This window comes from Trichomycterus rosablanca, chromosome 19 (genome assembly GCF_030014385.1).
Source record: "Trichomycterus rosablanca isolate fTriRos1 chromosome 19, fTriRos1.hap1, whole genome shotgun sequence".
Classification (NCBI taxonomy): domain Eukaryota; kingdom Metazoa; phylum Chordata; class Actinopteri; order Siluriformes; family Trichomycteridae; genus Trichomycterus; species Trichomycterus rosablanca.
Genome location: NC_086006.1, coordinates 18,109,778 through 18,181,866, shown reverse-complemented (window position 1 = coordinate 18,181,866; position 72,089 = coordinate 18,109,778). Strand labels below are relative to the sequence as shown.

General features: G+C 37.4%; 1 protein-coding gene across 4 annotated transcripts; it reads left to right on the top strand.

Annotated features, from left to right (window-relative positions):
• The first annotated feature begins 23,702 nt into the window (after positions 1–23,702).
• Positions 23,703–52,919, top strand: oprl1 (opiate receptor-like 1). Of its 4 annotated transcripts, none has more exons than XM_063015065.1 (3): positions 23,703–23,902; positions 47,445–47,797; positions 52,293–52,919. In XM_063015065.1, the coding sequence occupies exons 1-3, from the start codon at positions 23,703–23,705 to the stop codon at positions 52,820–52,822; spliced, it is 1,083 nt and encodes a 360-aa protein (XP_062871135.1). In that variant the 3' UTR covers positions 52,823–52,919. The 4 variants fall into 4 exon arrangements, with proteins under 4 accessions (XP_062871135.1, XP_062871134.1, XP_062871136.1 ...); XM_063015064.1 differs by having other exon boundaries at positions 47,445–47,803; XM_063015066.1 differs by having other exon boundaries at positions 23,844–23,902; positions 47,445–47,815.
• The last annotated feature ends 19,170 nt before the right edge of the window (positions 52,920–72,089 follow it).

The window sequence follows — 72,089 nt, the reverse complement described above, 5'->3', positions numbered from 1 at the left end:
TCAATTTTGAAGAATGGTACAATGGAAAAAGCGCCTACCCACCCATAATCAAACAATGCTTAATATTGATGAAATTCATTGTAAAAGAAAAGTTAATGGAATAAGTAGAGAAGAAGTTTTAATAAAGTCTTGGTTTGTGATGATTAGGACAGAAAATTTATTAAACTTGCAGCTGCAGAGATGACAAAAACACTTTGTTGAACAAAGATAAAAGCGGTCCTGATTCTGTGAAAATAATGAGCCTAAAACCTCCCTAGCATTTTTGAGCTGATACAGAGAGAACTGAAGCGTCAAGGCCAGCTTGAGGGATTCTCCTGCCAGGACAGGATGACCAAACGTCTGCTGTTTGGAGATAATTGTGTCTAAAAGATGGACAACAGCAGTCTAAAATGAAAGGGGGCAGTAGAGTGCAGAAAGCAATATTTTTATAACTAAGCCGGATGGGGTCTCTCTCCCATGACTGGTGCAATTACGACCTCTGCTGGCTGATTGATGGCGCCTGCACAGAGATGAGAAACGAGTGCTCTCAGGGTGTGTCTCTCTGTACACAGTGCTGATCTGCATTGCACTCGTCAAAGTGTAGGTGATAAGATGCATACGGCATTGCTGCTCACGTGTCGGACTGATTCTTGATTGATTGATTGATTCTTGATTGATTCTTGGTTCATTCTTGATTGATTGATTCTTGATTGATTTTTGGTTGATTCATTAATTGATTCTTGATTGATTTATTCTTGGTTGATTCATAGATTCTTAATTGATTGATTTTTGGTTAATTCATTGATTGATTCTTGATTGATTTTTTTTGATTAATTGATTCTTGGTTAATTCATTAATTCTTGATTGATTCTTGGTTGATTGATTCTTGATTACTTCATTGATTTTTGATTGATTGATTCTTGGTTGATTTATTGATTGATTCTTGATTGATTTATTCTTGGTTAATTCATTGATTAATTCTTGATTGATTTATTTTTGATTAATTGATTTTTGATTAATTTATTGTTGGTTGATTAATTGATTTTTTTATTGATTTTTAATTAATTGATTCTTGGTTAATTCATTGATTCTTGATTGATTCTTGATTGATTGATTCTTGATTACTTGATTCTGGTTAATTCATTGATTCTTGATTGATTCTTGATTGATTCTTGGTTGATTCATAGATTCTTGATTAATTCTTGGTTAATTCATTGATTGATTCTTGATTGATTTATTTTTGATTAATTGATTCTTGATTAATTTATTGTTGGTTGATTAACTGATTTTTCATTGATTGTGATTGTTGGTGATTCATTAATTGATTGATTATTGGTTGATTCATTAATTTTCTGATTAATTAATTGATAAATTCTTGATTGATTCTTGGTTGATTGATTCTTGGTTGATTGATTCTTGGTGATTCATTAATTGATTGATTATTAGTTGATAAATTGATTTTTTATTAATTGATAGATTAATTCTTGATTGATGGACTGATTCTTGGTTGATTGATTAATTCTTGATTGATTCTTTATTGGGCCAGAAGTCACACTTTTGTTGTCAGACCTAGCCTGGCATCTTATGACGACTTAATTTTATTCATTTTATTTATTTTTTTAGTGTAGAATGTTTTTGTACTGAAGATTTTATTTATATATTTTTTTTCCTTTAAGAACACTTAACCTTTACTTAAGGTGGAGTGAGAATTCTCTTGTATTTAAAGAATCTGAACTGTAATCCAACATATTTCAATCCTTTTGCCTTAGATTTCTTTAATCATTTTACATTGTGGTCCTTGAAAACACTACTCAGACTACATCTGTATTGTTACATAAGAACTCTCAATGCATTACAGCTAGAGAAACATCTTATTAAAGCCAAGCAAAGAAAAACACGCCTACAGCCGACATCAAGGTGTAACAAAGAACGCACGACCTAAGCGAGATGCTATGAGAAGAAACTAATGATGACAGAGAAAATATTGCCCAAGCAACCAGCCTGCCAAGTGCAGCATTTGGCCCACAGTATACCTGCAGTTTAAGCGTCCCATATGCCCACACATTTGCATAGTAATTTGTCAGATTTCAGACGTAGGACATTTGGCAGCCTACAGATGACTGGCAACGCTTGTCTTTGTTATTCCAGCGGTGCTTTATAATCAGCCATGTCTGAAAAAGGTGGCTGAGGTCAGTACTGTTGTCATAGCGATATAATTAAAAGCGTGTAAGGCTTTAATTTAATTCTTTACCCTGGTGAAAGGCAGGATTCCAGCACAATGCTGATGCTAATGGCTTTTGATACATCAGGTATGTGTTTATTTTTACAGCTCATTTGAAATGTGTATAGGGTTGAAATGTATTTTTGTCCAGACAGTGATACCAGAGTTCATATAAACACAGCAGGGAGCTGATAATGAACCTCACGAACTACAGAGGATCAAAAATGTCATACCTCCTTTTCAATGCATGTGAGGAATCTGTATCATGTTAATTTTCTAGTAAAGAAAATTACTGACTGGCTTAATTTTATTTTGAACCAAGGTTGGAACAAAGACCCCTATTACATCTCCTTTCCGATTAATTACACTTTTTCATTCGTTTGGGAACTGAGGACACTAACTGTCACAGGTTTTCAAGTTATTGCTTGATACAAGATTGTTGTCGATTCTTTGCTTAATGCATTTTAAATGGGAGACAGATTTAGACTGCAGGCAGGCCAGTCAAGCACACACACTCTTGTGACTTCCTATTTTATCAGCTCCACTTACCATATAGGAGCAATTTGTAGTTCTACAATTACTAACTGTAGTCCATCTGTTACTCTGCCTGCTTTTTTAGCCTGCTTTTACCCTGTTCTTTAATGGTCAGGACCCCCACAGGACCACTACAGAGCAGGTATTATTTGGGTGGTGGATCATTTTTAGCACTGTAGTGACACTGACATGGTGGTGGTGTGTTAGTGTGTGTTGTGCTGGTATGAGTGGATTAGACACAGCAGCGCTGCTGGAGTTTTTAAACACCCTATCCACTCACTGTCCACTCTATTAGACACTCCTACCTAGTTGGTCCACCTTGTAAATGCAAAGTCAGAGATGATCGCTCATCTATTGCTGCTGTTTGAGTTGGTCATCTTCTAGACCTTCATCAGTGGTCACAGGACGCTGCCCAAGGGGCGCTGTTGGCTGGATATTTTCGGTTGGTGGACTATTCTCAGTCCAGCAGTGACAGTGATGTGTTTAAAAACTCCAGCAGCATTGCTGTGCCTTATCCACTCATAGCAGCACAACACACACTAACACACCACCACCATGTCAGTGTCACTGCAGCGCTGAGAATGATCCACCACCCAAATAATATCTACTTTGTAGTGGTCCTGGGAGAGTCCTGACCATTAAAGAAGAGCATGAAATGGGGCTAACAAAGCATGTAGAGAAACAGATGGACTACAGTCAGTAATTGTAGAACTACAAAGTGCTTCTATATGGTAAGTGTAGAACTGAGTGTAGAAACAAGAAGGTGGTTTTAATGTTATGGCTGATCGGTGTAGATCAGAATGAGTCACACTTTTGGTCCAATTGCGCCAAAATGAGCGTAGCACTTGGGAACCTTACAATTACTAACTGTAGTTTTTAAGCATAGCCGTCAAAATGCCTCGGAAAAAATGGAAATACTAATTGAAATGTATTGATGCAACTCTTACAGGTTCTGTTTTGTAATTTGATCTGTCAGAACCGCCAGTACCTGATCAGCGCAATGTGATGCGGTTTCTTCCCCGCTGTCACAATATAAATCAATCTCTTTCAGTGCATTTCACACAGCAGTGCAACCCTCATATCTTCAGGAGGAGCTCTTACTTAATTGCATTAATTGCTGCCTGGATATAATAAAATGTTTTTTTTTTTCTTTTCAGTGCTGCCTAGATAATAAAAATATTAAACATCGTATGACATATACAGACACACACCATATAATATACGCATATATAATGTAATATAATGTAACATTATAATATATACGTGCTGTGATTGCTGCAGTGTTGCGGTTATCTCTGTTGCCCATCCCTTCATGTGGGTTTTTTTTTTCTTATGGGGGGAGGTGTCCCTCAGGGAGCACTACACCAACATGTGTTAAGAGATGTCTATGGACAGGTCCTAACTGACCAAGCAACGATCAAACAACAACAGAAGGAAGACGCAGATCTCTACAACCAAGACATCAGTTGCCAAGACACTTTTAAATACATAGAATGATCTTCAGTGAGTGAAAATGAATTGAAGTCAGTGACTGAAGTCAGACAGGTCCTGAGATCACTATTATAACAACTCAAAATAATGGCAGATTGGAAGAAGTCAACTTATATCCCAATACCAATACTGGTGAAAGAGCATTTTGTTACATGGCCCCACAACTTTGGAATAATCTTCCTCTGTCTGCGTCTGTCTTAAGTCCAGATTAAAAGCATATTATTTGCTCAGCTTTTGATTAGTCTTTCCAAACCAGGGGTTCCCCAGCAAAAAAATTTTTTTGGTTGAGCGTGTAGCCACTGATGCATCACATGAAAATCTTCTTCCCGCTAAAGCTTCTTTGAGAGGTCCAAAAAGGTGGAAATCAGATGGTGCTAAATCCGGACTATAAGCTCTGTCTCAGTCTCCCAGACATGACCAATTACTGCTCCTCCCACCCTCACCACTTCCAACCAAAATAAAAAACGCCACTCAGGTGGCGCAGCGGTAAAACACACGCTGTTCACCAGAGCTGAGATCTCGAATACAGCCTTGCCGGCTGAGGCTCAGTGGCTACATGAACAACGACTGGCCTGTTGTTCAGATAAGGGGCGGGACTAAGCCGGATGGGGACTCTCTCTCAGACTAGTGCGATTACGACCTCTGCTGGCTGGTTGGTGGCGCCTGCACAGAGATGGGAATGAAGTGCGGTAGGGGGTGTGGCCCTCCATGCACATCGCTGTACCGCACTGTGCTCGTTAAGTGTAGGTGATAAGATGTTCGATTGCTGTGCACGTTTCGGGGGCGTGGAGCAGCATCGTCCTCTCCAGTCAGGAGCAGGGACCAGCATTAGTGAGAGGATGACTGACGGGTAGAAATTGGATGCGCTAAAAGTGGGAGAAAAAGGGGGGGGGGGGGGGGGGACTTTTTGAAGATGCCTCGTAAAAATGCTTTCCAGTTGAGTCCTTATTTGTGTATTTAAATAATTAATTACGAAGAAAATTTAGCATGTGGATGCTTGACAATCGTTTTCATTATTTAAAATATTTGGTAAACAGCTCAATTAGGTACGACGAAGGTAAAACACTAATGTCACCCTGCCTGTAATTTACATGGTCAAATTTACTGTGACTTCCATGAGGCCCTGTTACACCGCTGACATTCGCTAATAGAGCGTTCTCTCCTCAGGGATAAACAGATCACTGCACCCTGTCTACCCTGTCTACTCCCCGCTGATGCTCAGCGTCATCTCTCATCTGATTTAGTGTGGATTCCAGTCATCAGTCATAAAACACCTTCATCTGCTCCTGCCCACAAACAGCACATTGCATCCCTGACTCAGCGTACGCCTAACCAGGCATGATCAGGGCTGTTCTTCTTTGGTAAATGTGGATTGTGCGTCTTTTGTCTTTATTAACTCCTACTCCAGTTCACTGGCTGTGTATAATTTTAAATACACGCTATAAAGGCCATTTTACTGACTACAGCTCCTCCTATCAGAGGTTATATAATCTCCACCTCCACATTACTCGCATTAAGTACACAGATCACGCTTCCTTTGACTGATACACTTCAGGTTCAACTTCAAGGTTTGTTATAATGTAAAATTATTTACTACAAGCACTTAATGTTACACATAACGTCAAGGTGGAAATGTAGGTTGTTTTTTTTTTGTTTGTTTTTTATTATTATTTTTCTCCGAATTTTCTCCCCAATTTTTCTCCCAATTTTTAGCGCTTCCAATCTGTCTTCCGCTGCTAACAGGCACACCAGACCTGCATCCAAGGAGAGCACGCCGCTGCCCCACGCCTTCTTTACACGTGTACAGCCCTCCTCTTCTCGTCCGTGCATTCTGCACGGGCGTCTCTTCTGCAAGTCAGGGTCCTTACACAGCGCATGAAGACCCACCCACCCACATATAGTCCGGTCCCCCACCCTGCAGGCACTGCCAATTATGCCCGCCAGATGGCGCCCAGCCGACCGGTGGCAACACCGAGCCTCGAACCGGGAGGTTCAGAAACTCGGTGCTGGTGCGTCAGCGGAATATCCCGCTGCGCCACCTGGGCGCCCTGGAAATGTAGGTTTAATGGTTATGGTCTCACATCATTCAAAACATTTTCTGTTTGCTTTATTGGTTGTTAGATTTCAGTCTGAAAATTACATTCATAGCATTTTAATTTACCTCAATATAGATAGTTTACTGTCAACAGTATAAATGTATATCTGTTATACGTAGTTATACAAGGATCATAAATAGAAATATGTCATAAAAAGGTATCAGGCAATAACTCTGGCACTCTTAGACTCTTAAACATCTTTTAAACTGACATTACAACAATATACTACACCTAGTAACTATTAAATAAATAGCATAACCAGTACTGATTCCCATTAAATGAAGGAGTTGTGATTAGGAGTTTAGTACTGTAGTCACGAGTAAATTGATTGATTGATTGATTGATTGATTACTTTATTGATCCCCGAAGGGTGTCGCAGCAATTACAATTATTACAAACAACACACAACGACATTACAATGAGGTACAGGAAAAAATAATAATTAAAGACAGTAATGTAATACAAAGTAAGATATAAAATCTAAAAATATATATAAAAAATAAAATAAAATAAGAATATAAAACATCTAACAGAACAAAAACTAAAAGGGGGAGCCTAAAGGTGCACTTACAGACATTGTGCAATTTAAAGCTGTGCAAATAAAAACAGTACCATGTGTAAATTGTGAATCAGGTAGTAAGTTAGTAAGTAAGTTTTTAATAGTCTTTCGTGGGTATTATAGGTTCTGCGTCCTTCTCTTGCACCAGTGAGAGTCATTGTAGGTTGCCACAGCTGTGGGCAGAAATGACTTCCTATAGCGCTCTTTGTTGCAGGGGAGTTGGCGGAACCTTCCACTAAAAACACTTTGCTGTTTAATCAGCAGGTCATGTAATGTGTGTGTGGTGTTGTCCATTATATTGAGCAGCTTAAATGATACAATTCTCTGGCGCTCAGGTGGTGCAGCGGTAAAACACTCTAGCACACCATAGCTGACATTGTAACTCATGAGATCGAATCTCAGCTCTGCTACTGGCAGACTGGGCGCCTACACGAACTATGATTGGCCATTTCATCATAACTGATGCAATTACGACCTCTGCTGGCTGATCGATGGTGATACACAGTGACAGGGGATAATGAGGATAAGTGCGTGACTATCAGTGCGCAAGACTGAGCACCATATGAACTCGTCTTGTGCAGGTAAAAAAATGCAGTCGGCTACTGCACACATCGGAGAGGGCAGAGATGTGTTTGTATATAGCAGTAGATATGTAACAATTTGTATATGTTTAAATACCCTGAGCAGAATAACACATGCTTCCTCTGACATGTCTGAAGCCACCAGCCACATCTTTACACCGATCAGTTTTGGATTCATACAGGGAGTTTCAGAATTTAGGGAGGAACATACTATTCCACAGTGTGGGGGACAGTGGTAGCCTAGTGGGTAGAGCTTTGGGCTATCAACCGGAAGATTGGCGGTTCAAATCCAGGCTCTGCTATGCAGCCACTGTTGGGTCCTTGAGCAAGGCCCTTAACCCTGTCTGCTCCAGGTGTGCCGTAAGGTGGCTGACCCTGCGCTCTGACCCCAGCTTCCAAAACAAGCTGGGATATGCGAAGAAATAATTTCATTGTACTGTACACCTGTATATGTATATATGACAAATAAAGTATATCTTATCTTATTCCCCACTGTACATTTAACTGCTCTACCCCTCCCTCAGACACAGCTGATGGTGGTGGGCTAGAACACTATATAAAAAATACCTTAATAAATGTGAGTTTATTTGGATGAAATAAGCACACATCAAACAGGGTAAATATGATTCCTTCCAGCAGCTCCAGGTTGGGGTCACTACAATGGATAATTTGATCCATATTTAATTTTACACCGGGCACCCTTCCTGATGCTTTCTGATCCTATTCATTACTATGGGTCCATTGATACGTGTCCCCCTAAAGGCTAGGTTCGGGTAACACCATACACCTTCTGTATTCATGAGCCCAGCCTGGGATTTGAACCCTGGGAACATAGACACTGAGGGATCTGTGGCTCCTTCCAGCTAGTGGCTAAATAACCTAGTAGAAATCAGTCACAGCTGAGTCCTGATTTGTGTGTTTAAATAGTCAATTACTGTAATTACTTAATAATAGCCACTTTTATACAAAATTTATACAAAATAACTGTAATTGTATGCAGAAAACATAATAGAACATAATTAGCCTGGTAGGTATTGTGGCAGCAGTATGCTTTCTCAATGTCTATAAACAGCCTGCAATGAAAAATGAGCTTTTATTGTTCAACAGAACAGTGAACGGTTTCATATAAAGAGTGAAAGACGCACAGGGCGGCACAGTGGCTGGTGAGATGTTAGAAGGTCCAGGTGGAATGGTCTGGGTCCTTTCTCTGTTCTCTCAGTGTCCGCATGGGTCAGATGTATTGGAGACACAAAATTGGCCGTGACGATATTTGAACTGATAAATCATGTGTAATCAGGTGTAATGTAACTACTTGTCCTGGCATGGATGTAACCAAAGTGTAAAACATGTTAAAAACCTAGTAAATAAGTAAGTAAGTAAAAGTAGGTAAGTGTAAGTAAGTAACTAAGGTTCCTGAATTGACCATCCGGTCAAATTTCTACTTGGCACAGGGTGAGAGTTGGGCAGCTCGATGGGTAGCACTATTACCTCACAGCAAGAAGGTCTTGGTCCTTTCTGTGTGGAGTTTGCATGTTCTCCTCGTGTCTGTGTAGGTTTCCTCCAGGAGCTCCGGTTTCCTCCCACAGTCCAAAGACATGCAGTCAGGTTAATTAGAGATACTTAAATTGCTCTTGGATGTGTGTGTGCGTGTGTTCACCCTGCGATGGCAACCTAGGCTTTTTCTATGTTTCTGTGTGCCTTGCACCCATTGAGAGCTAGGATAGGCTCTAGCACCCCGCCTAACCCTGATTAGAATAAGTGAATGAGAGTGAGAGGTAACCAGTCAGAATAAAGTGTATTACAATCATTGATTGGCACTGACCCTTTTAAAGGTAAAAAGTAAATAAAACAATGCCAGCAATTTATTTACTAGTATCATTATAGTTGTAACGACAGTTTTTATTAACATATTACAAGAGAAAGTCCAATTGCATCATGCTTCCTCCCACTAATGCCGGCCCAGGCTCTGATTGAGGAGAACAAAGCTAACCCACGTCCCCTCTGACACGTGGGCAGCAGCCGTATGCATTTTGTCATCTACACTAGATGAGATCAGCTGCGGATCAGTTATGTGTATGGAGAGCCACCATGAAATGGTAGGAAACTCCATGGACAGGTCGCCAGTTCATACAGGGCAAACAAACACACACACACACACACACACACACACACTAACATTTAGGGCTATTTTAGAAGCTCCAGTTAAAACTCCAGGCCTGACTGCAAGTCTTTAGACTGTGGAAAGAAGGAAGAAGGAGCTCCCGGAGAAAACCTACCCAGGCACGAAAGCAACCCAGACCACTCAAACTGGGATTTAAACCAGCAAGAGTGCTACCCACCAAGCCACTGTGCCACCCTATTTAATATTAATAAATGTTTTAAATTTGAACGTGTTAATCACCCAGAAACTTCATCATAGCTTTGCTAACAAGCTTGGACTTCACAATCATGTTTATCACAATCACAGTGAACAGCACATAACTGTTCTGTCTGGTTATTACACACTAATGAACTAGTGAACAAGGGAACTTAGCATAAAATTAAGATGCTGCAGTACAGAAACAGCTCAAAACAATCAATGAATTTCCTCCACCGCTGCAGGTTTTCTCCGCCCGGACTCAGGAGACTATGAGCAGACTATCATGTGCTGCCTCTGACATGCCTCTGACAGGAAAATCAAACACTACCATACGTGAATCAACCATCCTTGTGCAGGTGTCTCGACAAGTCATGACAAGCTGCAAATGCAGTAGCAACAAGGACGTCCTTTGACCATCCTTTTAAGACACAGCCAATCGTGTGCTGTGTGGACTCCCAGTTGAGATTTGAATTCAAGATCTCAGCAGTAGTATGCTAGTGCACTTATATGCACTTGTAAACTGCTCGTTGTTAGGTATCCATATACTTTTTGCCATGTAGTGTAAGTTCATGATGTGACTACATGAGCCATAAGGCCCATGAATGAGCATCAGTGTTGAGATGGAACACAGTTGGGCGCAAAGCTTACTTTGTTTTTGCCAGCGGCACCCACTGACAAGCTGGCTGCTTTAGATATTGTGTGTTGGTTTTGGCATTTTGAAATACGAGGACATTTACTCTGTGTGTGTGTGTGTGTGTGTGTGTGTGTGTGTGTATACTGTATGTATTGCTGTATGGGGACCCAGAGCTCTCATAATGCGCTTGATTATCCTCATAATCCCTTTGATTATTATTTATTGTATTGTACATTTGATTTAAATTCTATAAGGGCAATTTACCCATCAATCACATAAATGGAAAGTGGATTCCGGTGTGGTATGCCAGCTGCTTTGAGGCTGACAAGAAGGCTCTTCAGAAAATCATCAAATCAGCTCAGAGAACCATTAACACTCAGCTGCCTTCACTAGAGAACATATACAGAACCTGATGCCTGCGCCGGGCCACAAACATCATTAAGGACTCATTTCACCCTTGTCTCAACCTGTTCTCCTTGTTGCCCTCTGGTAGGCGCTATACACTCTAAAAAGTAATTCCGATGGCCTTTAGCCAATACTTAAATATATGCACTGCTGTATGATAAAAAATCAAGTTACATTATATTACACAATTTTTTACTTGCAGTTGATATTTTATTGAGTTCTGATAACGCACAAATTATAAGTGTTGTTTCAACACACTATAATGAATCACCTGAACTTAAGATATTTGGTTAAACAATAAAGAACTAAATTTAGCTTCTAGCAACTTAAAATACATACACTGTACGACTTAATTTTCTCAGTAGCTTGAATTCGCCCCGCCCACACGGACAGAAACGGTCTGTGTTCTCAAGGCGCGCTTTCTTCATTGTGGAGTGAGTTTTTCACAAGCAAGGTGAGCGTTGTAACAAACATTTTTTGACCTATATATCTACAGATTTCACTTTTGTGATTTGAATAATTTGCCCGCTTTGCAGTTGAAGGTCGGCAGGCACAGACTACAAGAGCGAGAGAGCGGGGAAGAGAGAGTTTGAGTGCTATGCAAAATAGCTAGCTAGCTAGCCAGCCAGTTTTTCTTCAGCCTGGCATAGACCGACACACCATTTATAAACTGAGTAAAACTTGACTTGATTTTCATGGATTAAAATATTTGCATTGACATAAAATTTCCCTGGTGAGCTATTAAAAACTTATTTTTTGTCTAGTCTATTTTGCGATGTTTGTGTAGCAAAAGTAGCCAACAACTATGCTAAGGTTAGCTAGCTAATTATTACGTGTTTGCTTTCTAGGTAAAAAATAAACTAAACAATAAACATTACTCATTTGTTTAATGCATATCATTTTTCAAATACTGTATACTGTTTGGGGTATGTATTTTGGTTAATTGCCATTGCAAAGTAAGTTAGACATATTTATGGTTTACTCCACACAAAACATGTTTTGACATTTAATTCCTTTTATACTGGATCTTAAAGGGGAATTGTTTGTTAATAATTTGTTAAATTGTAGTTCTACAATTACTGACTGTAATCCATCTGTTTCTCTGCATGCCCCCTTCACCATGTTCTTCAATGGTCAGGACCATCACAGAGCAGCTATTATTTAGGTGGTGGATCATTCTCAGCACTGCAGTGACACTGACATGGTGGTGGTGTGTGTTGTGCTTAGTGGATAAGACACAGCAGTGCTGCTGGAGTTTTTAAACACCTCACTGTCACTGCTGGACTGATAATAGTCAACCAACCAAAAATATCCAGCCAACAGTGCAGCGTCCTGTGACCACTGAATGAAGGTCTAGAAGATGACCAACTCAAACAGCAGCAATAGATGAGCGATCGTCTCTGACTTTACATCTACAAGGTGGACCAACTAGGAGTGTCTAATAGAGTGGACAGTGAGTGGACACCGTATTTAACAATTCCATCAGCGCTGCTGTCTGATCCACTCATACCAGCACAACACACACTAACACACCACCACCATGTCAGTGTCACTGCAGTGCTGAGAATGATCCACCACCCAAATAATACCTGCTCTGTGGGGGTCCTGACCATTGGAAAAACAGCATAAAAGGAGGCTAATAAAGTATGCAGAGAAATAGATGGACTACAGTCAGTAATTGTAGAACTTCAAAGTGCTTATATGGTAAGTGGCGCTGATAAAATGGACAGTGAGTGTAGAAACAAGGAGGTGGTTTTAATGTTATGGCTGATAAGTGCATTAATGCAGGAGTTCAAGGAGTAGGGGTCAGGACACTTTTGTTTTATAAATGTGTTTTACAGACTGATATGTGGAATTTGTTTTTTCATAGTTTTTATTGTTGTCCACTAATGGGATTTGTTAAAAGTAGATGTGTTCTGTAATAAATGATTTTTGGTAATAATTCATGTTTCCATGTTCTTGTATCATTGTTTAAATTGTTTTACATTCAGCAGATTCAGTGCAATGCTAACAAACATTCAAATTAATGTTTAGAGATATTAGGCTACAGGATGTTGGATCAACGTAATTCTACGAGCAGTTGGCATAACTTAAAAAGACTAATGCAAAATGTTGCCTTAATTTTTTTTGTTGACCCAATGTTTTATTTAATATTAACAACTTTTAAGTTAAATGAATATTAAATAAAACATTGGGTCAACAAAAAAAATCAAGGCAACATTTTGCATTAGTCTTTTTGAGTTATGCCAAGTGCTCGTAGAATTACGTTAATCCAACACAATATTATAGGTTTGGTGGATTAGCTTTTCATAATTCAGTAAAAGCATTTTTTAATAACATCAACTTAAAAATATCTGTTAATGTTGACAGTTATTAAGTTTGTGTAATTTAAAATATTGTGTTGGGTCAACGTAATTCTACGAGCAATTGGCATAACTCAAAAAGACTAATGCAAAACGTTGCCCTAATTTTTTTTGTTGACCCAATGTTTTATTTTTTAGAGTGTAGGAGTATCAAGGCCCACACTTCCAGACTCCTGAAAAGCTTCTACCCCTCTGCTATAAAACACTAAACTCTCAAAACTTTGCATCCTAGTAAATAATGTGCAATTTATAGGGACTGTGCAATAACCTTCTTCTTTGGTTCTTTAAAAGATCTTTAAAACCCACCTGTGTATTTTCCCAAAAGCTCCACAATGCATTAGAACTGATGTCTTATTGATTTAGCCAGCAAAAGTAATGTACAACATAGTATTTAGGAAGAAAATGAGCTGTGCTTCATCACCAAAACCTCATCCAAAGCTTGGTGCAACTCCCAGCATGGTCTAGTATTTTCTCACCATTATAAAGCTAACAGTAAGCACATCACCTTTCCAGGGTGGTATGTTTACTATTGATTGCAGTGGTAGCTTAGTGGTTAAGGTACTGGACTAGTAATCAGTGGATTGCTGGTTCGAGCCCCACCATGCAAATTGCCAGTCTCAGGCCCCTGAGCAAGGCCCCTAACCCTCACTTGTATTCATGCATAACTGTATAATGTAAATGCCGAAAATGTAAATGTAGACTCTAGTATGATAAATTTCTTAGGGCTGTGGTAGCTTAGCAGTTAAGCTAGTGGACTAGTAATCATAAGGTTGCTGTTTCAAGCCCCACTATTGCCAAATGGCCACTTTTGGGCCCTTGAGCAAGGCCCTGAACCCTCACTTGTATTCATGCAGAACTGTAAGTCACTGTGGATGTAAATGTAGATTCTAGTATGATCAATTTCTAAGGGCAGTGGTAGCTTAGCAGTTAAGGTACTGGACTAGTAATTATAAGGTTGCTGGTTCAAGCCCCACCACGGCAAGTTGCCACTCTTGGGCCCTTGAGCAAGGCCCTTAACCCTCACTTGTATTCATGCATAACTGTAAGTCACTTTGGATAATGTAAATGCTGCTAATGTAAATGTAGACTCTAGTATGATCAATTTCTTATGGCAGTGGTAGCTCAGCAGTTAAGGTACTAAACCAGTAGGGTTGCTGGTCCATGCCCCACCATCGCCAAATGGCCACCGTTGGGGCCCTAAGCAAGGCCCTTAACCCACAGTTGTATTCATGCATATTTGTAAGTCACTTTGGATAAAATTGTCAATTCTAGTATGATTAATTTCTTAGGGCAGTGGTAGCTCAGCAGTTAAGGTACTGGACTAGTAATCATAAGGTTGCTGGTTCAAGCCCCACCATGGCAAGTTGCCACTTTTGGGCCCTTGAGCAAGGCCCCTAACTCTCACTTGTATTCATGCATAACTGTAAGTCACTTTGGATAATGTAAATGCCGCAAATGTAAATGTAGATTCTAGTATGATCAATTTCTTAGGGCAGTGGTAGCTCAGCAGTTAAGGTACGGGCGGCACGGTGGCTAAGTGGGTAGCACTGTCGCCTCTCAGCAAGAAGATCCTGGGTTCCATCCCCAGGTGGGGCGGTCTAGGTCCTTTCTGTGTGGAGTTTGCATGTTCTCCCCATGTCCGCGTGGGTTTCCTCCCACAGTCCAAAGACATGCAAGTGAGGTGAATTGGAGACACTAAATTGTCCATCACTGTGTTTGATATAACCTTGTGAACTGATGAATGTGTAATGAGTAACTACCGTTCCTGCCATGAATGTAACCAAAGTGTAAAACATGACGTTAAATCCTAATAAACAAACAAACAAACAGTTAAGGTACTGGACTAGTAATCATAAGGCTGCTGGTTTGTTGTGACCCTGAGCAGGGCCCTTAACCCTCAATTGAAACCCTAATTGTAAGTCACTTCGGACAAAAGCATCTGCTTAATGCCACAAATGTAAATGTAATTTAAATGATATAAAAAGTACAATTGTGTGTTATATCCAATTATACTGTATTTAATATCTCATTATGACTTAAATAAAAAATAAAAGCAAATTTTTACTACATGATGTATTATTCATATTATTTTATTTAATAACAACAAGAATGAGCTTTGCTAATTCTTTTAAACTTTTTTTTAAGCTGACAAAAATACAAATAACATATTTCCATTGTTTTTACAGATCAGCATAAACAAGTTTAGAATGTAATGCCTGCAACATATATTTTTTAATTAAAAAACAGATCTGGGTTGCAGGCAGGCCAGTCGAGCACAAGCACTCTGTCTACAAAGCAACTCTATTGTAGTACTAGTACAAAAAGGCATGGTACATGAATCATAGACTTAACAAGAGCATTTCTCTAAAATCTAAATATGTGCATACGTGCCTCCACATCAATGTTACCTTTACACAAATGTGGACTCATTTGAAGTCAGCACAAGTTTTCACTTGTGTCTAATGGTCCATCTGAGAGGAGTGTGGGCCAAGAGAACTAGATGGCATTTCTGCATGTAATTGATGTATGGCTTTCTTTTTATATAATAGAGCATATATTTTTTCTGAATTTCCTAAAGCAGAGCTGGACTGTGTTAAACTGCTCTTATACATTCAAGAGATGAGCTCTTGAGTTTGAATTCCTAAGTGAGCTACCAACACCCACAATGGGACACATTAGATTAGTTTGATATAGCAAAACTCCAACCTCTGTTGTCTAGTCATGAGTAGTGGACGATACTCATAGGGCATAATCAAGGTCTCAGTACATGGTACAGCCAGCAATGTGTCAGCAGTGTGCCAGCAATCACATAAAACCCTTGCAACTCATTTAAAATGCAGCTGCTCGTTTGGTTTTCAACCAACCTAAACGCTGTGACATCACCCCACTCCTGTGTTCTCTTTACTAGCTTCCTGTAGCTGCACACATTCAGTTTAAAACACTGATGCTCGCCTACAAAGCCAAAAATGACCCAGCTCCAAGCTACCTCCGAGCCACTAGACTCGCTCGACTTGATCCCCCACCCAGGACTCAAGGAAGACAAGCATCAAGGCTCTTCTCTGTACTGGCACCCAAGTGGTGGAATGAGCTTCATCTGTCTGTCTGAACATCTCTCAATTAAAAACCCACCTCTTTACTACACACTTAAGCTGAGAACTAACATTTCTTATTTAAAAAAAAAAATCCTTTGGTTCTAACAGGGTTTCAGCAGATTTGTGTTCTTGGACTGTTGTCTGCTTAAACTTTAGTAGGGAAATGTTTACTGTGGAAGCTCTTCTGTAAGTCGCTCTGGGTAAGTGCATCTGCTAAATGCAAAAAATGTAAATCTGTCAAAGTGAATTGTAAAGAAAAAAACCCTCTGATTTTAAATGCAATTCTTGAAATTCAACACAAACTGCAAGACGTTAATAGTTATCTTGCAGAGTTTCCAGAAGAAATCAGCTAGTGCTTGTTACAGAAGGTGCTGAGCTCTAGTAGAGGCCCTAGACAGGATAATAGCTCATAGAAGAGTCCTTGAGAAGGATCCAATCCAAGAACGTTGTTAGCATATTGGCTTCTTCACATCCGAGGCATAAAGAGGGTGAGAAATCAGGGAAAAGGCTAGGTGAAGGGGGGCGGCAGATAGGCCAATCCAAGCTCTAGCTTTTTAACAAGAACTCCATGGCCTAACACTATAATGAAGATGACACAAGCTAAGACACTTAATAATGTCGCTAATGTACCCGATCATGAAAATAAGCCATTCGTCTCACAACAACAAGGTCATTTCACTTATTTGTACTATTGGTTACCATGACAACCATTTATGTATCCACTCCACAGCAGCAGACGACAATGTGATAACGCAAGATGGTTTTACCGCTGAGGACAGAATTTTATCCCACACTTACCTCCGTGCCCTATTTTTTTGTGTTTGTGTGTTTAGGTGCATTTTTGATGCAGCGGAGGACAGTGTTAAGTAACAATAGTTTTCCGAAATAGCTAGATTTAGCACAGAAGCATTTATTTCTCACGCAGAGTTGTTTTAGGTTCAAATAAAGAGAGGGGTTGAGCTGTCAACCTATCACCATCTGGTGGTGAGTGGGCTCGTATGGCAGAGAAAACCGCCAGACAGACTTGGTATAGTGAGGGTTCATGGGGAAAGTCTGACAGAGGTGGTAGGGGACATGGACCCTGTTCAAAATTTCCTTGGCTGAAGTCACTAAAGGACCCTCCAGTGGATGAGATTCAACTAAAGGACCCTACAAGGGATGAGATTCAACCACAATTTTTGAAGGTTCTTGGTCCTACAATCTTGCATGGACATCAAGAACAGTGCCTTTGGATTGGCAAACTGGGGTGGTGGTTCCTATTTTTTGTTAAATAAAGGCAACCAGAGAGCTTGGGAACTTTAGGCCAGGGTTCTGGGAAAGAACCTCAGATTCAGGAGGAACAATGCAGATTTAATCCTGGTCGTGAAACACCAGATCAACTTTTGAGTCTCGCAGAAATTGAGGGGGCATGGAAACTCTCCATGCCTTCATGTCTTTTGTGGATTTGGACAAGGAGTATGACCAAGTTCCCAGAGATATCTTGTTGGGGGGGGAGGGGGACAGTGCTCCGGGAGTATGGGATGCCAGGTTTTGCTGAGTTGTGCATTGGACTCCCCACCTTGGGACATGAGGGCTCTATCGGGAGTTTGGGATGTCACGTGTGTCACATTTTGGCTTCTTTAAAGTGACAAGTATTAAGATCAGCATCTTTAAGTCTGAAGCCATGATTACCTCCTGGACTGTAGGTTCGGCAGTAATCAGTTGCTGTACCAGACCGTAGTGGTGAAGAGGGATCTGAGCTGTACAGCAAAGCTTTCAAGCATGGCTTACTGGGAGGAGGCCCCAGGGTAGACCCAGGACCTGCTGGAGGGATTATATCTCTCGGCTGTTCAGGGAACGCCTGAGGATCCCATCTGAGGAGGTGATAGAAGTTACGGAGGACGGATACTTGAGGAATCAAGGACTTCTTTGCTTTGCCCTGTTGCCCTGAAGTGAATAAGCAGAGAAGATAAGGATAAGGATAATGAATGCCAACTAGATCTAATAGAGCAACATTAGAGCATAAGTCCATTTACTATTGGTCATGTAGTGTGTCTTTCTATTTATATAAAAAAACCTAATAAAAATAAATAAATAAATACATTTTCTATTATCAGCTACATAAAAATGACTGTGGAAGGAACTGTTATGTAGTATTGTGGCGTCACCGTACTCAAGGACGAAGCAGAATGGAATGTTTTGCTCAGTTTATTGAAAATTATGCAAATGCAAACTTGGGTGGGTGGAGCAAATCTATTTTTAGACAAACCCACACACAGAATGGGGGCAAGAGTAACTAAACTATTACAGAACACAAATACAACTTACAAAACATACAGGGTCCAAAACCTTATATTAATTAACACTAATACACTCCTCACAAACATTAGTATGAATAACAACATTTACTTTACTGATTTGGAGCAAAAGCAGTATCCACAAGTCTTTGAGGAGCAAAGATGGCCAGAGGATCTCCAGTTTGTCAACAAATGTGTGAGAAAATTATTAATATGTTTAAAAACAAGAGTCCTCAAAGAAAGATTGGAAGGGATTTGCATATTTCTCCCTCTACAGTTCATAATATCATTAAACAATTCAAGGAATCCAGAGGAATTTCAATGTGTAAAGTGTACCACAGATGATCCACCTCACAACATTACAGATTATTCCAGTGTCAGATATCACAGGACTCCTGTAGATGTTTTGTAGAGTCCATGTCTCTGGTCTGAGTTGTTCTGATAGCATAATAGGTGGGTGGTCCTAATGTTTTGGCTCACTGGTATAGGTATTCAGCATATAGAAATGTGTCACAATCCACATCATACCGTCCTAAATACATACTAAATTAGTACACAACCATGAGTCTTGTTTCTATTTTAATACTATTTAGCAAGTATTATAAGGTATAAGACATAATCTCATCACTAATAATAAACTGCCCACAAACACATAGCAGCCACGCAACTGACATATGCCAAGAGCATACCCTATGTGAAGGCACCTTTTAGCAGATTTCAGCACCGTGGACAGTTCATTGATTAAATCATTAGTGTGTCTACCACAGTAGCTGTTGGCTTTTACCACTCACCAGCGACCCCCCCTCAAGTTACTGAGTCAGACACCCCCTTATCCCCTTGTAATTCAAACCATGCTGCCACTTAAAAAACATCGTTTTCTTGGACATTCCTGCTTGTTTCAGCAGAACCACATTTCTCATGTGTTACAACAGTGTGGTAGCAGAAGAGTGCAGGAGTTAGCCTGGCCTGTCTGCAGTTCAAATCCATCTACAACAATTATAAAAGCATTGTTAAAAGAAAGAGTGGACATGCTGCAGCATAAAGCCATAAACAATATATACTGTATATTCGCCGCTATCCAGTGAGCATCTCTCTGTTTAGTGAGATCAGTGATAGGCTTTATTTTTTTTATTATTATTTATTTTGGGAGGCTCGCTTTGTTCTTGCCCTTTTCCCTGTGTTTAATGCCTAATTTATGAAAGTTCTAGTGCACAAGCAGTGCTTTAGACTCACAAAATATAATTTATATATATTATAATACAATATATATTCCCCACTATACGATCACGGCAAATAATAATAATAATAACAATAACAATAATAATAATAATAATAATAATAATAATAATAATAATAATAACAATAATAATAACAATAATAATAACAATAATAATAATAATAATAATAATAAAAATATCTCTACCACACAAGGTAAATGAAATTCCCTCCCAGTACTATAGTACACTAATTTCAATATTTATTTAGTTTTTACACTTGTTTACATATCTATTTACGTTTCATTGTACTGTTTCTCATATGTGCATATTTAGCACTTGGACCTTAGTGCTGTGTTTTTGTATATTTTCACACCCACTGGAAAAAAAAATATAATTATAATTATTGCTGTCTGGGTTTATTTACGTTTTTCCTGAGGTCCGACATTCTTAATGGTTTTGGGTGAAATAAATAAATAACAAAGCCGTGTCACTTCCTCTGGCCACCATCGGCCGGTCTGCCTTAATGAGAGAGAGAGTGTTAGCCTGACCTGCCTGTAGTGTATTCTATAAAAAAAAAATTTGGGGAATTATTGCTGCATTTATCCTATGGTTCCAACATTCTTAATGGCTTTGAACGAAATAAATAAATAACAATGCTGTGTCACTTTATCTTGCTGTGCTTTAATGAGAGAGAGAGAGAGAGTGTGTTAGCTTGGCCTGCCTGCAGTTCAAACCTATCTTCTATTAAATAAAATAAGAATAAGAAAAAAGTAAAAAAGCTTTTCTGGGGGAATTATTGCTGTCTGGTTTGTTCTGTGGTCCCACATTGTTAATGGCTTTGGGTGAAATAAATAAATAACAAAGCCGTGTCACTTCCTCTGGACACCATCGGCCCTTGTGTTTTAATGAGACAGAGAGATTATGGCTAATGGCTAATAATGGCTTTGGGTGAAATATATAAATAACAATGCTGTCACTTCATCTTGATGTGCTTTAATGAAAGAGAGAGTATTAGCCTGGCCTGCCTGCAGTTCAAACCTGTCTTCTATTAAAAATGACATTGGAGATCCTGAACTGTTGAGCAGTTGAACATTTCACACGTATTGCTTCCAAAATAATAATAATAAAAAAAAAGTAAAGCTTTTTTGGGGAATTATTGCTGTCTGGTTTATATACATAAATGACTGGTTTATTTAAATAAATAAATAACAATGCCATGTCACTTTCTCTTGCTGTGCTTTAATGAGGGAGAGAGTGTTAGTTTGACCTGCCTGCAGAGGAGATCCTGATCCTGAACATGATCCCACATTCCTAATGGCTTTGGGCAAAATAAATAAGTAACAATGCTGTGACACTTTCTGTGGTCGTCAGCGGTTGGTCTGCTTTAATGAGAGAGAGAGAGTGAGAGTGTTAGCCCAGCCAACCTGTCTTTTAATAAAATGACAATGAAGATAATTAACTGTTGAGCAGTTGAACATTTTGTATGTATTGCTTTCAAAATAAAAAAAAAAAAAAAAGGAAAAAGCTTTTGGGGAATTATTGCTGTCTGGTTTGTTCTAAGGTCCCACATTCTTAATGGCTTTGGGCGAAATAAATAAATAACAAAGTCGTGTCACTTCCTCTGGACACCATCGACCCTTGTGTTTTAATGAGACAGACAGATTACTGTTTCCAACTGAATACAGGTAAAAAAAAAAAAAAAAAAAAGCTATTTTGGGGAGTTTATTTGGGGAGCTATTTTAGTGCTGTCTGTGTTTATTTACGTTTGTCCTGAGGTCCCACATTCTTAATGGCTTTGGGCGACATATAAAAACAACCATGCTGTGTCACTTCATCTTGCTGTGCTTTAATGAGAGAGAGAGAGCGTGTTAGCCTGGCCTGCCTGCAGTTCAAATCTGTCTTTTAGTAAAAATTACAATGAAGATTATAAACTATTGAGCAGCTAAACATATTGCATGTACTGTTCCCAATTAAATATAAGCTTTTTTGGGATTGCTGTCTGGTTTTATTTACATTTATCCTATGGTTCCAACATTCTTGGGCGACATAAATAAATAACAATGCTGTGTCACTTTATCTTGCTGTGCTTTAATGAGAGAGAGTGAGAGTGTTAGCCCGGCCTGCCTGCAGTTCAAATCTGTCTTTTATTAAAATGACAATGAAAATCCTGAACTGTTGAGCAGTTGAACATATTGCATGTATTGCTTCAGAAAAGGCTTTTTTTGGGAATTATTGCTGTCTGGTTTGTCTTATGGTCCCACATTCTTAATGGTTTTGGGCGAAATAAATAAATAACAAAGCCGTGTCACTTCCTCTGGCCGCCATTGGCCCTTGTGTTTTATTGAGACAGAGAGATTACTGTGTCCAACTGAATACAGGTTAAAAAAGCTATTTTGGGGAGTTTGTGCTGTCTGGTTTTATTTACATTTATCCTGTGGTTCTTAATAGCTTTGGGCGACATAAATAAATAACAATGCTGTGTCACTTTCTCTGGTCGTCATCAGTTGGTGTGCTTTAATAAGAGCGAGAGAGAGAGTGAGAGTGTTAGCCTGGCCTGCCTGCAGTTCAAACCTGTCTTTTATTAAAATGACAATGAAGATCCTGAACTGTTGAGCAGTTAAACATATCGTATGTATTGCTTCCAAAATAAATACAAAAAAAAAAAAAAAAAAAAAAAAAAAAAAGGAAAAAGCTTTTTGGGAATTATTGCTGTCTGGTTTGTTCTAAGGTCCCACAGTCTTAATGGCTTTGGGCGAAATAAATAAATAACAAAGTCGTGTCACTTCCTTTGAACACCATTGGCCCTTGTGTTTTAATGAGACAGAGAGATTAGCTTTTTTAACCTGTATTCAGTTGGAAACAGTATTTTGGAGAGTTTGTGCTGTCTGGTTTTATTTACATTTATCCTGTGGTTCTTAATGGCTTTGGGCGACATAAATAAGTAACAATGCTGTGACACTTTCTCTGGTCGTCATCAGTTGGTGTGCTTTAATGAGAGAGAGTGAGAGTGTTAGCCTGGCCTGCCTGCAGTTCAAACCTGTCTTTTATTAAAAATGACAGTGGAGATCCTGAACTGTTGAGCAGTTAAACATATCGTATGTATTGCTTACAAAAAAAAAAGAAAAAAAAAAAAAAAAAAAAAAAGGAAAAAGCTTTTTGGGAATTATTGCTGTCTGGTTTGTTCTAAGGTCCCACAGTCTTAATGGCTTTGGGTGAAATAAATAAATAAATAAATAACAAAGCCGTGTCACTTCCTCTGGCCGCCATCGGTCGGTCTGCTTTAATGAGAGAGAGAGAGAGAGAGAGAGAGAGAGAGAGAGATTCTGACTACAGATCTGAAGATTCATAACAAGAAGAGAAATCCAGTTCTGCACCAGCCAACGCTACACTCACTGCATTCCAGTGAAATTAAACACACCCCGTTTCTGTCATCATTCGCCTCTATATGCATGCAGTCGTTGCTTTTTAGCGAACCGCTTTTCAGAACGGTGGAACGCGGTTCGTTCCATCCGACCATAACCAGCGGCGCAGTCTTGGAATCAGACGTGATCTGTGATCTGTGATCTGGACATTAATACCTGCTTGAGAAACATCACACGGACTTTACTGTAATGCACGGTATGTAATGTGGTATTCGAACCCATAACACTGAGGCATTCCCCTGGACTGCTGGACTGAGATGACAGAACTGATACTTCTGACCGGTGCCCTGTGAACGCTTTAAAGGCTGGTACTGCCGTTCGTTATAGCGTTTCCATAGACGTGCATTTCCATGCGTTGCAGTCGGAATACTAATGCTGTACCCACATAACTGAAACATGCTGTACCAGGCTTGTCTACGACTGGTGTAAGTAATCCGTCTCTGTGCTTTCCTTGACTTGTCTTCGTGATTCAAATGGAGTTCCTAAACGAGTCGTTTGAAGATCAGAGACACCTCCACCTTTACAACGAGTCTCTGTTTAATAACTACAGCGATTATAACGACGTGGACGACCTGTTCCCACGCAGTGTGAGGATCACCATTGCTATGGTCTACATGATCGTTTGCATGGTGGGACTCGTGGGAAACTGCCTGGTGATGTATGTTATTATCAGGTAAGCTCTACTGACTCGTGTTTCTAGTCATATTGCTAGTAAACAACTGCTAAAAGCAACCCAAGTCTAACAGATGATTAAGTCCATGGTAGGTCTACAGGTTTATCATCATTGGAATCTGTAGGGGGTACCAGGGTTGGTTGGCAGGGGGGTTGGTTGGGATAATACCTCAAAGAGTTGGGTAATACACTTCTTTTATCAAATTACATTTACTTAAATAACTTTTTAAAATGATAATAATAATAATAATAAACATTGTAAACAACTATTACAATTATTACTGTTGAAAATTAGCGGTGTGGTGCTAGAAACTTGTCTGCAAGTCACTTGGTCTGGATGACAGACCATGTTCCACTTGCTGGCAGGTGTGAGGAAACACTTTTTAAATAATAATAATAATAATAATAATAATAATTATAATAATAATAATTATAATTATAATAATAATAATAACAAAACAACAACAACAATAATAATAATAACAATAATAACAATAACAACAATAATAACAATAATAATAATAACAACTATAACAATCATAATAATAATATTAATAACAACAATAATAATAATAATAACAACAATAATAATAATAATAACAACAATAATAATAACAATAATAATATGGCGAGCATGCTAGCTCGCTAGGCTAACATGACTGTGCAGCCATGTTGGTGCTCCCAGGATGTCCTGAGCCACTCTCGCATGAGCCTGTAAATGTATACAAATGTAAATAATTCCATAAATGTGGAAATAAGTGTGTTGGTAGTTGTTTTGAGTTATATTGTTTAGTGTGGAATCTGTAGGGGGTACCAGGGTTGGTTGGGATAATACCTCATGGGTTATAAAGGCAAAGAGTTGGGTAATACACTTCTTTTATCAAATTATTTACTTAAATAACTTTTTAAAATGATAATAATAATAATAATTATAATAATAAACATTATAAACAACTATTACAATTATTTTATTGTGGTGCTAGAAACCTGTCTGCAAGTCACTTGGTCTGGATGACAGACCATGTTCCACTTGCTGGCAGGTGTGAAAAACACTTAAGGAATAATAATAATAATAACAACAACAACAATATGGCGAGCATGCTAGCTGACTAGGCTAACAGGACTGAGTGCAGCCATGTTGGTGCTCCCAGGATGTTTGACCACTCTCCATGGAGCCTGTAAATGTATACAAATGTAAATAATTCCATAAATGTTGAAATAAATGTGTGTTGGTAATTGGTTTGAGTTATACTGTTTAGTGTTATGTAGTGTTTGATGCCTGTTGTGTTAAGGTATGCATCTATGTTGTTACCGGGGGTTGGTTGGCATTATAAAGAAAAAGGTTTGGGAAAAAAACAATTCTTTTGTCGAATTACATTTACTCAAGTAGCTTTAATCAATGTGTATGTTTTACCATCTGGGCCGAGTTAACGTTTACATGTAATGTGTTGGTTTTGGTGGGCTTAGCCCTGTGTTTAGTGCAAGCTAGTCTTTTCAGAGTTAACTCCTGCTCCACCTGTTTAACTAAAGAGCAATAATGGTTGACGGCACCACCACAGCCACCACCACCACAACAATAATAATAACAATAATGTGTGCAGCATATGTTGCTCTAAGATCTCAGTGTACTTTTCTGCATTTATGCTGCATCACAGAGCTGTAAATTACTTTTGTCAAGTTCACTGACAGACCCAGGGTTTTGGACTTGTTGCTCATAACTGTCTGGATGGTCTTTTTCATTTTGGTTCGGCACACAAAGCATCAATTTCTTCCAATAAAAGATCTGAAATACTGATTAATCAGACCACAATACACGTTTCCACTGTGTGATGGTCCATCCTAAATGCCTCAGAGCCAAGAGAACTTGATGTCCCTTCTCCACATGGTTAACATAAGGCATTTGTGAATTTAACTCTGTATTGTAGTGCTTGACAAAAGTTTGCCAAAGTAATCCCTTGCCCATGTGGTTATCATAGCTATTGATGAATGACGGTTCTTGATGCAGTGATGTCTAAGCGATCTAAGATCATGGGTGTTTAGCCTAGGCTTGCACCCATGCACCTCATTACTAGCCTTAAATAGTCACCATCCCAACTTTTTTGAAAAGTGTTGCAGGCCTGAAATGCAGGAATGGAGGTATATTAACAAATGAAATGATGTTGACCAGACAAAACTTGAACTATCTTGGGTTTATACTATCTGCAAATAAATAAAAGTCACAGTCCAACTTTCATCATTTTTGGTTATAATAATAACAACAACAACAACAACAACAATAATAATAATAATACTAATAGAAAAGTAATAGAGTAGATGCCTGCAGTGGGCTAGCATGATAGACATCCTGTTCACTTTAATTATGCTCGAGATGTGTCTAATAACTAAATTGGAGTCCACCTGCTGCAATCTGAAGTGTGGAAAGGCACATGTTTTGGTCTATAGGACCATTGGGTATTTGTTGGACAAAAACAAGCCATTATTCCAAGGAACTACCTATGGTGTTACGCAATCTAATTGTGGCAAGGATATTAAACGATATCTAAAGATTTGAGTGTTTCCAGGACCACAGTGGGCCTCAGCAATTTTGAAATGGAAGAAGCTGTGCAGAGATCGGAGAACCTGTTTGATGGGCAATCGTCTTATGCAGCTCATAAATCAGGCCGTTATGGAACACTGGCAAGATGGAAGGAATAAAAGGCGTATGCCAGCATGTAAAGGACTCTGGCAAGATTCTGTCGTCTGAGAAAATGAAACTCTCTGGGCAGAATAGCAACCACAATGCCTGGTGGATGAGATTGGCTAAAAAGATGCATGAAGCTACAGTATATATTCCAGATGTTCAATATAGTGCATGATTAAAGTTGCACTGGGAAGGTGCCAGTATACAAACAGACCATAAAATAATCAAAACCAGGAGCTTATATGATAAGGGCCGCATTATTATCTAGAAGCTAGTGCATCAGGCTGCTGCTTCAGTGGGCAAACTAGTGAGGGCGGTGTCTCAAACCACACTCTGTTTCCATTTCATTTGTATTACCTTATTCTTGGTCAGGAATATGGCAGGTCCAGTTTCACCATGAGACACTAGCAGAAAAGCAGGATTACACTGGACAGGACGCCAACCCTTCGGCTTCGGTCATTCCCTCTTAGATGTAGCCAATCATGTCTGTGCAGACACCTGGCCGGCTGATAGCACCATTGAGGTTTAAACTCGGATCTAATGTAATAGACTGCTGAACTACCAGAGCGTGTATTTACTATAAAGTGGGTTTCAAATAGTAGTTCGAACAAAGAAGGAGTCCAAGGACTAAAAAGCAACCTATAGAACTGTGCAAAACAACCACACACACACACATTTCGGCACAGTAAATGGTCTTTCTGTTGAATGAATAGCATAAGCTGCTGCCACAAAGTTGAAAGCAGAATATTAAATATGTAAATATGTTGATTTTATTCACCTGTTTGCAAAAGCTGAGGCTAAAACAACAATGACACCCAAGTTGACAAGTATATATCTTGCTTCATTACTTTTATATCAACAGTCCACAAGCAATATTTGCAGTCAGGAGCAAAAGTAAGTACACCCTCCTATGTTTCTGTGTTTTTACCGATCAGGCCCTAAGAACTAAGGTGCTACTAAACGAGTGCACAAGATAGTTAATCATTTAGACGTTTAACTACCTCTGTAGTACTCAGGTATGTACCTACATCAAGACAGGACATCAGCCATGACCTCAGAGATGTAAGTGTTGTCGATTATTATTCTGGGAATGGTTATAAGGTTCACCAATCTACCAATCTTTTGAGACAGTTGATAATCTACCCAGGAGTGGGCGTCCAAGCAAATTCAGCCCAATGTCAGACCATTTAATGTTCAGAGATATAAAGAAACACATAACAACTGGTACAACAGGGGACTGTAGTGGCTGGTGGTGACTCCTTAGTGGTATGGGGTTTGTTTAGCTGGCATTTCATGAGACCCCTGGTACGTCTACAAACTCTGACAGGTGACCACTATGTGTACCTCCTTTCTGACGAGTTACACCCGTTCACGTCCTGCATTCATTCTGTTGGGTTTGGCCTCTTCCAACAGGACAATGCACCACCACACGTCTGAGATGTCAAATTACGGTTAGAGGAACACTCATCTGAGTTTGTTGATTCGCCATTCCCACCAAAGTCACCAGATCTTAAAGTTATTGAAAACATCTGGAATGCCGTTCAGTGCACTGTGGACAGAAATCCGACTCCTAGAATCCTGGAATACAATAGAATTGTGGACCGTTCTGCATGAAGTATGGTGCTCATTGCCTACAGGATATTTCCACAAGCTTGTGAAGTCTACGACCCATATTTCTGCAGTCCTACGCTCCCGTGGCGGACCTACCCCCTAAGTATTAGACTGGTGTACCAGTTTACTGACCTACAGGCCCTCTATGGACTCTTTAAATCTTTATGCACTGTTAGAGAAAGGCTGAATAAGCATAGATTTTATAAAAAGGTGGAAAAAGCCTCTTCTTTTCAGCACAAATTAGGTTCCAGCTAATCGACAGCTGAATGGGTGAATGGAAGAAAAATCGTGACCTTAAATTCTAGACCTCAACCCTACTAAAATGCAGGGGTGGGATTATAAGAGAGCAGTACATAAACAAATTGCCCCAAACACCAATTAACTAAATGTAATGATGTAAATAAAAGCAAGCCAAATTTAGCATCCAATATTATGTGATTGATCAACTTGTACTTTCAGTTTACTTTACTTTGAGTTATTGCTTAAGGTGGTTACAGATGTTTCAGAATTATATGATATTTTCCCACCTACTTTTTAAATAAGAATACATTTTTTCTTTTTTTAACTGAGGCTACAGAAGTGTTATTATGCCCTGCTTAATAAAAACATGAAGAAATAAGCCCCCCACAATGACTGTATGACTATATAAGGCAGTAGTAACATTTGAACCATTTGCATGTTTATTAATAATGAGTGAGTAATTTATCAGCCTAAATTCACTACTCACAAATGGTTTTGCAGTCCTTCTCACCCATGCCCACTCTTCATTTGTGTCAAGTAGGAGGCTGTGAACTGTTTCACTTTTCTGCATTTACATTTAGAGCATTTAGCAGATGCTTTTATATAGAAAATATAAGTAGAAAACAGAATATATTATTATTATTATCAGGACACTCAGGTGGTGAGTACTACATACAAACAAGATTGGCTATGTACTTAAGTGACGTTTGTGTGTGTGTGTGGGGAGATGTTCAGGGCGTGTTACTGCATTGTGCCCACTGATTTTGGGGAAGCCAGAGCCACCATGGCCCTCACCAGTATGAAAGGGGGATGAAACAAAACATTATTATTTTATATATATTTAATTATTGATTTATATTAACAGCTTTCCAACAATTTACTTACTTAGGTCTTCTTAAAATAATAATAATAATAATAATAATAATAATAATAACAATAATAACAACAACAACAACAGTAATAATAATAAAAAATAATTATAATAATAATAAAAACAATAATAACAATAACAATAGTAACAATATTAATAATAACAATAACAATAACAATAACAAAAAAAAAAATAATTATTATTATTACAATAATAAAAACATCAACAATAATAATAATAACAAAAAAAAAAAAAATAATAATAATAATAATTAGTGACAGTGGGTAGCGCTATTCTTTAATAATAATAATTATAATAAGTGACAGTGGATAGCGCTATTTAATCTTTAATAATAATAATAATAATTAGTGACACAGTGGATAGTGCTATTTAATCTTTAATAATAATAATAATAATAATAATTAGAGACACAGTGGGTAGCGCTATCGCCTATTTTACAACAGCTTTACAACAATTTACTTACTTAGGTCTTCTTCTTCTTCTTCTTCTTCTTCTTCTTATTATTATTATTATTAATAATAATATAATATAGAATCACACCTGGGTTTGATTCTCTGGGTGGCCAGCCAGTGTGGAGTTTGCATGTTCTCCCTGTGTCCATGTGGGTTACCCAAAGACATACAGTCAGGCTAGTTAGAGCTACTACTATAGGGCAGTGATAGCTCAGTGGTTAAGGTACTGGACTAGTAATCAAAAGGTTGCCGGTTCAAGCCCCACCATCGCCGAGTTGCCACTGTTGGGCCCCTGAGCAAGGCCCTTATAATTTTGTGTTCAGTCATAACTGTAAGTCGCTTTGGATAAAAGCGTCTTCTAAATGCTTAAAATGTAAATGTGTGTGTGTCAGAGTGTGTGCCCTTTGATGGACTGGTGACCTGTCTGGGGTGTTTCCTTTCTTTTTAGTCAATAAATCAGACCCACTGCAATCCTGACCAGGGTAAAGTGGTGGTCAGACAGACAAGAATAAATGAATAAATAATAATAATAATAATAATGATAATCATAATAATAATGTTATGGGATGGGGGTTGTGGAGCCAAGAGCAGAGCTCCTGGTTTATTTACTTTAGGACAGTGGATATGAATTAATATCACAAAGGAAACCATGTATGAAGGGTGGAGATGATAAACAGACAATGTTTGCGTGCTTTCACAGTTGCAAGTGTTTGAGGCTGTATTCGAACCGGCATCTCACTAAACCAAGTTCAGTGGAAGGGAGTGGAAAAGTAGGTGTAAAAAGCACCACAAAAGGTGGTGGTAAAAAAGGCGGGAACGGCAAACAAAGGAGACGCTGAAAATGGCGTACTCAAACAAAGGAAGGCAATAGTAGTCAAATAAAATCAAACACAAAACTATTTTTAGCCTTGGGGCTGAAAACTCTCCTTTAACTAATATAATTGTTTTCTCGAAAGTTAATAAACTTAAAGAGCTCACGTTTCTAACACAGATTTGCATCCTGAGTTTATACCTCAGTTAATCTATCTATCTATTTATTTTTTTGTTTTAGCTTTCTGCTCTTTTCTCTCCTTTCTTTTACTTGTTTGTTGTAGCTATATTCTCTTGTCTTTTTTTCTTTTCACCTTTTTGCTAAGTACCATCTGCTCCTCTACAAAGGTGCAGCACTGAGCAATGGTTTGAGTGAGCTTTTATGCAGGACCTTGCAGGTGTGTCTAATTAGCAGTAATTAGTGCCGGGGCTTCTGGGAACTGGAGTTCTGAGAGCTGCTTCCAGCAGCTCTCTTACTGTGCCGCCCGGGTCCCCTGCTGGTGACCGGCGGCATGGACCGACCCCTTACAAATAAATAACCCCAAACCCCAAAACAAATAATAATAATACATATACCGTTATGTATGTTTTAGCTATCAAACACCAAGACAGATGGACTACAGTCAGTAATTGTAGAAATACAAAGTGCTTCTATATGGTAAATGGAGTTGATAAAATGGTTAGTGAGTGTAGAAAGGAGGTGGTCATAATGTTATGCCTGATTGGTGTATATTTTATGTGTGTGATTAAATGGTTGCGTTATTGATGTTTTTTCTGAATTTTCATATTTCTTTGAATTTTAATAGCATCAGTATCTTGATTGTTTCGGTGCATAATGGCTACAATTAGATTTCGTCAGAGGAGTACATGGGCTTTACTTACTAATGACCTATGGTGGGCTTTCTGTCCATCCACCTTCCATCTCTCTCTCATTGTGTAAACAGGTTATGGTTTTATTGAGGGATACGAATGATGAGCCAGAACATTTAGATGATCATGCATGGTTGTGCTTATTTCATAACAGTTATGCATGTCATGGTCAGGGATATATTAAACGTTAGGCTGAGGGTAGTTATTTATAGTACTTGTGTTAGATGAAGCAGATAGGGTCAGACCTTAATAAGGGTCAAGCTGCGATGGCCAACACTGTGTGCTCTGTGGTATGTGGAGGGACACTGACAGGTTGTTGGGCGGCCAAGACTCAAGGTGTTACCGATCAACAGAGGAATTACTGTGGCTCAAATTGCAGTTATTTTAAAAACACATTAACCCCTTCATGCTAGTCAGAGTGGCCATGATAACTCCTGTCCACTATCAGATGAACCTACAAAGGTCACACAGGAATAATCAGACTGTTACAATGGATAAGCACATCATAGAAATAAGCAGAGGAACAACCCTTAACCAGAGTTGGTGGTGTTGCCATGCCCAGCCTACTGTATGAGGTTTAATGGTCACATAGAACCAGTTCCTGGTTTGTGGGTGATTTTTAGCTTATCCTGTCCAGCCAGGGAGAAACTGGACCATCTTCACTTTCTCTTCTTTTAAATGATGCTTATTCATGTATCATAATTTAATCATAATCAACGTAAACATATTACAATTCAAGTATAATCAGACATCCCTAATTTTTTGCATAAAAATTTATAAAATGTGGTGTAAAAGAATTACATTTTTCCCACAGTAAGAAAAACACCTACCATATGCCCCATGTCTAATAGTACCTGCTAAAAATGAGTCAGTGAGTGAGTAATATAATAAGCCAGATCGAACATGTGTTTTTTTGGCAAGTACATTGTACACAACTCGAGGATACGTCAACCTTACCAACTGCCTGAATTGTCTCAGCTTGGGCACCACCATACGGCCAACCAATCACCAGAGGGTCGGCCAGTGATTGCTTCACTGTTGTGTCATTTTGTTTGAGCGGTGCTAATACAATGTTCTTTTTTTTGTCAGTTTTTGTCAGCACTATTAAGTCATTTTAATAAGTACATTAACAGAAGAAGTTATATTGAAACAAAACAACAAGGTAGTCAATCAAATCAAATAAGCTGCATTCTAAACATTTTTTAAATAATATGTATTATTAAATAATAATATTAAATAATATGTATTGTTAAATAATAATATTAAATAATGTGTATTATTAAATAATAATATTAAATAATATGGATGATTAAATAATATAATATTAAATAATATGCACTATTAAATAATAATATTAAATAATGTGTATGAATTAATAATAACATTAAATAATATGTATTATTAAATAATAATATTAAATAATGTGTTTGATTAAATAATAATATTAAATAATGTATTATTAAATAATAATATTAAATAACATGTATTTATAAATAATAATGTTAAATAATATGTATTATTAAATAATAATATTAAATAACATGTATTTATAAATAATAATATTAAATAATATGTATTGTTAAATAATAATATTAAATAACATGTATAAATAAATAATAATATTAAATAATGTGTATTTATAAATAATAATATGAAATAATATGTATTATTAAATAATATTAAATAACATGTATGATTAAATAATAATACTAAATAACATGTATTTATAAATAATAACTTTAAATAATATGTATTATTAAATAATACTATTAAATAATATGTTTTATGTAATAATTATATATAATAATATGTATTATGGCTTTTGTAACAAAAATCACAAAGCAATAAAAAATAAAAAATAAACAAATCAAAGGTAATTAATTAAATCAATTAAGCTGTTTTATAAACCTAGGTACTTTTTAAAAATATGTATTATTAAATAATAATAATAAATAATATGTATTATGGGTTTTGTAGCAAAAATTTCAAGGCAATCAACAACTAAATAAATAAACACATTTAAGTTAATTAATGAAATAAATTAAGCTGCGTTTTAAAATGTCAATATATATTATTAACAACTTAAGATTATACATGAATGGTTTTTAGCAGTCAGCTTAGTTTGGAGTGACAGCCACAGTATTTTTAAGGCTGCCTTTATCGCATAAGTAAACAGCACTGCCCAATGTTCTGACTGGATACTAGTCCTTACCTTCATTTTATTAAAATAAGTCAATTAACACAAGAAGTCCTTTTATAACAAACCTTGATTATACATGAATGTTAAATAGCAGTCAGCTTATTTTGACAGCTACGTTTCAGCATGACGGTGTCTTAATGTAGAAGCAGCTGCTTTAATACTATTGCACGGTTCACTTGGGATTTGTGTAATTACTTTCAGGCATCATTTTCAGATCAGACAACAAACACTAAGGAGTGGATGCTGTTTATGAAGTAGTTATTTACTTACACCAGTGATTGGAAAATATTGCGAATCATTTGCGTATAATAATCCAAAATTCTAGTTTTTATTACATAGTACATAATGATAATGTCTAGTTATTTTCCCTCATTAACTTTTGATCACAGGAACGATTTCGTTGTGTAAAGTAAAATCTTGAGTTTGACTTTTTGTGTGTTGTGTTAAAATGTATGTATATAGCTTATTATGAGAGCGGAATTGGATTAGTGGAATGTAATTAGCAGTGCTGGCAGTATAAGTAAGTCACTGTGATATTAGAGACTGAAATTGGAATGAGATTAATGAGCTTTGTTAATAATTGCTTTTGCTAATCAGTAAAGTATTGAGAGCAGTGCATTTCACACCCTCACTTCTCAGCAGAGCTCTTGTTGCTCCTGGACATTTTCACTTTTCAGTAACAAGCTCAGAGAGTACCTAAGAAAGCTCTAGAAAGGCGTGTTAAAATGCATTTGTAGGCATCCTATTACACAGCCATGTTGAAAGTCATAGCAATTAAGTTACTGTGACAGACTTTTCTGTGGTGGAGTGTGCTGGCAATGTTTGATGTATGTGTTTACGTATTGAATGCATTTCATAATCAGTGGAAAAGTGTGCTTCTCTACACACGTGATCATCTCTGTGTAGTCTGTGCTGCGCCTCAAAAGAACAAGCCAGTAAAGTATTATGCTCCCGATAGTTTATCTATGTACAGTTGGCTGGGTATTTTAGGTTGGTGGACTATTATCAGTCTAGCAGTGACAGTGAGGTGTTTAAAAACTCATACCAGCACAATACACACTAACACATCACCACCATGTCAGTGTCACTGCAGTGCTGAGAATGATAAACCACCCAAATAATACCTACTCTGTGGTGGTCCTGTGGGGGTCCTGATAATTGAAGAACAGCATGAAAGGGGGCTAACAAAGCATGCAGAGAAACAGATGGACTACAGCCAGTAATTGTAGAACTACAAAGTGCTTCTATATGGTAAGTGGAGCTGATAAAATGGTCAGTGAGTGTAGAAACAAGGAGGTGGTTTTAATGTTATGGCTGATCAGTGTAATACATAATATAAGCTTGCTGCAGTATATTGGGAGAGCTGAGCCCAGTCTTGGGCTTCTCTCTGAATGGTTTTAAGGTGGAGTACACTTGACAGACTCACTGCTATTCTGGAAAACACATCACACCCCCTCTATGACATTCCTGCCAGACAGCGAAGTACCTTCAGCGACAGACTCATTCAGCCCCGCTGTAGCAAGGAACGGTGCAAGAGATTGTTTCTAAAATCAGCCATCACACTAGTCAATACGTCTTTCACTGTGCCGGGACATTGTGTACTGAGTCACTAACAGGACTGGCTCTTTGAGTAACCTTCTTACATCTATTATTACTACGAACTGTCACTTTAAATCATGCCTCTACACATACCTCATAAATCTTGGTCAAACTATAAACATCAATAGCCAATTATCCTTGAATAATTAATTTGCACAGGCACTCTGGGTCTGTCTGAAAACCTAGTGAACCTAGTAGGCAGCTGCCTAAATAGACAGGATTCTAATAAGACATCAGACTTATTTGGACTCACTACATAGACAGCGATTACGTAATCGGCTGAGGCGACACAACCTGCTTAACATCTCCCATCGTGTACTGAAAACTGTTACCACAGGTCTGTCTAAAAACCTAGCGAGCTCTATACATAGAAAGCATTTTACGTCATCCTACATGCTCTCCCGAGAAGAAGGATGTGTAAATTCTTACATACCTTAAAATGCTGCCTACTGAGGTGCCTTATTTAGAAACTATAAACTGACTGAATGACAAGGGGTAACCGTTTTTGCTACACGGAGGGTTTTGCCGCCTCAGCCCATTGTTTTGAATGGCCTGAGGCTTACTGTGTTAGCTTAGTAAGCTAAAACTGTGGTGACGTAATCGCCGTAATCACTGTAAGTAGGCAGCTGCCTAGGTAGGCAGTAGGCAGCGAGGCAGCTCACTAGGTTTTCAGACAGGCCGCAATAAAGAAAAAATAATAATAATAAACTGGTGGCATTAAACCAATTAAATACAAGTCATTTCTTTTGACATGTTTGAAAGCTAATGTCAGGGAAATTAATTATGATTATTGCAAGCATCTGGTTAGCTTCCAAAGGAGGACAAATATGTGTCCGCCCAGGTATTACGCCAGACAGCAGACATGCAGATGAAAAACCGGTCCATCCATAACATTAAAACCATCTACACTCACTGTCCATTTCATCAGCTCCACTTACCATAGAAGCACTTTGATGCTCTACAGTTACTGACTGTAGTCCATCTGTTTCTCTACATACCTTTTTAACCCCCTTTTATGCTGTTCTTCAATGGTCAGGACCCCAACAGGACCATCACAGAGCAGGTATTATTTAGGTGGTGGATGATTCTCAGCACTTCAGTGACAATGACATGGTGGTGGTGTGTTAGTGTGTGTTGTGCTGGTATGAGTGGATCAGACACAGCAGCGCTGCTGGAGTTTTTAAATACCGTGTCCACTCACTGTCCACTCTATTAGGCACTCCTACCTAGTTGGTCCACCTCGTAGATGTAAAGTCAGAGACGATCGCTCATCTATTGCTGCTGTTTGAGTTGGTCATCTTCTAGAGCTTCATCAGTGGTCACAGGACTCTGCCCATGGGGCGCTGTTGGCTGGATATTTTTGGTTGGTGGACTATTCTCAGTCCAGCAGTGACAGTGAGATGTTTTAAAAACTCCATCAGCAGTGCTGTCTTATCCACTCATACCAGCACAACACACACTAACACACCACCACCATGTCAGTGTCAATGCAGTGCTGATAATGATCCACCACCTAAATAATACCTACTCTGTAGTGGTCCTGGGAGATCCTAGGGGGCTAACAAAGCATGCAGAGAAACAGATGGACTACAGTCAGTAATTGTAGAACTAAAAAGTGCTTCTATATGGTAAGTGGAGCTGATAACATGATCAGTGTATATGTATTCTTTTACTCATCCGCAAGCATCTGTTCTGCCAGACTCGCATGCCTACTACATTTCTGCTTAATAATCTAAGTCGTGGCTGTGGTTAGAAATCAGCTCTGGATTTATTGGTCCTTCTGGTCATTGGAAAAAAAAAAAGATTAATATACTTGTTACTTGACAGTAGCCTGCAGCTGCACATTCAGCAACTGAAAATGAACAAAAACAGCCACGTCTTTTTTGTGACCTGTCTTTGATCACATCTTTGCCTCCTGTATAGATCGCTGATCTGGTCTGCCCATCCGGTGATCACTCCTTTATCAGAGCGTCTGCTGCCAATTACGCCGCAGTGAGAGGAGCCGACTGAAGGCTCGTGCTCAGTTTCCAGGGCCTGCAGGGCAGACCTGTCGCCACTAATAACAAGACGTTATTGATGAAGTATGAACATGTGCGGTATAGCATGGGACTTAGATGTAATGCTCTGCTGTGCTTTCCTCCAGGGTATCCAGTGAAGCATTGCCCCCCATTTCAGAATGCTTGCTTAGCTAGGCTGTTAGAGTGTACATGGGTCCAGTTGTTATGTGTGTGTGTGTCATAAGGTATAAATATTAGATGCTGGCCTTTGGAAATAGCTTCCTTTGTAGTGAGACCAAGTGCATATGCTTCAACCATCTTTAACAGGAACAGTGCATCGATAAAGTAGATGTTTTATTATTTATTTACCAAGGTCAAGATGCATAGCAACCAAGACACGATCAGGACTTTTGAGACCAAGACATGACCAAGACTGAATAGTATAAAAGCGAGATTGAAAGTAGCCTGACTAAATAAAGCAGAGGCAAAATATTACATAAAGGAAAGATATTATGACCTCACACTTCAGACCCAAATCAGAAAAAGTTGGTACAATATTGAAAATGTAAATAAAATAAAAATGCAGTGTTTCTTACATTTACTTACTCAAGATATTTCATGTTTTATCCACTCAACTTCATTTCATTTGTTAATATACCTCCATTCCTGCATTTCAGGCCTGCAACACAATCCAAAAAAAGTTGGGACGGGGGCAATTTAGGGCTAGTAATGATGTGAAAAACTAAATAACGATGTGATTTTAAACAGGTGATTGTAATCATGGTTTGGTACAAAAGCAGCATCCAGGAAAGCCTGAGTCTCTGATAAGCAAAGATGATCAGAGGATCTCCAGTTTGTCAACAAATGTGTGAGAAAATTATTACAATGTTTAAAAACAATGTACCTCAAAGAAAGATTGGATTTGCATATTTCTCCCTCTACAGTGCATACTATCATTAAATGATTCAAGAAATCAGGAGGAATTTCAGTGCATAAAGGCCAAGGGTGCAAGCTTAAGCCGAACGCCTGTGATCTTTGATCCCTCAGATGGCACTGCATCAAGAACTGCCACTCAACAATAGCTGATAGAACCACATGGGTGAGGGATTACTTTGGCAAACCTTTGTCAATCACTACAATACAGAGTTACATGCACAAATGCCACTTAAAACTTCACTGTGCAAAAAAAAATGTTAACCATGTCCAAAAGCAGCATCAATTTCTCTGGGCTCTGAGGCATCTAGGATGGACCATCATACAGTGGAAATGTGTATTGTGGTCAGATGAATCAGCATTCCAGGTCTTTTTTTTGTTTTTTTTTTATGGACACCGTGTGCTCCGGACCAAAGACGAAAAGGACCATCCAGACTGTTATCAGCAACAAGTCCAAAAGCCAGGGTCTGTCATGGTATGGGGCTGTGTCAGTACCTTTGGCAAAGGTCATTTACACTTCTGTGATGCACCAATAATGCAGAAAAGTACATTGAGATCTTAGAGCAACGTATGCTGCCTTCAAGACGTCATCTTTTCCAGGGACGTCCATGCATTTTTCAACAAGACAATGCAAAACCACATGCTGCACACATTACAAAGGCATGGCTGCGGAAGAAGAGGGTACGGGTACTGGACTGGCCTGCCTGCAGTCCTGACCTGTCCCCAATAGAGAATGTGTGGAGGATTTTGAAAGGAAAAATGCGACAATGACCACCTCGTACTGTTGTACATCTTAAGACGTGTTTGCAGGAAGAATGGGACAAAATACAAGCTGAAACACTAAATCACTTGGTATCCTCGGTGCCAAAACGTCTTTTAAGTGTGGTGAAAAGGAATAGCAACATTTACAAAGTGGTAAATGCTTTACTGTCCCAACTTTTTTTTTGGAATGTGTTGCTACATATCACACACAAATCAGCTTTTATTAACACACTTAGACTATATAAGTATATAAAGTCAGTAGAAATGAGCTTTGTAGACATATAATTTTTTTTAGCCAAAGCTAAGCACGGTGCATCTGTTTATCTATAAACAGCTACAATATTGGAGCTCACGGTGCTTCTGCTCTCCTGAACACAACCCGAGCCATTTGCACTAATGAAGCCTCAGATGACAGTTTATGGGGTTACAGATTTATGTCTGGTGGAGTCATTTCCCTGTGCTGTCTGTGGACCTGGTTCACAAGCCTGTTAGGCTCCATTCTTGTTTGCGAAAAGCTGTGTGTGCATATGCTTAAGTTGTAGCTAATAAACATGTGTGTTATAAAATAGAATGGAATGCCTATATTTGTCATATATTCAATATTGTACAGCGCCCCTGGAGCAGACAGGGCTAAGGGCCTCGCTCAAAAGCCCAACAGTGGCTGCATGGCAGAGCCGGGATTCGAACCCAAACTCTTTCGATTGATAGACCAAATTTCTACCCACTAGGCTACCACTGTCTGCTAAGTACAGATGTTGGACAAAAGTGGTTTCCATTTTATCCTTCATATCTGGCAGAAAGCGCCTTATTATTGTTTAAAAAAATATATTTTACCAGTGTAAAATGTTAGATACACCCTATTAATGACCAAAATTACAAAATAACTTGCCTGAACCTAATGGGTAAAGTCTATATTTATACTTGATTCGTGCTTACTTGTTTTAGGGTGGAGCTGCAACAACAAATAAAGTATTTAATTACATATTATTAAAATTGGTATTTTTTATTACTGACTTTTTATTTTAGGTTAGTTGTTGGCTTATTCCACACTCACACACAAAAACACCTACACCAAAGCTCAAAACAGCAGGACTTCAGGAGGAAGAGGACTGTGACCACTCCTGTTACCATCATGGGTCAGCATGTTGAACAGGTGGAAACGTACAAGTATTTGGGTGTCTGGCTTGACAACAGACTGGACTGGAAGGCCAACACAGAGGCTGTGTACAGGAAGGGGATGAGCAGACTCTACTTTCTGAGAAAGCTCAGATCCTTTAATGTGTGCAACAAGATGCTGACCATTTTCTACCAGTGTGTTGTTGCGGGGGCTGTGTTTTTTGCAGCAGTGTGCTGGGGAGGCAGCATCAGAGCATGAGATGCAAAAAAACTTAATAAACTGATCAGGAAGGCTGGCTCAGTCTTGGGCTGCTCACTGGATGGCTTCGAGTTGGTGGTCGAAAAGAGGTCTGTAAACAAACTCATTTCCATACTGGACAATCCATCACATCCCCTCCATGACCTCCTAATCAGACAGCGGAGCACCTTCAGTAACAGACTCATCCAGCTCCGCTGTAAGAAGGAACTATACAGGAAATCGTTTGTACCAACAGCGATCTCACTGTATAACTCATCCCCACTGTGCCGGGACATCATCGCTCACTGAGTTAATACCAGGACTATCAGGACAGACTCATGGAACATGATCTGTCACTCTGTTTATTTCATTACACATCTGAACATTTAATGACAAGACACTTATGTAATTCTTCTATTATATTACATATTGCATTTATACTGTATTTATTCCAACATTGTACTGCAATGTTTACTTATTATTTCTTATGCACCTTAAGCCTATTTAATTAATAGTTTTTAACTGAGTCTTTTATTTACTTAATACGTTTTGCTATTGTACCTTGAGGTGTTGTAATACTTGACTTTAAAAAAAGTTATCTGTCTATCTGTTATCTATCTATCTATCTATCTATCTATCTATCTATCTATCTATCTATCTATCTATCTATCTATCTATCTATCTATCTATACTGTATATATATATATATATATATATATATATATATATATATATATATATATATATATACAGTGTATCACAAAAGTGAGTACACCCCTCACATTTCTGCAAATATTTTATTATATCTTTTCATGGGACAACACTACAGAAATAAAACTTGGATATAACTTAGAGTAGTCAGTGTACAACTTGTATAGCAGTGTAGATTTACTGTCTTCTGAAAATAACTCAACACACAGCCATTAATGTCTAAATAGCTGGCAACATAAGTGAGTACACCCCACAGTGAACATGTCCAAATTGTGCCCAAAGTGTCAATATTTTGTGTGACCACCATTATTATCCAGCACTGCCTTAACCCTCCTGGGCATGGAATTCACCAGAGCTGCACAGGTTGCTACTGGAATCCTCTTCCACTCCTCCATGATGACATCACGGAGCTGGTGGATGTTAGACACCTTGAACTCCTCCACCTTCCACTTGAGGATGCGCCACAGGTGCTCAATTGGGTTTAGTCCATCACCTTTACCTTCAGCTTCCTCAGCAAGGCAGTTGTCATCTTGGAGGTTGTGTTTGGGGTCGTTATCCTGTTGGAAAACTGCCATGAGGCCCAGTTTTCGAAGGGAGGGGATCATGCTCTGTTTCAGAATGTCACAGTACATGTTGGAATTCATGTTTCCCTCAATGAACTGCAGCTCCCCAGTGCCAGCAACACTCATGCAGCCCAAGACCATGATGCTACCACCACCATGCTTGACTGTAGGCAAGATACAGTTGTCTTGGTACTTCTCACCAGGGCGCCGCCACACATGCTGGACACCATCTGAGCCAAACAAGTTTATCTTGGTCTCGTCAGACCACAGGGCATTCCAGTAATCCATGTTCTTGGACTGCTTGTCTTCAGCAAACTGTTTGCTGCCTTTCTTGTGCGTCAGCTTCCTTCTGGGATGACGACCATGCAGACTGAGTTGATGCAGTGTGCGGCGTATGGTCTGAGCACTGACAGGCTGACCTCCCACGTCTTCAACCTCTGCAGCAATGCTGGCAGCACTCATGTGTCTATTTTTTAAAGCCAACCTCTGGATATGACGCCGAACACGTGGACTCAACTTCTTTGGTCGACCCTGGCGAAGCCTGTTCCGAGTGGAACCTGTCCTGGAAAACCGCTGTATGACCTTGGCCACCATGCTGTAGCTCAGTTTCAGGGTGTTAGCATCTTCTTATAGCCCAGACCATCTTTGTGGAGAGCAACAATTCTATTTCTCACATCCTCAGAGAGTTCTTTGCCATGAGGTGCCATGTTGAATATCCAGTGGCCAGTATGAGAGAATTGTACCCAAAACACCAAATTTAACAGCCCTGCTCCCCATTTACACCTGGGACCTTGACACATGACACCAGGGAGGGACAACGACACATTTGGGCACAATTTGGACATGTTCACTGTGGGGTGTACTCACTTATGTTGCCAGCTATTTAGACATTAATGGCTGTGTGTTGAGTTATTTTCAGAAGACAGTAAATCTACACTGCTATACAAGCTGTACACTGACTACTCTAAGTTATATCCAAGTTTCATGTCTATAGTGTTGTCCCATGAAATATAATGAAATATTTGCAGAAATGTGAGGGGTGTACTCACTTTTGTGATACACTGTATATCTGGACTGATACCAGCATTTTTGCCAATAAATCTGACCCACCAGTAAATCTGACCACCCAAAACAGACAATGAATCACCATCTTCTGTACATAGCATTGTAAAACGATAGATAGATAGTCCTGTGAGGGTCCTGACCATTGAAGAACAGCATGAAAGGGGGCTAACAAAGCATGCAAAGAAACAGATGGACTACAGTCAGTAATTGTAGAACTACAAAGTGCTTATGTATGGTAAGTGGAGCTGATCCTAATAAACAGCTTTAATAGATCAGACCTACTCAATGTATTGGATTTTACAGGAGCCCAAAAACTAAGACTGCTAATGACTGTGCTTGTTTTGCTTTGTTTTTTTTAGTGACCTGACTTAAGTCTTATATTACATTTTGGGGGCCGTGAAAACAGAAAATAATAGCAGTCATCCAGGAACATCACAATATGCTTTTTGGAATATTGTAAAATTAGACTGGATCATCAGATCTTATGGAGCTTGAGCGGATGCTGTCAACCCCCCCAACAAAAAATCACTAGTGGTCTTAGACTTTTGCCCTGGACTCTATTTTAATCAGCAGTGGGCATTCTTCAGTGTGTTTGACATACCTATTTAATTCAATTGACAGAGAAGAAAATATTTGATAACAGAGATAGAAATGACATTTCTGACCTTTACCTCAATTGTTTCCCTGTTCACCTGTTATTTATTTTGGTGGTGATCAGTTTTCTTCAGGCATGGCGTATTTGGCTCATTAGTGTAACCTCAATAGCTTGTTAAGACCCCCCCCCCCACTCCCCTCTCCCCTTATTACCTCTTTAGCAACGGCAGCTAATGACATGAATCCAGCCCACACGGCCGACCACCTCTTTGTCTATGCAACCAGAACAGGAGTATTAAATGGGTCATAGAATAAAGCCAGCTGTAGAGCGTTGCAATTACAGCGGTCTCGGCCAAAAATGTCTTGGCCGAATGCCATGGTAGACTAATGGGTATGTGTGGCAAGAAGATGACATTTTGCTTGTGACATCAACCATGCTATTTTATGCCATTCTTAAATAAGGATGCCATATAGGAGCACTTTGTAGTTCTACAAATACTGACTGTAGTTTATCTGTTTCTCTACATACCTTTTTAGCCTGCTTTCACCCTGTTCTTCAATAGTCAGGACCCCCACAGGACCACTACAGAGCAGGTATTATTTAGGTGGTGGATCATTCTCAGCACTGCAGTGACACTGACATGGTGGTGGTGTGTTAGTGTGTTGTGCTGGTATGAGTGGATCAGACACAGCAGCGCTGCTGGAGTTTTTAAATACCATGTCCACTCACTGTCCACTCTATTAGACACTCCTACCTAGTAGGCCCACCTTGTAGATGTAAAGTCAGAGACGATCGCTCATCTATTGCTGCTGTTTGAGTTGGTCATCTTCTAGACCTTCATCAGTGGTCACAGGACGCTGCCCATGGGGCGCTCTTGGCTGGGTATTGTTTGGTTGGTGACAGTAGTCCAGCAGTGACAGTGAGGTGTTTAAAAACTCCAGCAGCGTTGCTGTGTCTGATCCACTCATACGAGCACAACACACACTAACACACCACCACCATGTCAGTGTCACTGCAGTGCTGAGACTGATTCTCCACCTAAATAATACCTGCTCTGTAGTGGTCCTGTGGGGGTCCTGACCATTGAAGAACAGAGTTAAAGGAGGTTAAAAAAGTATGTAGAGAAACAGATGGACTACAGTCAGTAATTATAGAACTACAAAGTGCTCCTGTATGGTCAGTGGAGCCACGGAGCCACTGTTGGGCTTTTAAGCAAAGCCTGTAACCCTCTTGGCTGGGATCCTCAAAAAAAGGAATTTCACTGTATTGTACACGTGTATCTGTATATTTGCCAAATAAAGCCAGTGATAGCTCAGTGGTTAAGGTACTGGACTAGTAAACAGAAGGTTGCCGGTTCAAGCCCCGCCACCACCAAGTTGCCGCTGTTGGGTCCCTGAGCAAGGCCCTTAACCCTCAATTGCTCATTGTGTTCCGCTCACTGTGTAAGTCGCTTTGGATAAAAGCGTCTGCTAAATGCTGAAAATGTAAATGTAAATGTAAATGTAAAGCCGTTTTAAATTTACTCCTCAGCTTTCATCTGCCAGAGAACAGAACTCTTGCGAGTGCTGATGCTAAATAGAGTCCGTGCAGGCAATCACATGAGAATCGGAGCAGACTTTCCAGGCAGCTGGATCACGGAATAGAGTTAGCTTGGTAAATGTCAATTGACTGTAATAAAATCTTCCCAGTTAATTCGAAGTAAAATGTAATGACCTGTAATTTCTTTCTTTGAAGTTATAATAATGTACATATTAATCATTTTAGATGCAAGTAGCAATTTTTGGTTCCAAGAATAATCTGTCTGCTTGCATCTGTAATATTTGGAGTGGACTAATAAAGTTGGGCTTGGAACTAAAGATCACTTTTTGCATTTATAATATTTTGGGTCTGATAACAATATGTGGTTCCAAACTTTATTCCAAATTCCCAATCGTCCCAAAATTTATTTAAAGGGGAACCTTAATGTTTGGCTATTTTTTTATAGTGAGAAATGTTAAATGTGCAAAGTAAAAGTGCAAAGTGCAGAAATATACACCGATTAAGCATAACATTATGACCACCTTCCGAGGCATGGACTCCACTAGACCCCTGAAGGTGTGCTGTGGTATCTGGCATCAAGATGTTAGCAGCAGATCCTTTAACTACTGTAAGTTATGAGGTGGGGCGTCTATGGATCGGACTTGTTTGTCCAGCACATCCCACAGATGCTCGATTGAATTGAGATCTGGGGAATCTGGAGGCCAAGTCAACACCAACTTGTGTCAGTTAACTTGTTGTTGTGCTCCTCAAACCAAACCTCAAACCTCAAACCAAACCTCAAACCAAAACTCAAACCTCAAACCAAAGTAAGGAGAGCTGAAGGAGATCAACACTGATGTCTTCAAGAGACAATGACTGATACGCTCACACAATTACTTCATATCTTTATTTTTTTTGTTTGCATTTCAGGCCTGCAACACATTCTAAAAAGTTATGGTGTCAATTAATAATGATGTGACCCTCCAGACCACCCAAGAAGGATGGGCCCTGCTGAGTCTGGTTCCTCTCAAGGTTTCTTCCTGTAATTTTCAGGGAGTTTTTCCTTGCCACAGTCGCCCTCGGCTTGCTAAACAGAGGTTTTTGTATCTGTTGGTCCTGGATTTTGTAAAGTTGCTTTGAGACAATGTCTATTGTAAAAAGCGCTATATAAATAAAGTTGACTTGACTTGACATGTGATTGTAATCATGATTCAGGAGAAAAGCAGTGTGCACGCCAGGCTGAGTCTTTGGAGAACAAAAATGGGCAGATCTCTAATTTGTCAACAAATGCGTGAGAAAATTATTGAAATGTTTTAAAACAATGTTTCTCAAAGAAAGAGTGTTGGTGCTAGACTTGCCCGGCTGCAGTCCAGACTTGTCTCACATTAAAAACCTGTCACATTTCAAAGCGCAACATTAACATGAACTGTTGAGCAGCTGAGGCGCTTAGCTTTTAAGCAAGAATGGGGACAAGTGTTAGGGGACACTTCTGCAATTACAATGGTTGGTGTTCACAGTATATATATATATATATATATATATATATATATATTTAGAAAACTGTATATCACAACACTGCTACGATGTACATGTATGTTCACTTTTGCTTCAACTTCCTTCAACTTCCTTTATGAAAAAAAAATACATAAATAAAAAAAAACACCCACAGCACTTTTTGAACAAATAAGTAGTACAAGATAGTGTACCATGTAGCCATGTAGGTTGCCTGATGTCGACTGTGTTTTCAGGTTTGTGCTCAGCGGAGCTTGTAAGGCAGTACACCCCTGAGCACAGTGTGAACATAATCACACAAAACGTGATAAACTCTCAAGCCTGGAGTGTTTTGTATTCCCCTCAGTGACTATAGGGTGAGAAGGAAGAAATTTTTATAGGAAAAAATACCTTGAAACTCAACGTCACTCCCAGAACCGATTGACATCGGGTTTCAAGGTACCACTGTAAAGGGTGATGCTAAAAATGTAGTCCCAGGAATGAAATACATCATGGCTACTTTCTATGTGGTCTTTTTAATCCCTACCCACCTTAAATGTCAGGCTGGAAGACTAATGTTAAATAAAGTGATGTCTGTAGAAATGTAGGGTCAAGCACTACTGCAATTAATGATTAAATGAAAAATGAAGAAATTAATGCTCCACCATGCTTCATGGTATGTACAAATATAAATGTCAGGTCCAGTTATCAGAGGGGCTACAGAGATAAGACATGATCAAACATAAGGGTGACAGGATGTGTGGCATACACCAAGAGAACAGTACAGGTCTAAATTCTTGAGCGGAGTTCATGGGTGGAGAAGCATTTGCTGGCATACTCCACTCAGAGGGAAGGTGTGCAAATCTGTCTTACCTTACCTTAACTTGTACACAACTGCCCACTTGTGGAGGCTTTACATTACATCTTGTAAACCATAGTGGAACCAGATTGCCCTCATTTTCATTAATTAAGTATATTTCGTGTTGATGCGTTGTTTGTGTTGCCTGGGTAACGGTAAAAATCATGAACAAAATGTGGGTCAGTTGAAAAAATAGTGAAAAACCCTGGCACCTTGCAGTAGGGCATAATCCGCTAATGGGTGGGAATCATTACGGATGAGAGGTGAATGAATATCTACATTATTAAAAAATGTGGTTTGGTTTACTTTCTTTCTTATCATCCCTCTTCTTTCCTACTCAGATACACCAAGATGAAGACGGCCACCAACATCTACATCTTCAACCTTGCTTTGGCTGACGCTCTGGTCCTAGCGACGCTACCTTTTCAGGGCACAGATGTGTTTCTGGGTTTCTGGCCCTTCGGCAATGCCCTGTGCAAGGCAGTGGTATCCATCGACTACTACAACATGTTCACCAGCGTCTTTACCCTGACCGTGATGAGCATGGACCGCTATGTGGCCGTGTGTCACCCGGTCAAAGCGCTGGACATGAGGACACCACACAAAGCCAAGGTGGTGAACATATGTGTGTGGTTGCTGGCGTCAGCCATCGGGGTGCCGGCAATGGTGCTCGGGGATGTTGAGGACGACCATGGTAAGTGTTGTTTAAATAGTTAGTACAGTGAATTACATATATACAACTCTAAAAAAAATTTAAAACATTTATTTGTCCTGGACTTTACATACATAAAAGGTCTAAATATGTGCAAAAATAAATAAATAAAAATAAAAAAAAATTATAAAATAGGAATGGGCTGCTCAGGTGGCGCAGTGGTAAAGTATGCTAGAGCACCAGAGTTGGGGTTTTGAATACATCGTATCGAATCTCAGCTCTGCCTTCCGACTGGGCTGGACGGTTGCATGAACAACGGTTGGCTGTTGTTCAGGGTTAGGGTTAAAAAGTCGGTTCATAGGTCCTCATAACTGGTGCAACTGTGGCCCCTGCTGGCTGACTGATGGCGCCTGCACAGGGCTGAGGAATAATGCTGATGGGGGTGTGGCCCTCCGTACACAGTGCCCGTATGAACTCGACTTGTGCAGGTGAAAAATGCAGTCTGTACTGACTGTACGTGCCGGAGGGGGCGTATGTCAGTTGAGAGGCGTCCTCAGTCAGCGGTGAAGGGTCGAATCAATATAGATTCATTCAGGGTAATTGGACACGACTAGATTAGGGGAGAAAATTGGGGGGGGGAAGTGGGAAAAATTATTTAATAAAAAAAATAAATAAATAAAATAGAAATAAAAAATAAATTGCTTTTTAAAGCAATTAATTTATAATTAAAACTACTGTAAATAAAAGTTGATTTATTTTTTTATTAAAAATACAAAAGCATTTAAATAAATGTACATTTCAGCTACGTATTTGTGCAGTTTGTATTGTGGATTTATTATTTTATTATTTATCTATTATTATTTATTATTCTACAATTAATTATAATCATCATGAGGTTAAAAACATTTTTAGAGTTTTTTTTTAATTAATTAAAAATCAAAACATAAAATCTCTAATTCTTAAAAGTATTCAGACCTTTTATTCAATACTTTGTAAAGCTTCTTTGACAGCAATTACAGCTTCCACACTTAGGATTTGGGCAGTTTATCCTATTCTTCACAGCAGATTTTCTCAAGCTCTGTCAAATCGGATAGCAAGTGTCAGGTCTCACGTTTACATTTGCAGCATTTTGCAGACACCTTTCGTCAAGGGCCTTGCTCAGGGACCCAACAGTGGAAACTTAGTCATGGTAAAGCTTGAACCGGCAAAACTCGCTCAAAGGATATCTGATAGGGTTTAATTGTGGACTCTAACTGGTCCTCTAGGAACAGGAATAGACCCCAATCCATTCTAATGTTGTTTTTGCTGTATGCTTTGGGTCATTGTCTTGTTAAAAATTGAGTTTTTATGTGCGCTACAGAAGTCTTTCTTCAGGTATGTATCTGTATTTGGTTAGAATTAAGGAACAGATGTTGCCACCTCACAGTAGAGATGGTATTAGCCAGGTGATTGATGCTCTGTGTCTAATCAGACCAGATGTTTCATGGTGCATTTTTTTACCCATCTACTTAAAAATATATTTGTTATTTTAATTGATGGGTAAAAATAGTTAAAAAGGATACAAAACTAAAAACAATGCCAGGACACGATTAATAGCATCCCTTGTTCAATCTCCAAAGACTTTGGAATCATAGCTTTAACAGTTTAAAATGTGAGGCCAGCCTTGCACATGGAGAGTCACACGTTCCTCCACTTTTGTACAGGCACCTTGGGCTACTAACCAGGGTCCTTACCTCCCCTATCTTTTTATGCATTTTCTCCCCATTTTCCTCCCGATTTAGCGCACTCAATTTGTCTTCCGCTCCTGAGAGATACCCGATTGCATCCGAGGAGAGCACGTCGCTGTACACGCCCCTTCCGACACGTGTACAGCACTCCACTTCTTCTCCTCCTCCAGGCTGTTGCAGTCTGTTGCAGGAACTGCCAATTGTTCTTGCTAGCGGTCTTTTGATCTTGAGAAAACTGGGTTTAGAAAAATGTTCTATTGCAGTGCACCTCAGACCTACCCATGGCTTACTTTCACCAAGCTGCTCTTCTTTTAACTCTCTAGGAATTTCGGAAGGTAACTGACTACCTAAAATACCCCTAGGTGAATCACACCTAGACATGGAAGGCATATGACAAACTCGACAGACAGTGAGAGGAGAAAATAATAGAATAATGGCTTCCAGGACCCTGGTGCTTCTTTATAACCGTATTTATTTATTTTACTGCACTAAATTCTCTAAATCCAGGTCAGGGTTGATGTGGATGCAAATCAGATATCCTTATTTGTCTCTTCACCACTTTTCATCCCTCTATTTCTAAAAGAACAGAACTTCTTACAACTATCAAGAACAACCAGCACTTACTAGCACTTACTTTCTGCTCTTGGCCTGTCAGTTAAGTCTCCAACACCTTGTCCAGCAATCTGATTAATAATTCATGATGACGAATGGATTTTTATGAATAATAAATGCATCATTTTAGCAGTGCAGACTGTTCAGAGCTGAGTTCTTTTGCCTAACTGCATTATTTCCACATCTGTTACCATCACATGAACACTGTATTAAGAAATCTCATGCATGCTACAGTTCTTACAATTCCTTTCATTAGGATGGATTGCGTATGTATTTATTTATAGAAATTCAGTACAGGGATAATTTCATTAGGGTGGCTTGTTAGATCGCACCGTCACCTCACAGCAAGAAGGTCCTGGGTTCAATTCCCAGGTGAATTGCATGTTCTTCCTGTGTCTGTGTGGGTTTCCTTTGGGTTCTCTGGTTTCCTCCCACAGTCCAAAGACATGCAGTCAGATTAATCGGAGCTACTAAAATTGATGTGTGTGTGTGTGTGTGTGTGTGTGTGTGTGTGTGTTTGTGTGTGTGTTTGGCCTGTGATGGACTGGTGACGTGTCTGGAGTGTCTCCTAACTTTTGCAATGACCATAGAGAATGAATGAATAAATAAATTAATGCTAATATAAATGAATGCCACATGTATCAAGTCTACGGAAGGAACATTCAATGTATTTACTTATTTATGCATTTTAATTTTTAATTTAGTTATTTTTTTAATTTAACTAGCCCAAGGAAGGGACATTCCATGTATTATGTATTTATTTATTTATTTTTTATGCATTTTCTCCCCATTTTCCTCCCGATTTAGCGCACTCAATTTAGCTGCTACCAGAGATACCAGATTGCATCCGAGGAGAGCACGTCGCTGTACACGCCTCCTCCGACACGTGCACAGCCCTCCTCTTCTAGCCTCTGCATTCTGCACAGGCGTCTCTTCCGCCAATCAGGGTCCTTACACAGCGTATGAAGACCCGCCCACCCACACATAGTCCGGCCCCCATCCTGCAGATACGGTGGCCAATTAGTATCTGCTGCAGGCACTGCCAATTATGCCCACTAGATGGCGCCCAGCCGACCGGGGGCAACACCGAGTTTCGAACCAAGGAGTTCAAAAACTCGGTGCTGGTGTACTAGCAGAATATCCCGCTGCGCCACCTGGGTGCTAATTTATTTATATCTTTTAATTTTGCTGCACCTATCAAGTCTAAACAAGGACTATTTACTTTTTTTTATTTATTGCCTTATAAAGACACAGTGTTATTTATTTATTGATGTATTTTATTTTTTTTATTTAGTTATTTATTAATTTAACAATTCCAAGGAAGAGACATTCAATGTATTATTTATTTATTTTAATTTTTATTTTTTTTTATTTTTATTATTTTGCCACAAGTCTAAAAAAGGACCATTAATTTTTATTCCTTATAAAGTAACAATGTTATTAATTTATGTATTTTAATTTTTATTCATTTTTATCTTTTTTATTTTGCCACACTTATCAAGTCTAAAAAATTACCATTTAATTTATTTATTTATTTGTTTGTTTGTTTGTTTGTTTATTTATAAAGTAACAATCAATGTTATTTATTTATTTATGTATGTATTTTAATTTTTTTATTTAGTTATTATTAGTTTAAGTAGCCCAAGGAAGGGACATTCCATGTATTATTATTTATTTTAAATTTGTATTTATTTTTTTTATTTTGCCACACTTATCAAGTCTAAAGAAGAACCATGTATTTATTTATTTATTTATTTGCCTTTATCTTTTTATCTTTTTTCTTTTTTGTCCTTTTTTTATTTTATTTTTTTTTATTTATTTTTTTCTATATTTTTTCTTTTTTTGTTTATTATTTATGTATTTATGTATTTATTTATTCATTTATTTATTTTTTGTCTAGAGGGAATGCTTTGCTGCTTCATGGCCTAGGCAAAAGTAGGCAAATACAAGCTATGGCAAATAAATATAAGCTATTTAGGGACCTGGCAGGAACATGTATTTATTTATTTATTTATTTTGTGGGTGGGTGTGCAAATAAAATAAATAAATAAATTAAATTAAATTAAAAACGAATTAAAATAATAATTTCTTGTTTTTATGGTCATTTACTCTAAATGTCAAAATTGTGTTCCATTATTAAAGTCACACTTTGGTCAAAACACTGAACTTAAAACTTATTTTTTTGCATCTTTGTGCAGGCATTGAGTGCATCCTGGTTCTGCCTGACCCTCGCAGCTACTGGGACCCAGTGTTTGGAACATGTGTGTTTCTATTGTCCTTCCTGATACCCGTGGCTATCATCAGCGTGTGTTACAGCCTGATGGTGAAGCGTCTGCGCAGTGTACGCATCCTGTCTGGCTCCAAGGAGAAGGACCGCAACCTTCGGCGCATCACTCGCATGGTCCTGGTGGTGGTGGCAGCATTCGTGGTGTGCTGGACACCCATCCAGATCATGGCTCTGGCTCAGTCTCTGGGTGTGAACCTGGGCAGCGTGAGCACCGTTGTCCTCATGCACTTCTGCATTGCGCTGGGCTACGTCAACAGCAGTCTCAACCCGGTTCTCTACGCTTTCTTGGACGAGAACTTTAAACGCTGTTTCCGCGAGTTCTGCCAGCCGCCGTCTCCATTCGGTCTGAACGCACAGCACCAGTCGGGTCGCATGCACAGTGTGGCACGTGACGTTGCCTACAACTGCAAGACCACAGAGGCGAACAGTAATGCGGCATGACTAGGCGTGGAGCTGCCCCTGGTCAGCCCCGAGCCGCCGCAAAATACAGGGACAGGCAACTCGAACTCTGAGCTCACTCAGATCACCACTCTCTAGCGCTGGCTGACTGAGGGTGGTGTCCACTTCAATGACACGCTCTCTTAGGGAAAAAGGGGCTCATTTTTCAGTCTCGTGTGGATTTTGATCTTAATGTCTATGTGCAATGCTTGAATTTTGGTTAAACACCATCTCTTGATTACGTGATGGTGGCACTGAATAGACGTTTTTGTATATCAGCGGTTGGTGGTTTCATCAGCCAGTGAAATAGGACTGCATCGCCTTAACTAGATATCAAAGTCTGTAAAAAAAAAAAAAGGTAAAGACTGTGTATAATAGTTCCTAGATAGAGTTAAACTCATTGTTTTATGTTGTATCCTCTAGTTAAACATAGTATGTTTTATTATTTATTAAATGTTCTTTTATGTTTATTTAATTTTTTTATTTTTTTATTTTCCCAATTTTATTTATTTTTTTATTTATTTTTATTGATTTTATATTTATTTTATTTATTTACAACAATCTGAATTATTAAAAGTATTTTTAATACAAAAATACATTATATGTTTATTTATTTAATTATAAAACTTTTTATCTTATATTATTATTTAAATATCTTCTTTTAATTATATTTTTACATATTTGTTTTTTTATTTTTTTATTTTGTTATTTATATTAATTTTTTTTTTTTTTTTTTTTTTTTTTTTTTTTACTTATTTACTACAATCTGAATTATTACAAATGTATTTGTAATACAAAAATACATGTTTATTTATTTATAATACTTTTTATTTTATATTTTTATTTAAATATTTTCTTTTAATTAAATTTATTTGTTTATTAATTGTTTGCATCTTATTTATTTATTTCTTTTTTACTAGTGTGCAAGTTTGGCAGAAAGCCCTTTCCTGTCCTATTATGACTGTGCCCCTTTGCACTAAGCAAGGTCCACAAAGACAACTTTAACAAAGTTTGTATAAAAGAACTCTAGTGGCACAAAGCCCTAATCCCAACTCCATTTAACACATTTTATTTTATATTTATTTTTATTTTAATATTTTATTTTCATTATAAGTATTTTTACTTTTTTGTTTATTTTATTTATTTTTAATGTTTTTTGTTCTTTTATTTATATTTATTTTTATTTATTTGTTTATTATTTTATTTATTTAAAAAATAAATTATTTATTTTTTACTACATTCTAAATTATTCATTTACTTCTTCTTTTTTTTCTTTTTTTTAGTGTTCCAGTTTGGCAGAAGGCTCTTTCCCATCCTATCATGACTCTGTCCCTTTGCACAAATCCCTAATCTCAACCCCAGTAAACACATTTGGGATGAATTAGAACATTGATCTAGAAAGTTAGGTGCTCATTTTTCAGTCTCGTGTGGATTTTGATCTTAATGTCTATGTGCAATGCTTGAATTTTGGTTAAACACCATCTCTTGATTACGTGATGGTGGCAGTGAATAGATGTTTTTGTATATCAGCGGTTGGTGGTTTCTTCAGCCAGTGAAATAGGACTGCATCGCCTTAACTAGATATCAAAGTCTGTAAAAAAAAAAAAAGGTAAAGACTGTGTATAATAGTTCCTACATAGAATATAACTCATTCTTTTTATATTGTGTTCTCTAGTTGAATAGAGTATGGCCAAAAGTATGTGGAGACCCCTGCTAGTTATTGAGTTTATTTGTTTCAGGTACAATTTAAATGATTAAAAATATAAGTTTTTTAAATACAAAAATACTTTATATGTTTTATTTATTTATTTGATTTATTGATTTATGATTTATTTCCTTTTATTCCTTTTATTCCATTTTATTTATTTATTTATTTACAATTTATTTAATTTAATTTTATATTTATTTAATTTGTATTTATTCATTTTCTTTTATTTATATTTATTTATTATTTTATTTACTTTTATTTGACTACAATCTAAATTATTAAAAATAAGTATTTTTAATACAAAAATACTTTGTTTTATTTGTTTATTTATAATCATTTAATTTAATTTTATATTAAAAAAAAATTTTCTTTTATTTATATTTATTTATTATTTTATTTATTTGTATTATTTTACTAGTCTAAATAATTAAAAATAAAAGTTTTTTAATACAAAAATACATTATAAGTTTTATTTATTTATTTGAGTTTGTTTCAGTTAAAAACAAAAATTAATTTTTAATACAAAATACATGATATATAGATTTATTAATGTTTATATAAAATTCATTTTTTTAAATTTTATATTTATTTTATTTGTATTCATTTTCTTTTATTTATATTTATTTGTTTATTATTTTTTTATTTATATTTATTTATTTTTTAATTATTTCTTTATCTCAATCTATTCTCAACCTCAATGAACACATTTGGGATAAATTAGAACATGAATCTTGAGCCAGGCTTTCTCACTAAACATTAGTGCCTGACCTTGCAAATGCTCTTTTGACTGAATGGGCACTGATTTCACACAAAGACACACATGCTTATGATTTTGAAATGGAATATCTAACAAGCTTATGGTCAGGGTTTCACATGCCTTTGGCAACAGAGACTTAGCTGTTAAAACCTGTTTTTATTTATTTAAATAATTAAAACGTTATTTGTCACTCGTCCGGTTTTACAGCTGTTATATGCTTAACATTTCTTTGTATAAAAAAATGATTGCATTCAGTGTTCTGTTATTCGATGCATACTATGAAGCTAGCTAGCATGCGTCTACTATCGTCACGGCCATCTGTCAACATCACCACCGATGTTCCTGAATGTTTTGAGCGTACCAGCATCTCGGTTTGCTACCTCGTGATATGAATCAAGGAGTAAACTGTCTCATCGGTTTACATCACAGACCACCGAATGTTAAATGACTTTGTAACCAAATAAAAGAAAAAAAAGGTACTCTTTAAAAATCTGTAGCCTGATAAGACGTTGTAAGACACTATTTCTACGTGTATACTATATTTGATGTTGTAATGATTTGTTTACTTGCTGCAGTTGTTTAATGACATGTCTGTTTATAGATCTATTTATTGATGGACAGATTGTAATGCCGACCCTGTCTAGTCTTATCACTATGGTGTCTAGACAGTAAATGATATTATATATTCTGAGGCTAATGCTGAAAATTCTATATTTTTTTCTCTACATAGTAAATAAATGGAAAATATTAAACATTGGCAAAATTTGTTGTGTTTTTTTTACTCTCCCCACACACACTTAATCCAAATGGAGAAATGGAGCCTATTAAATAACACACTCTGAAGATGCCTTCCTAAAACAAGGGTTACATACACCGATCAGCCATAACATTAAAACCACCTCCTTGTTTCTACACACATTGTCCATTTTATCAGCTCCATTTACCATATAGAAGCACTTTGTAGTTCTACAATACATCATATAGAATCTCAGCTCTGCCATCCGGCTGGCTGAGCGGCCACATGAACAACGATTGGCCTGTTGTTCATATAGGGGTGGGGTATTAAGCCGGATAAAGACTCCTCGTAACTGATGCACTACGACCTCTGCTGGCTGATTGATGGCGCCTGCATAGAAGCGTGGAAAGTGTGCGGATCAGGGTGTGTCTCTCCGTACACAAGGCTGGTTCGCATATATGCACTCGCCTAGTGTGGGTGACAAAATGAATACGGCTGCTGCCCACGTGTCGGAGGGGGTGTGGGTTAGCATGGGTCGTTCCCCTCAAATCAGAGCGGGGGTCAGCATTAGTGCAGAGGAGGCATGACGCAATCGGGCAATTGGACGTGCTAAAAAAAAGTGAAAAAGGTGAAGAAGAAAAAAGGAGAAAAAAATGCATAAACGAAATATAAATATAAAAAAAGGACTTGGTGAGTTATGAATGGGTCAGACTACTCTTAAATTTAAGAACAAGTTTAAGTATTACATTAGTAACAAAGGGTTTTGGGAAACACTCGTAAATGTAAGAATGTTCTTAAGTACGAGGTTACGAAATACTAAGCATTATAAACGTTTTGGGAAACGCACCCCAGAGTAATTGGCCGTTCCTTCCTAACTCAAAGATTAAAACCATAACAATAATAATAGTAATAATATGAATAATGCTTTTAGCCATTTCTGTAGAACACACATCAAGTAGTAATCTTAAAATTTTTACAGCAGAGGTAGCACAATCTTAAAAATGCACAAGATCTTAAAATAAAATATGCTAAAATATTAATCTAGAATAGATTATGAAGCTATTTCTAAGGCTGTGGGACCAAATGATGTGACCTGAATTAAAGCTTTAAAGTGGCATAGACAAGAAATTAAGTGTGAAGTTCATGACCGAAATGCAAGTGTCGGATTTAAAGAAGTTGGAAAGAGGAGTGGGCAAAAAATCCATGTAAAAGACTAATATAAAATCCATTTAATTTATTTATATATAACCTTTGTTCTAACAGTTCCAGCAGATTTGTATCCATGGACTGTTGTTTACTTAGACGGTCTTGCTACTTTAACAGTAAAAATGTTTACTGTGGAAACACTTCTACAAATCATTCTGGATAAGAGTGTCTGCTTAATGTCAAAAATACATTTAGCTAGGCTGAGCATTCCACTGTACTTTTTACAATGGTGATATGGTTGTTGGATAACTGTTCACTAAAGAATTTAGTGTGTAAAGCCTGTCTAGGCAGGAGGGCTGGATGCATGTGCAGCAACATTATCAACATATTTGGTCTTTATTAAAAGAAGAACAAGGAACAAGACAGACTATAAACAAAGGACTCTCAGTGCTAACGGACAAGCTAAATGCTAACTCAAAGAAACACTTAGAATAGATCTCTAGACTGTTCTCACACGATACCAAACACTATGAGGAAACAAGGAATAAAACAAGGACAAAACCATGACTGAGACTAAACTTAGATGGCCCTGACTAAGCTTATATACACAATTGAGACAGGACTACACTATGGCTAAGGCTAGGCTATAACTATAACAATGATTAAGGCTAAATGATGACTAGGCTATGACAAAGAAAATGATTCTCGAAGAAAAGCATCTCCATCAAGAAAAGCATGTACATCTATATCAGCATCTTAAAATGAGCAATGAAACAGGGGTAACTTATACACAAGACAATCATTAAAACACAAGGGACAGCTGGTGATCATGAACATGAGGGCGAATCAAGGGATGGGGCGGAGACAGAGGGGGCGTGGAGCATAACCAAAAACATTCCATGTGCTCCCGGAACTGAGGGGGTGTGGCACAGAAACAATTTTAATATAATAATATGTTTTATTTATTTGCTTATTGACTTGCTTATTATTGCTATTTGTTATTTTCATTTATTTATTTATTTATGTAGTTTAATTCATTCATTTTATATTGTATCATAACTATAATATGGCCAAAAGTATTTGGACACTCCTGCTAGTTATTAAGTTTTGTTTCAAGTACAACATTTTTAATACATTATATGTTTTTTTTATTATTTTTTTATTTTTTTTATTTTTAATTATTTGTTATTGTAATTTATTTATTTATTTATTCATTCTTTATTATTTGTTATTATCAATTAATAATTTATTTATTTATTTATTCATCTAGATAGAGTGTAACTCATTTATTTTATATTGTATCCTCTAGTTAAATACAGTACGGCCAAAAGTATGTGAACACTCCTGGTACTTATTGCTTTTATTTGTTTCAGGTACAACATTTGCATAAACAGGAGTATAAATCAAATTATATATTAGAATAGAAATTATTAAAAATAAACATTTATTTTAATACAAAAATATGTTTTATTTATTTATTTATTCACTTATGTATTTTTAATTATTTGTTACTTTCATTTATTTATTTATCAATTTTTTTTTTTTATCTAGACAGTGTTTAACTTATTTATGTTATTTAACTGTCATTTAACTGTTATTTATGTATTCATTTATTTTTAATTATTTGTTATTTTCATTTATTTATTTATTTATTTATTTATCTAGACAGAGTTTAACTCATTCCTTTTATATTGTATCCTCCTCATACTATAGTATAGCCAATAGTAAGTGAACACACCTGCTAGTTATTGACTTTATTTGTTTCAGGACATTTTTTTTATTATTTTTTAGTATTTGCCAAAAGTATGTGGACACTCCTGGTACTTATTGCTTTTATTTGTTTCAGGTACAACATTTGAACAGGTGTATAAATCAAATTATATATTAGAATTTAAGTTATTAAAAAAGACGTTTATGCTAATGCAAAAATTGCATTTATTTGTCCTGGGTTTGATTCTTAAGTTTAGGTTTTCTCCAAGTCCAAAGACATGCAGTCAGGTTCACTGGAGCTACTAACATTGCCCTGAGTATGAATGTGTGAGTACCTGTGTTTGCCCTGTGATTGACTGGCAACCTGTCAGTGTTTCTTACCTTTCGCCCAGTAAATCGTACCCACTGCGACCATGAACAGAATAATGCGGTGGTAAAACAGACAATGAAAGAATGAATGTATGAATGCTACAGCCTGTATAGGTTTTGTTGCTGATCATGCTCATCACTTTATAACCACAGTTTACCCTACACCAGGCTAAAAGCATGACATCTTTAAATGGTTCCATTAACACGCCAATGGGTTTAATATTCTTCAATCAAGTTCAGCTAATTAAATCTCAAATTGCTTTTAATTCACTCCACAAGAACATTACGCAGCCCATGTAGGGCACAATAAAACCAAAAGTAAAGCATTTTGGTTTTAGCAATAGAAATGCACAAAAACATGGTTTTCCTTACAGACCTACTTTAAAAATCGACTCTTACCCACAATTAAACCTACAGTTGCACAAATCATTAAAACCTGCCTGCACAACGTTTATTGATCTGCCACAACAGTAACGCCACTGGCTGCTGAAGTAAATTACATTGATTATGTACAGTGGTTACCATAGCACCATTCAAGAAGTGCTATATGTTAGGCAGCAAGTGAACATACGCTTCTTGAAGCAGTATTGAAACCGGGTAAGTGTAAGGACCTGAGAGACTCTAACAAGTGTCAACTAATTATAATGGCTAGACGACTGGGTCAGAGCATTTTTAAAACTGCAGGTTAGGACCGTCTTTGATTCCTCGTACAGTGTGGATTTCTCAAATACCGCCATATTATAGCATATTTAATACAACAGCTGTAAGCTTCAATAGGCAGCAAATCATATAATATTGTTCACCGCTAGAAGCGGTATGGAGCACTGTGCAGATTAAATCCAGCTCACAAGTTAGCCAGAATCATTAGCATAACAATGTTGACAGATGAGAGAGGCTTCCTCAATATGGTGGAAAAAATAAAAACAGAAAACAGATGGAGGATGAAGAGAGGAAGACCAAAGATGCACCGGAAGAACCTGCCAAAGAAATCAGCTGTATCGGCAGTTTCGAAGTATTTTTGGTTTCTGACACAGACTAAAACACTACTATATATACTGAACGGTTTGTCGAGCCACGGCTGTTGCTGAAATGCAAACGGTAGAGCGACATTATAGATGCTGTAATAATCCACACGTGCAAGGACACGATTCTTCTATAGACAGACGAGAAAGAAGCTTTCAGAGTACTAATTAAAACACTGGATTCAAGGTATGTTTTATGTTTATGTATGTTTTATTTTCTTTCTTTCTTTCAGCATTTTCTTTCTTTTCTTTCTTTCTTTCTAATGATTTTCTTTCTTTATTTTCTTTCTTTCTTTATTGTCTTTCTTTCATTATTTATTTATTTATTTATTTATTTTCTTTCATTATTTCTTTCTTTCTTTATTTTCTTTTATTTATTTTCTTTCATTTATTTATTTATTTTTCTTTATTTATTTATTTTCTTTCTTTTTCTTTTTTTATTATTTCTTTTTTCTTTCCTTCTTTTTTATTTCTTTCTTTCTTTTCTGTCTTTCATTTATTATTTTTTTCTTTCTTTCTTTCTTTTCTTTCTTTCTTTTTCTTTCTTTCTTTTTTATTTATTTATTTTCTTCCTTTCTTTCTTTATTTTCTTTCTTTTTTCTACTGATTTTCTTTATTTATGTCTTTCTTGTCTTTCTTTATTTCTTTCTAATGATTTTCTTTCTTTATTTTCTTTCTTGTTTCTTTATTTTCTTTCTTTCTAATGATTTTCTTTCTTTCTTTTCTTTCTTTTCTTTCATAAAAAATGTAAATACTATAAATTTAGAACTAGTATTAGTCTTAGACTTTCTTTTTTCTTTTTTCTTTCTTTCTTTCTTTTCTTTCATTTATTATTTTTTCTTTCTTTCCTTCTTTTCTTTCTTTCTTTCTTTTTCTTTCTTTCTTTTTTCTGTATTTCTTTTTTTTATTTATTCATTTTCTTTCTTTTTTCTATTGATTTTGTTTATTTATGTCTTTCTTTATTTCTTTCTTGTCTTTCTTCATTTCTTTCTAATGATTTTCTTTCTTTATTTATTTTCTTTCTTTTTTCTTTATTTTCTTTTTTTCTAATGACTTTCTTTCTTTCTTTATTTTCTTTCTTTCCTTCTTGCTCTTACTTTATTTTTTCTTTCTATCTTTTTCTTTCTTTCTTTCTTTCTTTCTTTCTTTCTTTCTTTCTTTCTTTCTTTCTTTCTTTCTTTCTTTCTCTTTATTTTGCTTTCTTTTTCTTTCTTTCTTTCTTTCTTTCTTTTTTTCTTTCTTTCTTGCTTTCTTTTTTCTTTATTTCTTTTTTCTTTCTTTTATCTTTCTATTTTTATTTAGCTTTGTCATTCAGCTGAGGCATCAAATTAAATCTAGATGATCTAAATGTGTTTTTTTAATTAATTAATTTTTATTGTTATTTTTTTTTTTTTTCATATAAGGTAAAAAGTTCATCATTAAATCAGAAGCATTTCCTGAAGACTAGGCAGCAACTACATCCGTTGCATGTACACATCAATATTTTATGTTTTCATTTTTGTTGCTATGGAAACCTCTTTTCCAGCCCATTCCTGACACAATTCTCCGTGCAAACCATAAAACATTTAAATACTATAAATTTAGAACTAGTATTAGTCTTAGACTTGTGTCAGATTTATGTCTAGTTCATTGTTAAACATGATTATATTACAACGTGCCCAAAACATTAGGTTACCAAAACATAGGTAGGCGCGGTGGCTCGGTGGGATAGCTCTGTCACCTCACATCAAGAGGAATGAATTAACTTTAAAAGTTGCCTAAATACGTCAGTGATTTCTCTGTAACAGTTTTATTGAACTATACATTTCTTATATGTACAGTACTGTATTATGTACATATCATAAATATAAATATAAGCATATGTTGCTCTAAGATCTCAATGTACTTTTCTGCATTGATGCTGCCATCACAGAAGTGTAAATGACCTTTGCCAAGGGCACTGACACAGTCCCATACCATGACGGACCTTGGCTTTTAAACTGATAATAGTCTGGATGGTCCTTTTCCTCTTTGGTCCGGAGCTCACGGCATCCTTTTTTCCAAAAAAAAGAACTGGAATGCTGATTCATCTAACCACAATACACATTTCCACTGTGTGATGGTCCATCCTAGATGCCTCCGAGCCAGAGAAGTCGACGGCGCTTCTGGACATGGTTAACATAAGGCTTCTTTTTTGCACAGTGAAGTTTTAAGTGCCATTTGTGCATGTAACTCTGTATTGTAGTGCTTGACAAAGGTTTGCCAAAGTAATCCCTCACCCATGTGGTTATATCAGCTATTGTTGAGTGGCGGTTCTTGATGCAGTGCCATCTGAGGGATCGAAGATCATGGGCGTTCAGCTTAAGCTTGCGCCCTTGGTCTTTACACACTAAAATTCGCACTGGAGGGAGAAATATGCAAATCCCTTCCAATCATTGTTTTTTAACATTTCAATCATTTTCTCACACATTTGTTGACAAACTGGAGATCCTCTGATCATCTTTACTCAACAAAGACTCAGCCTTTCCTGGAAGCTGCTTTTGTACCAAACCATGATTACAATCACCTGTTTGGAATCACATCATTATTTAGTTTTTTCACTTCATTACTAGCTCTAAATTGCCCCCATTGAGCAGACAAAACATGAAATATCAAATAAAAGTCAAAGTAAATGTAAGGAACACTGCGTTTTTATTTTATTTGCATTTTCCATACTGTCCCAACTTCTTCTGATCTGGCGTTGTATATAGCCTTGTTTTGAGGGTTCCGTTCAATCATAAATATCAGTGTGGATAATAAGCTGTGGTTAACAAGCATACCTATTAACCAAATTTTCCTCTGCTTGTACCACCCCAAACATTTATACAGCTTTGAGAGCAATACCACTCACACCTACCTTTACTTGAAACATTTGAAATTCAAATTCAATTAATCCAAAAAAGTCGTGCTGGCTTACATCCGTAGAGCTCAACAATAAGCTCATTAAAATATGATACCATCTATCCGTTCCAAGACAATGCTGTGTACTGAATCTTGTTTTGTAGAAGACAATAGAATGTCTAAGTGAGGTGGTGACAGTGTTGATTAATGAATGTGGAGGATAAATCAATGCAACAAACATAGATAAAGCAATATTCTCTTATTTTTGGACCAATATCTTCTCAAACAGTCATTGCAAAGATGCTGCTGCTTTTACTTTATCCAAAAAGCATCAAATAAATTCAAAATAACCAACCACCATGAGTAAATAATGCAGTTTTTTTAACACTGTTAGTGTTTATGCACCAGTAAGCACTACCCAGAGCAAGGCTTCTAAAAATGAAATGATTACGGAATAACCCTGCACCTCTGACAGAGAGTATAAGCCAAGGACAAGATCATAACCAGATCCCTGTTTGACATTACACAATATAAACCTGCACTTAAATTAACTTGAGTCTGGAGGTTTCACTATCTAATATTCTACATAGCTAGGAGAGCAAATCTAATATTCGCTATCTTTATGAGCCTACCAAGCCCTAAATGCTTTCTGCCAAATTGTGATGGCTAGACGACTGGGTCAGAGCATCTCCAAAGCTGTAGCTCTTGTGGGGTGTTCCCGGTCTGCAGTGGTTAGTATCTATCAAAAGTGATCCAAGGAAGGAACAGTGGTAAACCGGCGACAAGGTCATGGGTGGCCCGATCCATGTGGATGTTACTTTGACAAGTACCACCTACCTAAGCGTTGTTGCAGACCATGTACACCATTTCATGGAAACGTTATTCCCTGATGGCTGTGACCTCTTTCAGCAGCATAATGCGCCCTGCCACAAAGCAAAAATGGTTCAGGAATGGTTTGAGGAGCACAACAACCAGTTTGAGGTGTTGACTTGGCCTCCAAATTCCCCAGATCTTAATCCAATCGAACATCTGTGGGATGTGCTGGACAAACAAGTCCGATCCATGAAGGCCCCACCTCACAACTTACAGGTGTTCAAGGATCTTCTGCTAACATCTTGGTGCCAGATACCACAGCACACCTTCAGGGGTCTAGTGGAGTCCATGCCTCGATGGGTCAGGGCTGTTTTGGCAGCAAATGGTAGAAAGGTGGTCATAATGTTATGCCTAATGGGTGTAATTCTCAAACCAAGATGCCAAACAAGACCCAAACACCCAATCACCAAGATCATAAACAACATAGTCAAAATGCGCCGCAGCACCTTCCTTAAATGCCTTCCGCACTCAGCCTGCAATGATGTTCATCTGTGGATCATTAGCTATTGTCCAATAGTCATGAGGGGCATCAGCTTGACAATATTACACAAAACCATCCTAACCAATCTGCTCCTGGAGACAGGGGCATGGCCCATACAAAAGCATCACACATGTCTGTTTCTATTTACAAAATACAATAAAGCTTATCAGTAAAATAATTGGAAATCTTATTTTCATTCTACACCGATGAGGCAAAACATTATGACCACCTTTCTAATATTGTGTTGGTCCTGCTTATGCTGCCAAAACAGCCCTTACCTGTCAAGGCATGGACTCCACTAGACCCCTGAAGGTGTGCTGTGGTATCTGGCACCAAGATGTTCGCAGCAGATCCTTTAACTCCTGTAAGTTGTGAGGTGGAGCCTCCATGGATCGGACTTGTTTGTCCAGCACATCCCACAGATGCTCGATTGGATTGAGATCTGGGGAATCTGGAGGCCAAGTCAACACCTCAAACTGGTTGTTGTGCTCCTCAAACCATTCCTGAACCATTATTGCTTTGTGGCAGGGCGCATTATCCTGCTGAAAGAGGTCACAGCCATCAGGGAATACCGTTTCCATGAAAGGGTGTACATGATGCATCTGCAACAATGCTTAGGTAGGTGGTACAACGTCCACATGGATGGCAGGACCCAAGCTTTCTCAGCAGAACATTGCTCAAAGCATCACACTGCCTCCGCCAGCTTGCTTTCTTCCCATAGTGCATCCTGGTGCATCTTCCCATAGTGCATATTCACCTCACCTGTCAGTGGTCATAATGTTATGCCTAGTTGGTGTATTTTTGTCAAAACTAATAAGACACTAATTAAATTTATGCTTTAATGTGACATTTCCAGGGATAAGAGATCAGCCTACAGGGGCCTTTTAATTACTTGGGGTGACTGGCGTTTGCCTACCTTGCCTGTCATGTGTGTGGATGTTCACTCATCCACAAATAAAATACAAAGCATTGGAGCATTTTAAACAAATAATTCCACTAATGATTTAAAGGCTGGATAATATGTAGGATATAATCAGCACACAGACTTTGTGGACTTGTGGAAAACGCACAACAAAAACTCATGTCACTAGCTCATATCATCGGCTGCATGAGGCAATATCCAGCTTTCCACCTCAAGCTTTGATAGTTCAGTTTCCTCCTCTGCTGGAGTGTCATGTCTAGACGCCATGCCATGGCTGTCTGTGTTCAAAAGTGGTGAGGAAAAGCATGAAATTGAAAATGGAGGGCGCATTCGAGCGAAACAGGACTGATTAGCCCAACACTGTCTGCAGCTCCCTTTCCCTGGGGAGGTTTTAAAAGAGTTAAGATTGTTCATGCCTTGGTGGATTATTATTTATAAGACTGTTCATGCCGATATGTATACAGTATATTCAGAATCATTTTAAAGAGGAGCACTAAAAAACTAACCCAATCTAACTAACCACCTAACAAAATGAGCTGAGAGCATGGTGGCCTGGTGCCACGGCAGCTCTAGGTTCTTGGGAATTTAGATTTAATAATCATGTAAGTACTCTGATTTCCTATGACCTTACAAAATATGTACAAGGTAAATGGATGTCTCTTAATGAAAGTGTCAGTAAGTGAATCGGTGTGTGATACCCTACAATTAATTGGCAACCTGTCCAGTCTGTGTCACACGATTAAAAATTTTAATCGAGATTAATCGTGATTAAAGAACAAAATTAATCGCGATTAATCTTCATTAAAAAAAAAATTTAATCGTGTGACTGCCCTAATATATACAGTATGTATTCATCTCAATTAATCGCAAACTAATAATTAAGCAAAATTTGAAGTTATGCACATTGTTATTGCAAGAACGTGTTTACCAATAAAACATTCATAAAATATGATAAAATTATTAAATCTAAATTCATTGTAGAAAGCACATTATCTGACAAAAGTGAGGATCTTTTCCTGTTCATGACCCTGACACTGAAAACAGGTGCACCAACCATAATGTTTTGATCTAATATAAGGCATCAATAAAGCATCAAAACACAGATATGATAATTTCATAGATCTATTAAGAAAACCCTTTAATACTGTGTTTGTGCAGAAAGAATACTGGGAAATACTGTTCTAAATTACCATTTAAACATCTATAAATACCTGAAACAGTCAAAATAGCAGACATTATCTATAAGTAATTGACTGTAGCTATAAAAAAAGTGTTAATTAAAACAGTCCATGTAAACGCTTAGTCCATATAAATATCAGATACGAATGTGTTTTTAGAAAACTACAAACATCACAAATCTAAATCATGTTTACAACCATGTGATAGAATAACCTGAATAAACTGTAGAGATGAAACATCACACAGAGTTTCGCTTCTTACCGGAGGGGGAGGAGGCGGAGCTACACGGTTTTGATGGACAGCTCTAGCAGCCAATGAAAATACTCGTTACAAAGCTTGCGTGATTTCATTCATCTTTTCATCAACGCGCAAAAAAAGTGAAAACCGCTAAAAGTAGTTTATCATCGGACAGCTCATGCGCTTTACATCCTAATTCATCTGAAATACAGTTAATTACCACAGAGACACACATGTATGTGGCACAAACAGCCAAATAAAAATAGTTAGATTAAAAATTTTAATCTTGATTAATTTTTTTAATCGCGATTACAATTTTTACGCGATTAACGACAGCCCTAATATATATATACATATATAATATACATAGAAATTACATAGAAATTATTTGTGCGTAAAGGCCAAGGGCGCAAGCTTAAGCTGAACGGCACTGCATGAAGAACCGCCACTCAACAATAGCTGATATAACCACATGGGTGAGGGATTACTTTGGCAAACCTTTGTCAAGCTCTACAATACAGAGTTACATGCACAAATGCCACTTGAAACTTTACTGTGCAAAAAAGAAGCCTTATGTTAACCATGTCCAGAAGCAGCGTCAACTTCCCTGGGCTCAAAGGCATCTAGGATGGACCATCACACAGTGAATCAGCATTCCAGGTCTTTTTTGGAAAAAATTAACTCCATGTGCTCCGGACCAAAGACAAAAAAGACCATCCAGACTGTTATCAGCAACAAGTCCAAAAGCTAGGGTCTGTCATGGTATGGGGCTGTGTCAGTGCCCTTGGCTAAGGTCATTTACATTTTTGTGATGGCAGCATTAATGCAGAAAAGTACATTGAGATCTTAGAGCAAAATATGCTCCTTCAAGAAATCATTATTCCAGGGACGTCCATGCATTTTTCAACAAGACAATGCAAAACCACCTGCTGCACACATTACAAAGGCATAGCTGCAGTAGAAGAGGGTACAGGTACTGGACTGGCCTGCCTGCAGCAACGATGACCCCATACTGTTGCACATCTTAAGACGTGTTTGCAGGAAAAATGAGACAAAATAAAAGCTGAAACACTAAATCACTAAGTATCCTCGGTGCCAAAACGTCTTTTTTTATTATTTGCATTTTCCATGCTGTCCCAACATTTTCTGATTTGGGGTTGTATATACATGTTTGTGTGTGTGCGTACATTTACATATATAACATAACCATATATAATCATTATTTGGGGGTCGAATAAATTTTTCCGACACTTAGTTTTTGTCTCTAGGCACAAGATGAATATATAAGGTCATGTTTATGAGTAATTAAGTAAATATCCCACATTGCATAGATATACGACTCTACTAACATGAACAAACTGTCAATATATGGGTTTCCCGTAAAAAAAAAAACAGTTTCCTTGGAGAAAGGAGAAAGTGAGAGAGAAGAGAGAGGGAGAAAGAAAAAAAAACAAGAATGCTCATGAATTAAAGAACAGGCAGGAAGATCAATAAGAGTGAATCTCGTCAAACCTGAGACCACGCTGCCGAAACGGCCACATGAATAACTCATGAGGGAGAGTAAGAAAATAAATGAAAAATGTTCATCTTTAGAGATGTTACTACGCTTCCTCAGTGTCGTTCCTCTACACCGACAATAAATGTTTAGATTGTGTACCAGAAGACATGCGACATAACTGGGGACAGAAATGAACATCATGGTTAATCTTCATTTAGCAGACAGGGTGGATACATTTCCAAACTCTGAATCTGAAGCTAACAGATTTGAAATTCAGCCAAATTATATTTCTCTAGTGTTCACAATGTAGAATATAAAAATACAGCATTTCACAATAAGAACATGAAAAAAAAAATCATTATGGTCAATGTGTGATGTTGTGGGGATGCTTTGCTTTTTTCAGGGCCTAGAAGAACTGACATAATTGATGAGACCATGAACTTTCCTCTTTAAAAAATCTGGTCAACATTCCATGGTCTAATTAAGGTCTTATGCCCATTTACTATCATGTGGCAGGTCCTTAAATCCATTTTGTGTGGCTTAATTAAAGTAATACTGAGAAGACGGTGGGATAAAATCCTTCCACAGCTGTACAGATATAAACAGCTGATATCTATTTTTGGAGGCCTTTGATTGCAATTGTTGTTAAAAGTGGCGTAGCTGCAATTGATTGAGTTTCCAATAAATGGTCAGTCACACATAAGCCAGAGATCATTCCATATAATACCAGGATTTGTGTAAATTTGTGTAAAGCACATTTTTATCGGACTCAATAGCAGTGAAAATGCTTATTATTTATTTATTTATTATTATTATTGTTGTTGTTACAATAATAATAATAAAAATAAATATTATAATTGTTGTTGTAGTTGTTACAATAATAATAATAATAATTACTACTATTATTATTATTATTATTATTGTTGTTGTTTGAAAATGATTTTTATTTATTTATTAATTATTAGTGTTGTTACAATAATAATAATTATTATTATTATCATTATTATTAGTTACTTTATTATTATTATTATTAATATTTTTATTATTATTATTATTATTGTTGTTGTTGTTGTTGTTGTAGTTACAATAGTAATAATAATTATTATTTTTCCTTTTTCCTAAAATTATTTTACTATTATCATTATTATTATTAATATTATTAATACAATAATAATAATAACAATAATAAATATTATTATAATTATGATTATTATTGTTGTTATTGTTATTATTATTATTATTATATTAATACATATTATTATTATTATTACTATTGTTTTTACTTATTTATTATTATTATTGTTGTTACAATAATAATTATTATTATTATCATTATTATTAGTTACTTTATTATTATTATTGTTGTAGTTGTTGTTACAATAATAATAATAATAATAATAACTATTATTATTATTTTTATTATTATATTAATAAATATTCTTATTCTTATTATTGTTGTTACATGATATAAAAATTTATTATTATTATCATTATTAGTTAGTTTATTCTTGTTGTTGTAGTTGTTGTTACAATAATATTAATAATAATAATAATAATAATAATAACAATAATTATTATTTTTCCTCTTCTTTTTTTTACTTCTTATTATTATTATTATCGTTTGAAAATGCTTTTTATTTATTTATTTATAATTGTTGTTGTTACAATAATAATAATAACAATGATTATTATTATCAACATTATTATTAGTTACTTTTTAAATTATTATTATTATTATTAGTAGTAGTAGTAGTATTGTTATTATTTTTTACTATACAATGGCATTCTAAATAAGTCCTTTCCTGATTCCACCTGACAATGTTCCTCACACTAAATCAGTGGATACCAGAAATTATGTTGTTAATTCAAAAACTGAAAGATCCTTCAAAGAAAATGCCAAGTGTGTTTAACTGACAAACTAAGACATACCTGCATTAAAGTTCACTTCATTAAACTTGACACTGATAAAATATGGCAACCTTTTCCACCAGCACATCTTCATCACACAAACATATCAGTCAGAGTGAATCAATTTGTTGCTTAAGCACAAAATATACGGCCAAAAGTAGGTGGGCACCTCGACTTAATATTCTGTTAGTCAAAATCAAGTCATGTTTTTTGTATAGCGCTTTTTACAATAGACATTGTCTCAAAGCAACTTTACAGAATCCAGGACCAACAGACCTAAAAAAAAACCCTGTCGAGCAAGCCAAGGGGGACAGTGGCAGGGGAAAACTCCTCTAAAATTACAGAAAGGAACCTTCTTATTCATTTTTTATCCACACCAATTGCTAACAGGTGTATAAAATCATTATATAAATCATTATATAAATTATAGCTTTTACTTTTGTGCCAACAGTTCGGAGACGCTTGTGGTCAGATGTCCACATATCTTTGGTTATATATCGTACATTACACAGTCAGTGGGATGTCTCTGCCCTCCTACAGCTGCCCTGTCCAGCTGTTAAGTGTGGAAGTGTGAAGTGGAAAATTTTAGAGCACAATAGCTCAAGCACTTTACCATTGTACTCTGGAAAAATCACTGTCACAGATGCTTTCACTGGCTTGACAAGTAATGCTTTACCATTTCACAGACTGACAGATGGATCATGGTTTGATGCATGTGCAGAAAGTGGCACCTGTCAGAATGAGGTGAGCCGAGTGAGCTGAAGTGCCCATGAATTAAAGTCCACGCTAATTAAAATGAGTAGACTGTTTCATCTGATTACATACACGTTGCTACCATACTAGTCAGTATGAATCAGCGATTATGAATATGCCATTTAAATTGTTGTCACATGCCAACAAGATATGTACACAATGTATTTTGACATCCCTACATCCCTTGAATTATTGAGCTCAAATATTTAGCCAGACCCATTGCTAACAAGTGTATAAAAGCAATTATATACCAATTATTATATGCTTTTAACACTGTGACCTATTCAGCATGGCTGTGATGACCCTATTAAACATGTTTGAAATGGAGTGAAATGTCAATTGTAAGTCAGGGCTTATATATACTGTATATATACAGTGTATCACAAAAGTGAGTACACCCTTCACATTTCTGCAAATATTTCATTATATCTTTTTATGGGACAACACTATAGACATGAAACTTGGATATAACTTAGAGTAGTCAGTGTACAGCTTGTATAGCAGTGTAGATTTACTGTCTTCTGAAAATAACTCAACACACAGCCATTAATGTCTAAATGGCTGGCAACATAAGTGAGTACACCCCACAGTGAATATGTCCAAATTGTGCCCAAATGTGTCGTTGTCCCTCCCTGGTGTCATGTGTCAAGGTCCCAGGTGTAAATGGGGAGCAGGGCTGTTAAATTTGGTGTTTTGGGTACAATTCTCTCATACTGGCCACTGGATATTCAACATGGCACCTCATGGCAAAGAACTCTCTGAGGATGTGAGAAATAGAATTGTTGCTCTCCACAAAGATGGCCTGGGCTATAAGAAGATTGCTAACACCCTGAAACTGAGCTACAGCATGGTGGCCAAGGTCATACAGCGGTTTTCCAGGACAGGTTCCACTCGGAACAGGCTTCGCCAGGGTCGACCAAAGAAGTTGAGTCCACGTGTTCGGCGTCATATCCAGAGGTTGGCTTTAAAAAATAGACACATGAGTGCTGCCAGCATTGCTGCAGAAGTTGAAGACGTGGGAGGTCAGCCTGTCAGTGCTCAGACCATACGCCGCACACTGCATCAACTCGGTCTGCATGGTCATCATCCCAGAAGGAAGCTGACGCACAAGA

Bases quoted from the DNA above. Each gene is read 5' to 3' on its own strand.
- oprl1 (XM_063015064.1), top strand. From the start codon at position 23,703: ATGGAGTTCCTAAACGAGTCGTTTGAAGATCAGAGACACCTCCACCTT. The intron at 23,903-47,444 runs GTAAGCTCTACT...TTTCCTACTCAG, and splicing joins GTGATGTATGTTATTATCAG to ATACACCAAGATGAAGACGG. The intron at 47,804-52,292 runs GTTGTTTAAATA...ATCTTTGTGCAG, and splicing joins TGAGGACGACCATGGTAAGT to GCATTGAGTGCATCCTGGTT.